The sequence below is a fragment of the Perissodus microlepis genome, chromosome 14 (genome assembly GCF_051167445.1).
Source record: "Perissodus microlepis isolate ML-2025 ecotype Zambia chromosome 14, ASM5116744v1, whole genome shotgun sequence".
In the NCBI taxonomy this organism is placed as follows: domain Eukaryota; kingdom Metazoa; phylum Chordata; class Actinopteri; order Cichliformes; family Cichlidae; genus Perissodus; species Perissodus microlepis.
Window position 1 is genome coordinate 13,840,120 of NC_140474.1, and position 71,413 is coordinate 13,911,532.

Consider the following 71,413-nt stretch of genomic DNA (forward strand, 5'->3'; position numbering starts at 1 on the left):
TGGCAAGGCAGGGCACATAGCTACAGATAAAGTGGTCTAGCAGAGGACTAGCAATGAGGATGAACCCTTCTGGTGGCTGATTTTTAAGCTCTGGAGGCAACACTTGTGGCCAGTGGAGATAGCAGTGTTTCGAGTGGTCAAGCAGTAGAAAGGCTCACAGCAAAACAGAGTAGGTAAGTGGCCTGATGTGAAGGCAGAGTTACACGTAAGTGATGGATGGGTCCATTCACGTGGTTAAACTTGTGGCTAGCAGAGAAGGCACATCTTCTCATGGGGGTGACCCCAGTGAGGAAGACCTGGTGACCAACAGTAAATTGGAATCACTCTAGTGGCCAGGATGGAAAGTGAACCCAATCGTTCTGTAGCCCAGCTTCAAACCTGGAAGAGTAAACAAGGCTGAAAAGTGGCCAGACCGCTGAGGTCAAATACAAAGTACAAAGATTTTTCCAGGCAGCTCAGGTTCTAATTTTGGAAAGGATGTCGGGATGTAAGACTGCGGGAACACAACCTGAGCCTGAAATATTGTAGTATTTTCGAGATTATCTTGGGGCCAGCTCAGGCATAGAAACTTAGGCTATAAGGACAACCTCAAACAAAGAAGGCCCACATTTAGCCAGTACACAAAACACAAGAAATAGTTTCAATGAGTTGGTAGCAGGGAAACTGCTACAGGGAAGACAGCAGAAAGGGGGGATTTGCACAGGAGTAAGCTAATCATCACACAGTAAAACAGTTGTCTGTGGAAGACTGGGAACTCCTATCGTTTTAAAGCATATTTCTATTATGAGTTAAAAGTGCAATAGAAATACATTTGACTTATGAAACATGAAACTCTGAAAGAGTTCCTGGAGTAGCCAGCACAGGATCAGGACACCCAGTCACAGGAGAGGGTAGCTTGTGTACCAGAAAAAAAAACTCAGGATACACAATCTCAGGGCTAGCTAGCTTAAACGTATATTAAACGTACATTCTCAGTTTTGGGTACCTGCCACAGAGAAAACATGGAGCAGCTCAGCAATGTGTCAAAAAAGGACAGCGATGCTTCCACCAAATGCCACCACGAAATTCTACCACCCCCCACATTCAGCCATAGCTGTGGAAACATTATAAATTGGGGGTGTTTTTCTGCTAAGAAGATATGGTGTGTAGACACATTGGTTGAGTCTAGAGGGTTAAGGTCATGAAGTGTCTTAGCCACTCTCCAGAATAAGTTCTAGAGAAAATGTGGAGAAAGCTGAAACCTCTGAACCTAGATGAGTGAGGCAAAATCCCTCATGACATGTGTGCAAACCTGGTGACTGACTACATTGTACTACTGTGATTGCCAACAAGGGTTTTTTCCACCAAGACCTAAGCCATGGGGATCAAATACTTTTTTCACTCAGTGACATGCAAATCAATTTATGACTTTTAAGTAATGTGTTTTCTGGATTGTAAGTTTGCTCACTTCTTTGGAAGAGAGCAAACTTACAAATTCAGTAGTGATTCAAATAAGTATTTCCCCCAAAGTATATAAACTCTGTAGTATATCCTGAGTCTTCCCTGGGGCCTCTTTCTGAACATGCCTTTAACACCTCACCAAGGAGGCATCCTATTCAGATTCCTAAACCAATCAAACTGGCTCATTTTGATGTGGGTGAGAAGTAGCTCTAGGCTGAGTCCCTCTTGAATGACTAGAATCCTCACCCAATCTCTAAAGGACAGCACAGCCCCCCTTTGGAGGAGACTTATTTTCACCATTTGTTTTGTTTTCACCAGTTTATCAAAAAATATCTGTTCAAATGTGTCAAAAAATTTTTGTGTTTATGTTTGTGCCCACTCTCTCTTTATTTACATAAAATGCAATTAGGTGAAAAACGATATCCACTTTATTCAAGCTGGTGAAGGGGGAAGATCCACCTCCTATGTATTTTTAATGGATTGATTCAAAGTTCATGAGGATGCAGAAATTGTTTGGATGATGTAATTGAACACTACTAAATGTAGATTCATGGGAACAATTTTTTTAAAATTAAATAAACAAAAAAAAAATCAACAATCTGTATGTTTAAATTGGGGTTAAATTTCACGAGTAAGCATCAACGAGTAGGTAATTACATATTGGGAGTAAGATTAGTGTGTACTTTAGCTGCATCTTAAAAAAATAAATGAAAGTAGAATGAATCACAGTATTTGTGCATTTGCAATCATGTGACACCAGCGCCAAGATTTAAAAGAAATATAAAATTGATTTAAATACACATTTTTTTTCTGTCTGGAGAAAAACTGGAGAGAGAATTTTTTCTCTTTTCTTTCTTTTGAAATTAGTGAACTGTTTATGACTCAACGCCACGACCCATAACAGCTTTCTTTGTGTTCAACTCTGGTCTCAACAGGATTATGTAACATTTGGGTCCAAACAGTGTGATCAAAAGTCCAAAACCTGAAGCAAGAATGGCAAATACCTCCACTGCATCTGCAAGTTTTCCTGGTGAGCTGACATAAGCAGGAACAAAGGCCACCCACACAGCAAATAAGATCAGCATGCTGAATGTGATGAGCTTGGTCTCATTAAAACTATCAGGGGGATTCCTCACCAGGAATGCAATTAGAAAACTGAGGAAAGCCAGCATGCCAATATAGCCCAATAACACTGCAAAACCAACAGTGGACCCAACTGCACACTCATACACTATCTTGTCATTGTGGTATTGGGTGTTTTTATGTGGAGTTGGAGAGGAAGAGACAAGCCAGGTAGTGCAGATGGCTGCCTGAATAGATGTAAGAAACAGAACTGTTCCTCTCTGCTGCATTGCACCAAACCACTTCAAACTGGTTCCCCCTCCTGGCTTGGAGGCTTTGAACACAGCCAGAACAACCATGGTTTTTACTAAGATGCATGAGACACACAGCACAAAGCTGATCCCAAATGCTACGTGTCTGAGTTGGCATGTCCACAGCCTGGGTCGTCCGATAAACAGCAACGAACAAAGGAAACATAACTTAAGTGACACTAATAGCTGGAAATTAAGTTCTGAATTGTTGGCACGAACTATAGGTGTTCTGCGATGGCAGATAAAGATCCCCAGAACAACAGCACATATAAGTGTTCCCAGTAAGGAGGTTGCCGTCAAACAAATGCCCAAAGGGTCATGATAGGAGAGAAACTCTGTCTTCTTAGGAATACAGTGGTCACGCTGGGGGTTTGACCAAAAATCCTCTGGACAACTGGTGCACTCCAAGGAGTCTGATAAAAAAGGGAACATTGGTGAAATGCATATTATTCTTCATAATAATGAAATTAAATATGTCATGCAAAAAGAAAAATACGTACTGCTCTTATTAGTGATTTTTCCTTCAGAACAAGGGATGCAGTCAAAACAGCACTGGGGTTTCCCCTTCTCTCTCACCATGTGGGTACCAGGAGGACAGTTCTCACTACACACTGATTGAGGTGGCTTAAGGATGAAATTAAATAGCTTTGCTATGAGTTAATTAGCTTTTACACTGATATATACTGGGCATATGCCAAAAGTTAACTTTTAAAACTCATATCTAACCTTTTTCGATTCAAAGTTCCAGAAGATTCTGTTTTCATCAAGTACGAGTTTGTCTCCTTCACCTGACCCCTTAACCTCACCCACACTTTGAACTTTAGTGCTTCCATCAGGGAGCCACAACCAATTCATCACATCATAAATTGGCTCCACATCACCATTCTCGTCAAATGACACTTGATCACCAAATGGAGTGGTGAAGTTCACTCTTTCCAAGTAATAAATAAGCTGTTAAAAAGGAAAGTATAATAAATAAATTACTTTTTACACTGAGGTGAAAAGTAACCTAGTATGGCATCCAGTATTAAATAATCAAATAGAATATTACATCACTAGTAATGATTCATGCATACATGCCTCTGATCTAAATATATCAACTGCTAATTTTTGGGGGGAGTGCGGAAAATCTGTTGAGCTCACTCCAGCTTTTTCATAGTTAATATTATCACATTGTATTTAATCCTACATGTTAAATTCTGTGGTAAATTCTATCCTGAAAGTAATTTTAAAGCAAAGAATTTATAAACAGAGTGTAAAATGATATCACACCTGCCAAGGCTCCAGTGACTGCAAAGTGGCACAGTTGTTCCCACTAAAAGAACCTCTTCCTGGCTTGCACCTCAGCATGTCATCAAGCGAATATGCCAGTGCATAAACAGCTTTGTACACATTATACTCAGGCCGCAGGTCGGAAACGTCCAAGAACTCATTGTCCACATTTTCTAGATCTTCCTGTCCAGTGCATATTGCACCTCCACCTTCCAGCCAGCCTGCTGGAGCTGGTGCAAATCTGCACTGAAATGCAAATTCCCAAAACTGGTTCACCTGAAATATTTTAATATTGTTTTTTACACATCATGAAAATATACGATTCTTCCAACTACCATATTAAAAAGTTAAACTCCCACCATGCTATTTCCATAGCTATTGTTGTGATGTAGATCAGGACGTATTTGTAACAGGAATTCCCTGAGCCCTGGTATTTCTCCTCGACGAATAGCGATGCCCAGTGTACCACCCAGGTATGGCATAAGCTGAGGTGTTTGGAGCACATCAGGTACTGTTACTGTCCAGCTTTCACTGGCCATCCACTGTATGCCAGTTAGATTTTGCCTCACTACCTGTGAATTAGATTACACCTAATAGCATACACACACCTACACCATCTATGAAGTGATATTGTAACTACAACTTCTTTAGTGACATTATCATGCAATTGAAGTCATTATTCATCTTCAACTGAATGACTGGTTTTCTGTACTCATTCAAATAGGATGTAACACATGTTTCACACAATATACTTTTGTGATTCAGACCTATGAAACTAGTAATAATTAAAGATTTGTAAAGCCAAACCTCTTCCATAAGATTTATCACGCGACTGTAATGTTCAAAAACAATGACAACTCGAGCTGTGGATTTTTTCATCACATCAACAATCCTCCTGAGTTCATCTGTGTCTTTGTTCCAGGGCAAAACTTCGGTGTAGGCCAGGCAAGATTCACCTGAAAGACTCAGCTCAGACTGAAAGGATCTTGCTGCATGAAGTCCATAATCGTCATCAGTGACAAGCAGACCTACCCAAGTCCAGCCAAAGTGCTTTAGAATCTGAATCATAGCACGTACCTAAGTGTAAATGAAGAAACAAGAACAATTTTCCACATGATTATTTTTGCATCAGTTTCCAATGCACACCACAGCTTCATGGTTGCAATTTAGCTTTTTCTCATATAAAAAAACTGTAACTGAAAAAAAACCATTTTGCGTCGTTGTAAGTATATTGTTGCAAAGCACGTAATTTCTTTAACCAGAATTCATTAGCTTTTCCATTTTAACTTTGTTGACAGATTTTCACCTGGAAAGCATCACTTGGGATCGTCCTAAAGAAGGATGGATACTTTTGATGGTCACTCAGGCAGGAACATGTGGCAAAATAACTCACCTGTTAAAAATAGAGACTATATGCAGTGATATCCAACGTTTTTTAACTTTGTCATGCATTGTTTTGTACAAGTGGCTCTACATTTGCTATTAAATGAAAACAATCAAAGAAAACTGTTACATGGTCAAGCAGAAAACTTACCATAGGTACTCTGTACAAACCTAAGACGCTGGAGATGGCAATAGAAGGTGTAGAGGACGGATCACCCACAATCCCTATGACTGGAGGATTTCCAGAACATGTATCATTTAATATAATTTTCTCTTCTTGACTATTGGCTAATGATAATGCTGCACGGAATCCAATTCCAAGTTCTTGGCAGCTATCATACAGAGTATATCCCAGAGTCACATTTGGTAGCAGGTTTGAGTTTCTGTTGATTTCATCAATAGCAAAGGCCATGGTTTGTGCGAGCTTAAATCCTAGGGCATAAACACTAAGACAAGAAAAGGTTAATTATTGAAAAAATACATTTTCATCAAGGTAGTGTGGACAAGAGATATTTTATTTTGTATTCTTATGGTGACAATTTATAATCAGAACTATCATTGATCAATCATTCATCATTGTCGAATCTGTTGATAGAATAATCTCTGAATTATATCTATGGTAATCTGAGCAAAATATTAATGTATGCATATTATCATCACCTTAATTAGTCTATTGTTGTTCTCTATCATTCTTTCTATCTGCTTAAGCTGTTGCAAATGGTATCCATATCATTGTATTCACACCTCTCGAAGCTGTGGGTCCAGTAGGGCCTTCTACATTCACCTACACACATATTCAGGCCTACACCAACATGCACATAGAGAGTCATGGAAAATACGCAAGTTCACACCCGCACGTATTAAGAACAGGGAGGTCGTCTCAGGACAGTCTCTCGGTTGGACACACAGTCTCACAAAGTGGCACAACATATCACATACTTGTTTGTCTCTAAAGTAGCATCTGATGTCTATATAAGGAGAACTTTTTGAGTGTGGGGAACTGTTATCATTTCCAGTAAGATCTAACTGTGATGTCATCAGGGTAATATAAGGATGGGGAGCGGTCTGCTCGTTGAAGATTGTAAGATTGTTGTTGCAAGTTTCTTCCCACACTCTGCGCAAGTGTGTAAATAAAGATCACTATTTTTGGCACCTACCTGGATTCAGTCTGCTTACTTCTCTTACCCAAATCGAACAAGTTTCAACAGTAGATATTTATCTAAGATACTTTACATGTGGCAAAATTTCTTATTTTTATAGACAAATAAAGAAACTGAATAACAATTAACAGGATATTTTGATGAACAAATATAAATTTATAATTCAAGATACATGCATTTATCCTGAACGATTTTAAACTGAAAAGTACAGTTACCTTAGGCATGAATTAAAAACCCATATTTCCATTACAATAATTTTCATTTCTTTTTTTTTTCTTTTTCTATGCTGTTTTCCTGTCATACTTACCCACTGCAAGTAGGCTGTTGTGGTTGTGAAGTAAAAGACTGAATAGCAACACTTGAAAAGAAGTGGATTTGAAACAGTCCCCCTAGAACCACATCTCCAGTCTTGTACATCCCATTTAGATCAAACTGTCCCTGTAACTGACATGAGAGGGAAAACTGAGAAGAGGATATGACTGAGAAAAAGTAGCAAGACAGCAAAACAAGCAAGAGCAAATTGGTTCTCATGACAGCTTTCTGAATTACTGATCCCAGTCATTAGGTTTTATTTTTATGTCATTCTCTTTTATTGACATTTTGTGTTGTTTAATCTTGCACACCACCCATTAAGGAAGAAGGGTGAGTATGGGTGGGGCCTAAAAGACTTGCCATTTGAGACATTTTGTTTTTCTATCCAGTAACTTAATTATTTACTACTGTGAGTTAATTAGTTATCAGCAAAAAATCGCTGAAGAGTAACATTTTTGTTTTGTTTATTTTTGTGTTTATAAGTGTCATAAAGGAAGAATGGAGACCAAATCACATAAAATCTTATTTAATTTATACCAAGGTTTATAACAACACTTATTGTGTTATAGCACCACTAGGGGGGGTTGTCCTGCTATTGTAGTAGCTGGGGGAGTCTCCTACTGGGTGTGTGAGTATAGTGTGGCAGCCATTACATGCTGCTCGTGTCTGTTCCGAGAGAGACCTCACCATTGTAACGGGCTGGCATGGGCGCCTACCCATTCCCGCACATGTATGTAGAGCCATGGAGACCTGGCTTGTATGGTCTTATGTTGCTGACATCAAATAAAGGTCTGTTGTTCGATTTAACCGACTGGCCTCGAGTTATCCAGCTAATCTCCGCACAACATGCCCGCTGGACCTGCTAGTAGGGCTGGGCAATATGGCCTAAAATCCATATCGCGGTATAATTTGAAGCACGTGCGGTAACGATATATATCACGATATATTATTTTCTTCTGTATAACATATTTTATTATTATATTATTATTATTTATATTTATAAGGCACACTTAAAATCCTTTAATTTTCTCAGAAATCGAGAGTGTGCCTTATGTATGAATTCTGGTTGTGCTTACTGACCTCGAACCGATTTTGGCGTGCAGAAATCTGTTAAAAAATGTTTAAGTACAACTTTGGTAAGCCACACTGCTTGATGGATTGTCAGAGCATTACGGCTGCCGTAGTGAGGAGCTTTGCGGAGTAATCTGGGTCCAAAACTTCGTCCACTTCAGGTCCCAAAGTCAAATGAACACAGAGTTAAAAACCGTCTAAATTCTTTCATCTTTAATAAAGTCATCAGCGTTGCTGCTTTACCAGGTGTAACAATTAAGTTTAACATTCAGGCATCCATTAAAACAGAATTTATTAAATTTAACGGAGTTAGAAGTTAACAGGAAGTTAGCTCGCTAGTTTCCACCTAAACATAACATACCATGTTCTGACTGAGAGATTTTTGAAACTAATTAAAACGTACAGCTCTGCTACCACTTCCAACATAAATGAATACAGAAAACTAAACAGCAGTGGCGTTTGCAGGGTTACTGAAATTGGACTACCTGGTATATAATGTTGTGCTACGTGATTGCTAGCGACACAGCTGTGTTAGCATAACATTAGCACAGTGAAGCTGGAGGATGAACGGCAACTTTTTTTCCACTCGATAAAAGTTAACGTGATGGATTCTGGTGGTCAGGGACAAATGCAATTGCATAGCAGGATGCTATACACGGGGCAAACTTCAGTCAGGAGAACAACTGAGATTATTCATCCACAATACGAGGTTAGTTATTAATATACTGCAACAACATGGGAATGGAAAAGCTGCAAGAGAATTCAACATTAATGAATCAATGTTACGGAAGTGGAGGAAGTGCAGTTTTTGTCTTTCCCCATATTTCAAAAGTGCTTCATCTCTTTGCTATGACTGTCGCCCGGCATAATTTGCAGATGATAATGGTTGTAGCCGCTGCGACGCTTTCGGCCAAAACAGGCGCAGCTTGATGACATCATCAACATGCGCTATCGCGGTAGAGCGGTATAGTCAAAATCTCTATCATTGGCCAAATTTATATTGTTTCTATCGTACATCGTTTATACCGCCCACCCCTACCTGCTAGCCGCTTCTTCCTCGGCAGACTGCTGTTACAAACTGGCGGCTGAACAGGGACTGTTACAGATTTGTGTTCAAAAAGGCCATATTAAAAGCTTCCACTCTAAAACTGAGTTGAAACAGAAAATAAAACAGTTGAGGGCATCAAAAAACACAGTGCATGGGTAGGAAGCTGACTGCAAAGAGCAAGAGGAAACTGGAAAAGTTAGTCGATGTGGAAGAGTGTCCTGAGGGCAAAGCAGAATTGAGGGCTAGTCCAAGGGATGACCAAGTTCAGGGGCATAGCCTGTAGGCAAAACTGGGCTAAGAAACCTCTCTGGAAGTTGAGCAGTTGTTCAGTAGTGGAAATGAAAGCCCATCTGAAGCCAAACCAGATGCACTCAGTCAGCCAAGGTGGTGATTTAGGCAAAGACTGGCAACAACAAGGCAGGGCACATGGTTACAGATGAAGTGGCCCAGAGGACTAGAAATCAAAGTGAACCCTTCTGGTGTCTCATTTTTAAGCTGAGGAGGCAAGACTCTCTCCAAATTGCCAGTGGAGAGAGCAGTGTTTCTCGAGTCACGGCAGTAGAAAGGTCCAGTAAAAGGCATCATTATGATGTCAGGCAGCTCACTTTCTGGAGCTGGAAAGGATGTGGGGATGTGAGACTGCAGCACCAAACCACATATTGTGGACTGCTGTATTTCAATATATACCGGGCCAGCTCAGGCACAGAAACCAAAGCTATGAGGACAAGCTTAGACAAAGAAAGCCCAGTTTAAGCAGGAGTCAGAACATACACAAGAAATTGTTTTGATGAGCTGGCAGCAGGGAAACTCAGGACTGGCACAGGGGTAAGCTAATCATCACAGAGTAAAACTGTTGCCTATGATGTATCCTCCCGTACTTTTACTACCGTTTGTTTTGATGTGTCGTACATACGTACGTATATATCTATATCTATATCTATATAGATATAGATATAGATATATATATACATTTGACTTATGAAACATGAAACTCGTGAAACAGTTCCTGGAATAGCCAGCACTGGAGTACTGAAGATATGTAACTGTCCTTTGACATAGAGCACCATCCAGCCAACTATCCAATTTTTGTCAGAAGCAAAGATTGGGCGCAACAGTTTCAGCATAGAAAATAAGACCCTCCCTTTTCCCAGCCACCTTCTCTAGCTCATCTGTGGGGATACTGAAGCCTGGTACTGATACTGATTACCATCCCCACATTCAAGCATGGCTGTGTGTGTGTGTGTGTGTTTTGGGGCTGTTTTTCTGATAATTAGGATGTGGTCCATGGGCACATCTGTTGACTCTAGAGGGTTAAAGTCATGAAGTGTCTTAGCCACTCTCCAGACCTAAGTTCTAGAGAAAATGTGGAGAAAGTTGAAACGATTTAGAGAATTCGTTTAAAGATGAGTGGGACAAATTTCCTCAAATTTCCTTGTGTTTTCTGGACTTTTGGTTGATAGTCTGTTTCTCTCTTTTAAAATCAAACTAGCAAAAAATATGAAAATATTCATTGCTTTGGGACTGAGGAAACTTAATTTTAGCAGTGAATCTAGTAATCATTTTCCCCAAAAGTAAATAATCTCTGTATTGTGTCTGGGGTCTGTCCTGTGGCCTCATGCTGATAGGACATGCGTGGAACACCTCGCCAAGGTTGGTTTGGTTAAAACCCAGATCAGGACCTGAATTATCTGTCTCTTTGTTAGTTGAACCACCGAATAACCACGCTTATTCTGAACTCACCAGTGTTTCCTTTGTTCATTTAGATATTTATCATGTTAATTTGAAACAGAATTATTTTGAATTACAACACTGTCAAGTAGACAATTGTAGTTTGAACACCACAGATGTTTTGGTGCGTGTAGGCCCTGAACCAATCTCTGACGGATAGGGCTTAATTGAGCCTGTATGTTTAGCATCTGAGTACACCATGACCCGTCCTACTGATTCAGTAAGTCTTATTGGTCCAAATCCATTTGTCAACAGATCTGTCAAGGACAGTGATGTTATGAATGTTTTCTGTGTGTCTGAGACTGTTTCTACTGAGACTGAAACCACTCATAGAATTAACAGTGGTGCAACCCAACCCAAATTTCCAACCCACAATCGTCAGTCTAATAAATGACAATAGGCAATATATTCACGCAGGTGACTTTTTGATGGGCGGAGCAATGTAATCCTTCATGGACTGACTTGTGCATTTGGAATTTATATACGTTTTGTGTGGAGGGAATATTTTACCTTCTTTTATTGTTTGTTTCAGTATTAATACAGCTACTTTTTGGATTATGCGCCAAATCACACAAAAGACTTAACTTTCTATCTGAGATCTTTGTTTAATGTTCACTGGAAGAGACATTTTGATTTTTAACTTACTTTTTGTTTAATTTTGTACTTGTTGTTTGGTCAAGAGTGTAAGACAGATAAACACTGGAGCGGACTGTAAATATATATATTATATAATATATATCCACTATAATATATATATATATATATATATATATATATATATATATATATATATCATAGTGGAAAAAAGAAGCCAGTTTCTCTTTGTTTCCCTCCATACCATTGTGTTTTTTTTTTATTTAAATACAATGTTTTTGTTTTTTTCTGAACATAGGCTACTGTCTTTCTTTCTTTCTGTTATGGGTATGAGTAGATGAATCACTGCATTTGCACTCTGAGGAGGGTGCCGTTAAAACAGAGCTATAATTTTTCTCTTAGCTTCAACCAACATTATTAGCAAATTTACTCATGGGCAGTGTTGGGCAAGTTATTTGAAAAAGTAATTAATTATAGTTACTAGTTACTTCTTCAAAAAAGTAACCGAGTTAGTAACTGAGTTACAAAATTCTAGAAGTAATTAATTATTTGAAAAGTAACTATTGTGTTACCTTAAAAAAAATGTTTAACCCTCTGGGGTCCAGGGTATACTTGGCCATTTTTCACTACTTTTGATTTTACCTCTACATTTCACCTTTAAAAATTATTTACTTTGCCTTGTTTGGTATCATTCTTTTCAGCACAACCTCACGTGTCTGAATTTACAGTTATGTTGTCATTTTGACATACTGTATTAACACAATTGATCTAAAATCAGACAAAAAACATAAAATCTGAGTAGAAAGTTATATTTTTTACTGTAACAACCACAAACATGCTTACTGAATCATATTTCATAATTTTAAATGCAAATATAAATTGTCAATTTTAAAATCCTATGCACAAGTTTTGCAAACAACAAAGTTATTTGCAGCCATTTACCTTTTACCCTTTTTTTTAAAAAAAAAAAATAACCATTTCAAACTATTTACATAGCAAGCAGGTGTTCTGCATTCAATAAGATGCCACACAACACAAAACTATCCACAACACTACACACTAACTACACAAGACAACACAGACAACACACTCTAAACATGCTAAACGTCACAAATCTCTCACTCTCAAAACTTCCCCCTCTTCCTAAACAACCAAATGTTATGTTGCCATATCATTTTTTGATTGGTTGACATGGTACATTTTTCACCAAAACGAACGGGCTGTTTTTTGTTTTGTTTTTTTATTTTTTGGTCATAAGCAGAGAGTGCTTGCTAGCGCTGTCCTTAGACAGTAAACGTGGTGAAACTATTCAGGAAAAACACCACATATATATTGATTATCATGACTCTGGTTTTATGTGGCCTATCAACACAATTTAAAAACTGGTATATATCACCTTGTTGCTTTGTCATCTTAAAGTGGTCGTGTGATTGGCTTACCATGACTGCTATATTCTTCCTCAGCCAAACAGCAGCACTCATGCGATTGTTTTTCCCCCTTAGCTCCAGGTGTTGTGCCAAAAAGTGATCGTCTACCAGAGGGTGATTGCCGCCCGCTGGAGAGTGTGCAGGTGCTTAAAGCTGTAGCGCCCAGATTACTTAAAGCTCCTTCCGTCCAACAGACATACGATGCGGTAAGCTGAACACAGCTTCAGCCGTCTGTTTGTTGAAAAATAAAGGCGGAGAGTTTTGGCGTTCCCATAGTGTCCTGCCCCCACCGAGCCATGGACCAGCTCAAGCACCTGCGACCGCAGCGACCGAGGCACCAACAGCTGCAGGAGATCTCTGCCCTGACCGGGGGCCCGCCATCTCCGGTACAGGAGGCCGTCGTGGGTCTCCACATTGTTGTGCTGGGAGTAGTAGGCCTTCACCTCGGGCTCCTGTCCCGACACCCCCATCCAGGCGGGGCCACCTGAACCAACGTCGCGTCGGCCTCCTGCTCCCGCTTCAGCTGCTGCGTTGTCAATGGGAGCCACCCCCCTCCGCCGGCTGTGGCCTGAGCAGTAGCCACCCCCAGCACCTCCTGGGCCCGCTCTTCCTGTCGCAGGCAGTAGCGGCACTCGACGGCTACGCAGGGCCGTCTGGAGAGGGCATCAGCGTTGCCATGCTGTCGACCTGGCCGATGCTGGATCTCGAAGTCATAGCCCTGAAGGACCTCCAGCCAGCGGGCCACCTGCCCTTCTGGGTGTTTGAAGTTCAGGAGCCAAGTCAGAGATGCATGGTCAGTGCGCAGGAGGAACCGGCAGCCGTGCAGATATGGCTGGAAGTGCCGCACCGCTAGCACTACGGCCAGCAGCTCCCGCCGGGTCACGCAGTAGTTCCTCTCGGCTCGCCCCAAGGCACGACTGAAGTACGCCACCACCCGTTCTCCAGCCTCGTCCTGCTGGGAAAGGACCGCCCCGACCCCTACATTGCTAGCATCAGTGTCCACAATGAAAGGTTGCCGGGCGTCGGGGTAGGCCAGGACTGGGGCTCTGGTGAGGGCCTCCTTCAGCTGTTCAAAAGCCACAGCACAGGCATCCCCCCAGCCAAACAGCTGTCCCTTGTCAGTCAGGCGGTGGAGGGGGCTGGCCATTGTCGCGAACCCTTTGATGAACCGACGGTAGTAGGAGGCTAGGCCCAGGAAGCTCCGCAGTTCTTGGACGTTCGAGGGAGTCGGCCAGTCCCGGACCGCAGCCACTTTTGCGGGGTCAGTGGCGACACCTCGAGCGCTGATCACATCGCCCAAGAACGTGGTCTCTCTCGCCAACAGGTGGCATTTCGCGGGGTTGAGCCGCAGCCCAGCTCATCGGATGGCAGTCAAGACCTCGCTCAGGTGAGACAGTGCACTGTCGAAGTCGCCACCGTGCACCAACAGGTCATCCAGGTACACAACGCAGCGGCTACGAGGGATATCCACGAGCACCCTCTCCATCAGCCTCTCAAACATCGCTGGCGCATTGCAGAGCCCAAATGGCATGACCCTGAACTGCCACAGCCCCTGTCCAATGGTGAATGCAGTCTTAGGCCTTGCGTCGGGGGCTAGCTCCACCTGCCAGTAACCGCTGCGTAGGTCGAGGGAGCTGAACCAACTGGAGCCGGTAACGTAATCTAGGGCCTCGTTGATCCGCGGCAGCGGGTACGAGTCCTTCTTGGTGACTGCATTGAGACGGCGAAAGTCCACGCAGAACCTCGGGCTGCCATCCTTCTTCCCCACCAGAACCACGGGTGCCGCCCATGGGCTATTGGACGGCTCGATCACCCCAGCCGCAGCCATCTCACGGATCTTCTCTTCCACTACCTGCCGTTTCGAGAGGGGCAGCCGGTGTGGGCGCAGACGGATGGGCTGAGCAGAGCCGGTGTCGATGGTGTGCTGGACCAGACTCGTCTGCCTGCAGTCTTTGTCACTGGCGGCAAAGATGTCCACATTCTCGTCCAGGAGGCACCTCAACCGCTGGCGCTGGTCGACGTTGAGGCCTACGCTGCTGCGCTGCCAAAGGTCATCAACAGCCTCGATGGTCTCGGTCGAAGGAGGTTTGTCAGGCTGAGAGGCTGAGGCTGAGGCGAGTGGAGATGACCCGGAGCCACCGGCATCCAAAATCTGCTGAGCGGCAGCTGCCCGACGCCTGTCTCGTCTGGTCCCCGCTCCCTGCTTTTGGCCGCGCTGGAGAGCAAAAGTCTCTGCGCCAAGAGTGATAGCCAGCTTTGCGGTGTCGACGCAGGCCCCCAACGGCTCAGCAGATCCAGGCCAATGATACACTGGTCTTGAATGTCGGCGAGCCAGAAGTCGTGCACCAGCTCTAGATCCTTCACTCGGATCCGCAACGGTTTCTTCCCCCGCATAACAGTTTTCTCCCCCGTCACTGTCATCAGCTGGGTGTCTGTGGGCAACCAACCCTTCACCAGTGGCCCGGATGTTTCAGGGAGCACGCCAGGTCGTATCAGGGAAATGGTAGACCCCGTGTCCACCAGGGCCTGGCATGGCTGGTCCTCAACACAGCAGCTCAGGTGGAGTCCCTTGAGGTGCCCAACTCGGCCCACCACTGTGCATCGTCCTTGGAGGGGGGCAGGAAGCTGGAGCGGTGGTCCCCTCGCTACACCGCTCCCTCCTCGTTTCCCTGAGGCTGCGTAGTTCCGGTCTTCGGGGCTGGTGCTGGGCAGTCACGCGCCACGTGGCCAGGCTCATCGCACCGGTAGCAGCGGTCGGTTGGTCGACGAGGATGCCTCCGGGGCACCGAGGGTTGCAGCTGGGACATCTCGGCGACCTCCCCCTCCCCGTCGCAGTCTGCGGCTCTGATTTGGGGGTAGTTTGGGGGGGGCACCTGCTGGTTAGGTCGCGAGGTGAGCACCGGCTCGGCCCTTTCAGCCTCAAGGAGCGCCTCACGGAGGGTCTGAGGCATGGCCAGGCGGACGTGTTGGCGTAGTCGCTCTGGGAAAAGTCCTCGCAGAAAAGCATGCAGGCTAAGCTCCTCACGGGCCGCTGCTGGAAACTCCGGGTAGCCACGACGAGCATACAGCAACACGTCTGCTGCAAAGGTGCCCAGGCTCTCCCCTGGTCGACGGCTCCGGTTGGTTAGCTGCTCTCTGCTCTGATCAGTGGAGTGCCGCTGCCCGAATCGCCTCTCGAGTGCCGCGGTGAGGGCCTGGAGCTCATGCTGCTCTGCCGGGGCTAGGTCAAGGAGTATCTGCAGTGCATCTCCCTCTAATGCTAGTGCTAGGTGTGTAGCAGTCTCCTCTTCGCTCCAGCCACTATGTCTGGCGGCTAGCCGCACTTGTGAGAGGTAGGGCTCTAACAGGGTTAGCCCGTTGTATTTCGGTACCTTAACTGCCGTGGTAGGCATAACTGCTCGCGGTTGGGGGCTCGGCGTGTGGGTCGGCAGAGGTAGCCCATGAAGCATTGCCCTAGCATCTGTCGCGACGGTCCGCCGCCGCGGTGCGCTCGCACCATCGGGACCCGTCGGGGGACTTACATGGCCGCTCACATCCTCTCTCTTCCATCGCCAGTTTCCCAAGCGGGGAATGTTCTCCTCGACGGCTTGCTCCAGCCTCTGAATGTCTCTCTCCATTACGGCGAGGGTGAGCTATCCCACTTCTGACACCAATGTGGCGAGCTCAGACAAGGAGGAGACGGAGGTATCGTTTGGTCTTGCTTCCCGTGAGCTAGCCAGGGAGCACAGCCGTTTATTCACATTTGCAGAAGAACACTGCCGCTAGCTAACTGCTCAGCGCGGCAACAACAACAACAACACAGGGCGCCCTCTGACCCCGGAAGGACACACCGTCGCAGCGAGAGGGCGTCACCTGTCACTATGGCAACATAAACAAAACATAACTGTACAAACAGAACCCCGAACAGCCCTGACCCACTACAGTATATTTACGGTGGCCCCTAGAGACAAAGCATGTACAAACTTCAAAACACGTACGAACTCTTAAGCACGTACAAACCCCGAAGCACGTACAAACTCCAAAACACGTAAAAACTCAGAAGCAGGTAAAAACTACAAAACACGTACAAAACACAACAGAAGTGCTCCAGAATGCTAGGTGCAGTGTTGAGCTTTTGTTACCTAGTGGCTACACAAGCCAGCAAGTACAAATGACCGGATTTGGTGTGCCGTAGTAACAGGTAAATGAATAGTTTTTTTTAAATTGTTTGAATATATATGAGTGCTTGTGTATAAAGACACAAACCATACACATATGCTTTCAATTGTGTAATTTAACCCTTGTGCGCCCGCCTGTTCTCGGGGCGTGGGTCGTGGTGACCCCCCGAGGGGCGTGTGTGTTGGTATTAGGATGGTATTGATGAGGATGATGATGATGGTGGTGGTGATGATGATGGTGGTGATGGGGGGGGTCTTGGTAACCCCCTCGGGGCATATGTGTGTTATGATGATTAGGGTGGGGGTCGCTAGGACCCCCACAGGGCATATGTGTGTTATGATGATGATGATGATGATGATGATGGTGGTGATGGGGGGGGTCTTGGTAACCCCCTCGGGGCATATGTGTGTTATGATGATTAGGGTGGGGGTCGCTAGGACCCCCACGGGGCATATGTGTGTTATGATGATGATGATGATGATGATTAGGGTGGGGGTCGCTAGGACCCCCACGGGGCATATGTGTGTTATGATGATGATGATGATTAGGGTGGGGGTCGCTAGGACCCCCACGGGGCATATGTGTGTTATGATGATGACGATGATGATGATGATGATTAGGGTGGGGGTCGCTAGGACCCCCACGGGGCATATGTGTGTTATGATGATGATGATGATGGTGGTGATGGGGGGGGGTCTTGGTAACCCCCTCGGGGCATATGTGTGTTATGATAATTAGGGTGGGGGTCGCTAGGACCCCCCTCGGGGCATATGTGTGTTATGATGATGATGATGACGACGATGATGATAGGGTGGGGGTCGCTAGGACCCCCGTGGGGCGCTTGTGTTATTACGACGTCGGTGGCGTCTGGGGAGCGGCAGTACGGGAAGAAGCAGCGCAGTTGGGACAGTACGTGACGGCGCAGTTGGTGCACACGTGCACTCGGCACTCGTGGCACAGGATCTTGGTCTTGACGTCTTTGCTCCTGGGACACACACGGCACCTTCGCCTCTTGACCGGAGAGGAGTTGCGTGGCGTAGCGTTAGAGGCGGCACGAGTAGTACGAGCATTGGCGTCGGCACCGTCGGCCTCGGTAGTACCTCGGGCCGTGACTCTGCCTCCTCCTCCTCTCCCTCCTCCTCCTCCCGGTCCTCGCGCTAACGCCCTGGCTTCGAGCATGGGGCGCGCAAGCGCTTTGCCCAGTCGCTCGAGGAAGAGCCTTCGCTTGTTGAGCTTGCCCGCCATCCAGTCGGGGTGAATTTCCCTCCAGAGCACGAACGCGTTGTAGGCCGCGACGTCGACCATGTTGTGGAAAAGGGCCACGGGCCACCTGCAGGTCTTTCTCCTGCAGCTGTACGTGCTCACGACCTTGTCCAGGTTGTCGACGCCTCCCTTGGTGCGGTTGTAATGCAGCACCAAGGGGGGCCACGGGCCACCTGCAGGTCTTTCTCCTGCAGCTGTACGTGCTCACGACCTTGTCCAGGTTGTCGACGCCTCCCTTGGTGCGGTTGTAATGCAGCACCAAGGGCGGTTTTGCGCTGCTGCCGCTGCTGCCGCCGCCGCTGCTGCCGCTGCTGCCGCTGCCGCCGCTGCTGCCGCCGCTTCTGCCGCTGCCGCCGCCGCTGCCGCCGCTGCCGCCGCTGCTGCCGCTGCTGCTGCTTCTCTTGCTGCTTCTGTTGCTGCTGCTGTTGCTGCTGCTGATGCTGTTGCTGATGCGGCAGCTAGGCCGGGGCTCGGGGCCGGAGCGATGGTAGTAGAGAGGAGCGGTGGTGAGGAGCACCACGTTCTTGTTCTTCTTGGCCACGTAGGAGAGGATGATCGTGTCGGGCCCTCGTCCTCCTCCTCCTCGTCCTCCTCCTCCTCCTTGTCCCACGGAGCCGGTGAGTACTACGGATTCGACGGAGCCCACGGCCCTGCCCTTGACGCAGCTCTCTGTGGATCTCGGGTCTGTTCGATCGCAGAGTGCCCAGCACGGTGTGGCCTCTTTCGCGATAGAGCCTGTCGGCGAGCTCGCGCGAGGTGAAAAAGTTGTCGCACGTGACGTTGCGTCCCGGCGTCAATCCCTCAGTGAGGTCCACGACCACTCGAGTGGCCAGGTGCTTTTCGGGAGGGCCGCGCTTGTCGGGCTTGCCGGTGTAGACTTGCATCTTCCACGCATAGCTGGAACGCGCGTCGCACACCACCCATATCTTGATCCCGTACCTGGCCGGTTTGCTGGGCATGTACTGCCTGAACGGACACCTTCCTGATGGAGAGAGAGAGAGTGAGACAGACAGACAGAGAGAGAGAGAGAGACAGAGAGAGAGAGAGAGAGGGAGAGACGTGAGTTTGACAGAGAACACACGTGCAAGCGTGGACGATAAAGTCATGTAAAAGCACAACCGCAGAACCCGACGACGACAATAGCAGAAAGCTAGTGTTGTCATTGTTCCCGCTCCTCTTCCTCCTCTCATCCGCACGCCACACACACACACACACCACGTACCTCTGAACGGCACCAGTCTCTCATCGACGGTGACCTCCGGTCCCGGGCGGTACATGGTGGGCAACCTCGCGCACCACTCATCCCACACGGCTCTGATGGGGGCCAGTTTGTCGTGGCTATCGCTGCCGCCGCCGCCGTCGCCTCGCCTGGCTCGTCTGGTCTCTCTGTCGTCGAAGCGCAGCGCGCTCGAGTAGGCTCGAAAGGTCATGAGCGGCATCGTGGCTCTGAACACGGACCTGCCGCTCTCGGCGTCCCACAGGCTCTCGCAGGCCTCTCCCCGGGACCTGTACACGCCGGCGAGCACGAGCAGCCCCACGTAGGCTCGGAACTCGACGCGGCCCATGGGTTTCCATCCGTCGATGGCGGGCCTGCGCCTGTCCGCTTCCAGGTTGGTCATGGCGATCACCGAGTCCTCTATCTCCGGCAGGAAGTAGGCCATGAACGAGGAGGCCTCGTCTCGCGCCGCCGCCACGGCCTCTTCGGTGGGGCCTCATCCTCGTGCGCCGAGGTCGTCGTTGTTGTCGTTGTCTTCTTCCTCCTCTTTGTCGTCCCTGTCGTCGTCGTCTTCTTCCTCTTCTTCTTCTTCTTCTTCATAGTCTTTGTCTTCATAGTCTTCGTCTTCTTCTTCATCGTCATCATCGTCATAATCGTCGGCTACATCTGCGTCGCGAGTTTCACCGACATTGCAATGCCCGCGATCGCGCCCAAGATCATCAACGCCACCTGAAGCACGGCCGGCGTCCTCCCGCCAAAGCTCCGAAACCCCCCGCCCGCAGTCGACGTCTTCTTCGTCTTCTTTGTCTGTTGCTTCTTCTTCTTCTTCTTCTTCTGTGTCTTCGTCTCCTTCTCTGCCTTTCGGCTCGCCTTGCGAGCCATCAGCCTGGCATAATTGCAACCGAATTTCTTGGCCGTGATCGCGTAGTCCGCGCGCACCGCCCGGTAAACCATGGTCCGCTACCTCGTCGTCTTCGCCCTCCTGCTCCTCCGAGCAGCGCTCCTACTCTGCGAGCATTCGGGCTGTCGAGACGTTATCCTCCTCGGCCTCTTCCTCTTCTTCTTCTTCCTCCTCCTCCTCCTCCTCCTCCTCAGAGTCCTCCTCCGAGTTCTCCGAGTTCTCCTCTTGTTGTTGCTGCTGCTGCCGCTTCTGCTGCTGCTCTTGGTCCTCCTCGACCCCTAGCCCTCGATAGCGAAACGTGGCCAGTCGCAACAACGGAGCGACCGTAGCCCACCCCGCGTACGCCAAATGCGCTGGTGATGGTGATTGCGACGGCGATGGTGAGCGGGAGGAGGAGGACGACGATGACAGCGCCGGTGAATGTGGTCCACCTGTACCGACCTTAGTGCTCTTTGGCTCCCACGGTCTAGTGCGTGACATTGTCTTCTTCGTCTTCTTCTTTCTCGTTGGCACCTTGTTGCCGTTGTTGTTGTACAGCATGCGCCCGGACACCGCCTCTGTAACCTGTAACCCCGACACGCTTAGTACCCGCCATCCACGCTCTTATCATCTCGCCGCGCGACGCGCTGTGCTCTCGCCGGGGTGTTTCTCAACCACCTCTCTCTCTCTCTCTCTCTCTCTCTCCTATCCCCTCGGGGGATCTCGCGACCCCAACCTCCTCCCTCCCTCCGCGGGGGACCCGCATCCCCCGACCCCGCCGCTCTCTCCCCGGCGGGTGCATCAGGGTTAAGTGATCTAGGTAGCTCTGTTTTAGAAGTTCAGTTAACGCTAGAAATGTGTTTTGGAGTTTGTACGTGCTTTGGAATTTGTACGTTCTTTTTGTAGTTTGTACGTGCTTTATCTCTAGGGGCCACCGTAAATATTTATATATAAACATATATAAATAAAACCACTTTTTTTTACATTAGTAATTCCTTTTGTGCATAAGTTTATATTATTGTTAATAATAAATTAATTAAAGCAACAAAACAACCTGAAGAGCCGGTTCGGAGCCGAAAGAGCCGGCTCTTTCTAGTGAGCCGAGCCAAAAGAGCCGGTTCTCTAAAAAGAGCCGGAAATCCCATCACTAGACTGTATGCTTAAATTCAAAGAGAATTTGAATAGTTTTCTTCAATCTTTTAACTTTCTCTCCTGTATTTCTCTCCTGTGAAATACAATTTCTTAAAAAACCTATATACTAATAGGTAAGTATACGTTAATATTTAATATATATTATTGCTCTCAAACAATTAAAATGTTTAATCAGATTCATCACAGGGTTACTGTGGATTAATTTTGATTAATCACAATTAAATATCATTCTTTTTTTCTATATTAATAGCATTTCATTGTGCATGAGCAAAGCGCACGTTCTTAACAATATTAATAGGTCTGCAGTTTGTTGCAATCCACTTGGCAATTGTGTCAGTCAATGTTTCCGAGGTACACTTACGGAGTCCCCGATGCTCCGTGAGTGGTTAGTTGCAAGCTGGGTGACGCGTTAGCCAAAGTGCCAGCAGCATCCCCAATTAACGTATGCTTTGCGTCAATGTAATATTTTAAGCCGGAAGTGCTTCAGTGAAAACAAAATTCCTTCTTGCACAATGTGCATAATACTTTATGTCGGTCAACTGCTTTTCTTTTAATATTCAAATTTCCCATCGAGAGGGCCAATGTGCGTTTATCGTCTTCCATATTGAGTTGATTGGTTCAGCTGCCCGTCACTACCAGATCAACTGCCCATTTGCGCATGTGCGAAGGTAACTCTACTTGGACAAACTGCCCGAAATGCGTTGACAGAAACATTTCAGGGATTTTGAGTCATTCTGCACTCCGGATGCGTTAATTGTGTTAAAAATTTTAATCGCGTTGAACGTGATGGTGGATTAATTTGCGTTAACGCGTTAATTTTGACAGCACTAATAATAATTACTCATTCTTCAGCCAGGAAGGAGTGCAGCAAGGTGAAGATGTCCATATAGACTCGAGACAGACAGCAAAATGGTAAGTTTTCATTTGATCTAGTTTATTTTGTTAAATTGGTGAAGAGTAGAGGAAGATGTTTTTGTTTGTGTATGTATTGGGTGTGTGGAGTGTCTCTCCACTGCTACACAGTAATTTAAATATGCCAATATAGGATTACATGAATGTATTAGAAGTGATTAATTTCTTAAATGATTCAACAAATACTTGATCATTTTGATTGCACGTATTTTATTTGAAGTTTCCAGCTGATTTTGTAGTCTACAAAAAATCTCGTATGCTCTCTATCTCTACTTATGTTATTTATCATCACATTTACATCCATGTAAGTCCAAGAATTTCAAATTATCGTAATTTTTTTTAAATACAGTGATAATTGGTTTTATTAAACAATCATTCTACCTTATTTTTCATACTACAAGGCACACTTAAAATCCTTTAATTTTCTAAAAAAAATCAACAGTACGCCTTATAATCCGGTGTATGAATTCTGGTTGTGCTTACTGACATCGAACCAATTTTATGTGGTACAAGGTGCTCAAAAATCTGTCAAAAAAGGTAAGCTACAAAGCCGCAACATTTGATGGATTGCAGGAGCATTACGGATACCGTAGTCAGGACCCTCGCGAAGTAATCTGGGTCCAAAACTCAGTCTTTGCTCTTTCACTGATTTTTTTTGTGCAATTTTGCATGCTTTTTTTTTTTTTTTTTTTTGACAGTGCATTGTGTTCTTCGTCCTGATCGGCTCTAGACCATTGTCAATCAATGTCATGGCCTGGGTCTAGGGACCCAGGGCTCATGTATTGTGTATATATATGTTTATTTTTTTCGTCTGGTGTTTTGGTTTTCTCTCCTTTTTTCTCCTGGTCGGAGTGTGTTTTGAAGTCACGGTGTGGGAATAGGAGTTTTTGGAGTTGCCACTTTTCACCTTTCACGGACATCTGCACTGTGTGGGATTCAGGGAGAATCGCCACGGGACTACAGTGCCGGGATTTTGTATATAGTTGTGTGTTTTCCACCCCCTGTCAATAAATCCACTGTCCTTCAGTAAAAGTCTCGCATTTGGGCCCTACTTTCACTGAAACTCCACGGTCTGCCGTCGCAGCCCGTGACAGAAGGATCCAGCCATTATGGGCCCAGCGGACTCAAGGATCATCTCAGAGAAGGAGTTGGTCGCCCAGCTCTGGAGTTACTGCCGGAGCATTATCCAGGCGGCAAATCCACATCAGAGACACATACAGGTCGTATTTTTTGATACTTTCCTATCATCTACCACCTTTTCTGTGAGCTTTTTGGACATTAAAAAACTAATTCCAATTGTAACCATGCTGAGGGCAAGTTCCAGCTTTGAGCTTTTTGGTTTGGGCTGTCCAGGCGAGGAAGATGTGGCAACCTCCCTGGGTCCCCTTGCTGCCTGGGTTTTTTTTCATAGGCAGATAGTTTCCCCACCGTCGCTTGCGGCTCACTTGTTGGACACTCCATTGCGGGGGAGCCAGATCCCACGCCATCTGCACCTCACCACATCTCCACTCACCCCCGCGGCGTCTGCTGAGTCAGCAGACAAAGGACCAGCAGCTCAGAACCACACAGCTGCTCTCCAGCCCGACCAGCTGGTGGAGCCTCAGCCTGACACGCTGGTCCCGGCATCGTTAAAGAAGCGACGCTCCTCACCGCAGCCGGATTCCCGGACTTTTCATCAGCCGGCTGTGGAGAGTCATATGGACAATTCATCTTCCCTCACCTCATCTGTATATTCGACCATGGACTGTCTGAACGCTAACCTTGTAGCACGGCCTGTAGCCGTAGCACGGCCTGTAGCTGTAGCACAGCCGGTAGCTGTAGCACAGCCGGTAACTCAGTCAGCTGCCCAGCATGTCACTCAGTCTGCTGCCCAGCTTGTCACTCAGTCTGCTGCCCAGCTAGTCACTCAGTCTGCTGCCCAGCTAGTCACTCAGTCTTTAGTCCAGTCAGCCTCTCATCTTCATCCTCAGTCGGAGGTCGATACACCTGCTGGACCCACTCCACCGTCATTTCACCTGTCTTTTGTTCCTGCATCGCTGCCCAGTCTACCGCAAGTAGCTGCCACACCATCCTCACCTCCACCCCCTGCAGCTGCTTCTCCACCAGCGTCCCATCAGTCTGCAGCGACCGCAGCACTCTCAGCTTCACCATCCACATCACCTACTCTACCATCATCTCCACCGCCTGCAGCTGCCGTATCACCATCTTCACCTCTGGATCAACCGTCTGTAGCTGCAGCGCTGTCGGACGAACCCGTGCCGCCTACAGAGGAGCTCAGCGAACCAGAGGGACCAGCGGACCAGCAGCACGGCCGCCACGTCTACGTCCGCCACGGCCACATCCTGCACGGCCACATCCTGCACGGCCAGCACATCGTGGATTGTGGGTTGTGCTACATTGTCGCCCGCCGGAGCTGCCACACCGCTGCCACCGGACCCGTGGCCGCCCGCAGGAGCTGCAACGTCGCCGCCACCGGACCCGTGGTAGGCCACCGGAGCTGCAGCGCTGCCGCCGCTGGACCCAAGGTAGGCCACCTGAACTCTTTGGTTATAATCACAGGCCACCTGAGCTGCAGCGCCACCACCACTGAACACGGGGCAGGCCTCCCGAGCCGCAACGCAGTGACTGGGCCCGCGGTCGGCCGCCGGAACTGTCTAACTGTTGCGGCCGGGCTTGTGGCATGCCACCTAAAGGATCTCGCCAACGTCGCCGCCCGCTGGCTCGGCCAACTGAACTGTTTTACACCGCCGCCGGGAGCGCGGGCAGGTATTTGAACTGTTAGAGGTGTTTTTTGTTTTTTGGCTGGAGTGTTTCTTGCCCTCTGTCCTGTGCCTCCCACCGCCCACCCGGGGTTGGTTGACCTTGGTGCTGGTTTTGTTTTTGGGTTTTTGTTTTTTTTAAGCCGTCGGGAGCCGGCCCTTAGAGGGGGGGTACTGTCATGGCCTGGGTCTAGGGACCCAGGGCTCATGTATTTTTGTGTATGTATATGTTTATTTTTTCCGTCTGGTGTTTTGGTTTTCTCTCCTTTTTTCTCCTGGTCTCTCCGTGTGAGCTTCCGGATGTTTTGGTCCGCTGAGGAGACTGCGATCCCGGAAGTGTTTCTGCACTAGAGACAGCCACACCTGCCACTCGTCCTCCTCTGCCAGCTGCAGCAGATTACGCTTGTCAAGGGAGCGGTATTTAAGACTGTAGCTGAGCTGAGGCCGACGCTGGATCCTTGAGTCAGAACTCGGCAGTACAGCCGTGGACTTTTGTATAAACCTTCGAGATAGTAGACTTCCTGCTAACCTGAATGTGTTTGTGTTACCAGGAATCTGGAGCGGAGTGTGTTTTGAAGTCACGGTGTGGGAATAGGAGTTTTTGAAGTCGCCACTTCACCTTTCACGGACATCTGCACTGTGTGGGATTCAGGGAGAATCGCCACGGGACCACAGTGCCGGGATTTTGTATATAGTTGTGTGTTTTCCACCCCCTGTCAATAAATCCACTGTCCTTCACTAAAAGTCTCGCATTTGGGCCCTACTTTCACTGCAACTCCACGGTCTGCCGTCGCAGCCCGTGACAATCAGTCTCGTGCCGGGGTCTTGTACAGTACAGAATGTGTGCAGCTTGTCAAATTTACATAAATCTTCGATCCAGCAGTGTGACTCTTAAGTGCTTTACTGTATGTTTGTAAGTTTTCTCCCCAACAAACACAACAGTGTTGATGAAACGTTTTGCACCGTCAAAAGCAACCGCTGGTGCCTTTGGTTTCATTCTATAATACTGGACTTATTTTTCTACGAAGGTTTGAACTTTGAGAGTGTTTAAACAAGAGAGAAAAGTGTGAAAATGGTCATGCCTGTCTGAGAAAATTGTATAAAGTGCGTAGTGAGGGGTTTTACAGGTTTAAAACAAATACAATAATTGTAAAAAAATTAAGTTTCCTACTTCGTGGATTTCACCGATCACGGGTTATTTTTAGACCGTAACTACAGCAATAAACGAGGGAACACTGTAAATTCTTTCATCTTTGATCAGCGTTGCTGCTTTACCGGGTTTAACAATTAAGTTTAACATCTAGGCATCCATGAAAACAGATTTTAGTAAATTTAACAGAGTTAGAAGTTAGCAGGAAGTTAGCTTGCTAGTTTCCACCTAAACATGATATACCATGTTCTGACTGAGAGATTTCTGAAAAAATGAAAACGTACAGCTCTGCTATCACTTCCAACATAAATGGAGACAGAAAACTAAACAGCAGTGACTTTGTAGGTTTACTGAAGTTGGACTAGCTAGTATATAATGATTTGCTACGTGATCGCTAGCGACACAGCTATGTTAGCATAACATAAACACAGTGAAGCTGGAGGATGAATGCTAACTTTTTTTCCACTCGATAAAAGTTAACGTGAGGGTTCCCGATGGTTTGCGACAAATGCAATCGCATGGCAGGATGCTGTACCAAACTTAAGTCAGGAGAACAACTGCGATAATCCATCCCCAATACGAGGTTAGTCATTAATATACTGCAACAACATGTGAATAGAGCAGCTGTGAGAAAATTCAACATTAATGAATCAGTGGTACAGAAGTGGAGGAAGCAAGAAGAATGAGTTGAGTTAAACTCTACTTCTCTGACTGCTTTGTTGTGCTTAATGTGCCTTATAATCCGGTGTGCCTTATGTATGAAAACAGACCCATTCATCAACAGTGCGCCTTATCATCCAAAAAATACAGCAGTCATTTTATGTGAGGTCCTCCAAAACGTGCTGTATATTTTCCCCATGACATAAAATGTATCATCCACAAATAAAATAAACTGTAATATATCTAAAGCTCTACATCATTTCATTCAAGATGAAGTTTCGGACCCAATATTGACCCCTTTGGGACTCCACAACCAATGCTCAAATATTTTGATTAACATTTTCTTCACAAGTTATTGCTTATTGTTCAAATCACTCTTCGCCTTTGTAATTGCATACATTTCCAATTTATCAAATATTACCTGGTCAATTGTGTCAAAAGCTTTTCCTCAAGTTCCTCAAGATAAAAATTCTGACTGTGTACTTTGATCAATACACTTTGTTTGGTCACAGATGTGGATATGAATTAAAATTTGCCTCAATCCTAGCCAGAGATTTTTGAGTTATTGTCTCCTGCTCCTTTGGTGTGGTATGTGTGCTGGTCTCTAGCAATATACATAAAATGCAACTAGCCGAAAGACAATGTCAACTGTATTCAAGATGATACCAATAGTATGACTTCCACAAACAGGAGCCCGTGCTTATGTATTTTAACTGGATTAATTCGATTTCATGAATGTTCAGAATACAGAGATTTGTTGGAAGATGTAATTGAACACCAATCAATGTACATTTATGGGAACAATATTGTTTTTTCCCTATTAAATAAAGTAAAAAATCAGTGCCTTTAAACTGAGGTTAAATTTCAATACATCATGGAGTCAATACTACTTACATGCAAAGTATGTAAGTTTCACTATGATTACTTTGTACTTCAACTACATGTTGAAAAAAAAAATGAAAGCCGCCTGGAAAACATAATTTTGTACATTTGCAGTCATGTGACATCAGCACTTTGATTTAAAAGGAATATTATCTTATTTATGTGTATCATTTTATTTATTTGTTTTTCTGTCTGCATGAAAAAAGACATAATTACTTCTTCTTTCTATTGAAATAGACTTTTTTATGACTCAATGCCACGACCCATAACAGCTTTCTTTGTGTTCATCTCTGGTCTCAACAGGATTATGTAACATTTGGGTCCAAACAGTGTGATCAAGAGTCCAAAACTTGAAGCCAAGATGGCAAATACCTCCACTGCATCTGCAAGTTTTCCTGGTGAGCTGATATAAGCAGGAACAAAGGCCACCCACACAGCACAGAAGATCAGCATGCTGAATGTGATGAACTTGGCCTCATTAAAACTGTCGGGGAGATTCCTTACCAGGAATGCAATTAGAAAACTGAGGAAGGCCAGCATGCCAATATAACCCAATAACACTGCAAAACCAACAGTGGACCCAACTGCACACTCATAAATGATCTTATCATTGTGGTATTGGGTGTTTTTATGTGGAGCTGGAGAGGAAGAGACAAGCCAGGTAGTACAGATGGCTGCCTGAATAGATGTAAGAAACAGAACTGTTCCTCTCTGCTGCATAGCACCAAACCACTTCAGACTGGTTCCCCCTCCTGGCTTGGAGGCTTTGAACACAGCCAGAACAACCATGGTTTTCACCAGGATGCATGAGACACACAGCACAAAGCTGATCCCAAATGCTGCATGTCTGAGTTGGCATGTCCAAAGCCTGGGTCGTCCAATGAACAGCAGTGAACACAGGAAACACAACTTAAGTGACAGCAATAGCTGGAAACTAAGTTCTGAATTGTTGGCACGCACTATGGGTGTTCTGCGATGGTAGATGAAGATCCCTAGAACAACAGCACATACAAATGTGCCCAGTAATGAGGTTGCTGTCAAGCAAATACCCAGAGGCTCATGGTAGGAGAGAAACTCTGTCTGCTTTGGAATACAGTGGTCACGCTTGGGGTTTGACCAAAAATCCTCTGGACAACTGGTACACTCCAAGGAGTCTGATACAAAAGGGAACATTGGTGAAATGCATATTATTTTTCATAATAAATAAATTAAATATGTCATGCAGAAAGAATAATACGTACCGCTCGTGTTAGTGATTTTTCCTTCAGAGCAAGGGATGCAGTCAAAGCAGCATTTGGGTTCCCCCTTCCTTCTCACCATGTGGGTACCAGGAGGACAGCTCTCACTACATACTGATTGAGGTGGCTACATGAAAAAATTACATCTTACATCTTACAATGTTATTTTACTTTTGTCACATGTAGAGTATAAGTCTACAAAAACTATATATAACCTTTTTGGATTCAAAATTCCAGAATATTTTGTCTTCATCAAGTATGAGTTCTTCACCTTTGAAAGTTGACCTCTTAACCTCACCCACATTCTGAACTTTAGTGCTTCCATCAGGGAGCCACAACCAGTTCATCACATCGTAAATTGGTAATGCATCGCCATTCTCATCAAATGACACTTGATCACCAAATGAAGTGGTGAAGTTCACCCTTTCCAAGTGATAAACAAGCTGTTACAAAGGAATGTATATGAAATTCATTAGTTTTGTGTGGAACTGCTACTTAATAATCAAATAAGATCTATTATACTTGTATATATGAACTCATTACATTCTGACTCGAAATCAAACAAGTCACTTCACTAAAAATTTTGTATATTTATATATGTTAATTATTATCATTAATTAATTAAAGACATTAAACATTACTTTCAGTCCTGAGTACAGAAAATTCATTTAGCTATTTTCAGCAGAGTTTTTCTCATGGCATTGTACTGAATCCTGCAGTGTAAATTCTGTTCTGAAAGTAATTATAGAGTAAAAGAATTAGGTCATCGGTGGAGTGTAAACTGATATCACACCTGCCATGGTTTCAGTGTGTGTAATGTGGCACAGCTGTCCCCACTGAAAGACCCTCTTCCTGGCTTGCACTGTAGCATATCATCAAGGGAATACGCCAGAGCATAAACAGCTTTGTACACATTGTACTCAGGCCGGAGGTTCGATATTTCCAAGAATTCAGTGTCTGCATTTTCTAGATCTTCTTTTCCAGTGCATATTGCTCCTCCACCTTCCACCCAACCTGTTGGAGGTGGTGCAAATCTGCACTGAAATGTAAATTCCCAAAACTGAGTAACCTGAAATATATTTAAAACAGTTTGTCACAAATAATTAAAATATATTATGAAAATATATAATTCTTGCAAGTACACACAGTAAAGGGTTCCCTCACCATACTTCTTCGGTAGCTAGTGCTGTGGGGTAGATTGGGACGTACTTGTAACAGGAATTCCCTGAGCCCTTGTATTTCTCCTCGACGAATTGCAATACCCAGTGTACCACCCAGGTATGGCATAAGTTGAGGTTTTTGTAGAACAGCAGCTGCTGTCCAGGCTTCACTGGCCATCCACTGCAACCCTGTTAAATTGTGTGCCACTACCTGTGATTTGTATTACAACAAATTTATAAAGTGAAATTGTAAGTTGCAGATATATTAATGTCATTACAATGACAGTAAAGTAATTGCTTATCTCCTAGACTAGCTTTAGAGGATTATTTATCTGTACTTGTTCAAAGATATTATACATGATTTTTGTAACTTGTAAAAACAAAATTGTTTTAAAATCCAAACCTCTTCCATAAGATTGATCATATGACTCTCATGCGCAAAGACAATGACCACATGAGCTGTGGATTTTTTAATCACATCCACTATCCTCCTTATTTCATCTGTGTCTTTGTCCCAGGGCAAAACTTCAACATAGGCCAGGCAACCTTCACCTGACAGACTCAGCTCAGATTGAAAGGCTCTGGCTGCGTGAAGTCCATAATCATCATCACTGATAAGCAGACCTGCCCAAGTCCAGCCAAAGTGTTTTAGGATCTGAATAATAGCACGTACCTAAGTGAAAATATATTAAATTCATTTACTTATATCAGTATTTGGTCATCACCACTGACAGCAATTTAGCTATGTTCTCTATACAAGAACAAAACAGAATATAGCTGTATATACACAAAATATGATTTTAATATGTTTATGTCATTATGTATTATGTTGTTAAATGGGAATTTTCTTCTTGAAAATCACTTTAGTCTTTCTATTTTAATTTTTCTGATATATTTTCACCTGGAAAGCATCACTTGGGATCGTCCTAAAGAAGGATGGATACTTTTGACGGTCACTCAGGCAGGAACATGTGGCAAAATAACTCACCTGTGAAAGATACAGACTGAATATTTTAGAACTACTAAAAGCCTTTGTTTTCTTTAGCTTTGTCAGTTGTTTTTGCAGTGTGTTTTTAAAAGTGACATTAAATTTGCAATAAAATCTAAATAATAGAAGAACTATTACATAGATGAGTAGAAAACTTACCATTGGTACTCTGTACAAACCTAAGACAGTGGAAATAGCAATAGAACGTGTAGAGGAAGAATCACCAACAATCCCTATGACTGGAGGATTTCCAGCACATTTATTATTTAATATAATTTTCTCCTCTTGACCACTGGCTAATGACAGTGCTGCACGGAATCCTATTCCAAGTTCAAGGCAGTTGTCATAAAGAGTGTATCCCAGAGTCACATTAGGTAGCAGGTTGGAGTTTCTGTTGATTTCATCAATAGCAAAGGCCATGGTTTGTGCCTGCCTAAATCCTAAGACATCAAAACTAAGAAACAAGAAAGATTACTATTAAAAATATAGCAAACTTGGAAAACATATTACAAAAATATAGATTCTGTAAATACTGACTAAATAACTTAATAGAAGTAATTATAGTAATATTTAATGAAAAAAATAAATAAAGAATATGAACTACTCAAGATATGTGCATCTTTTAACATTAGTATTTTTTAAGTGTAATTTAGAGATATAAATTACATTACTCATATTTCCCTTCCATTGATTTCACTGTTCGTTTGTTTTTTGTTCTTCTTTTTTTTTGTTCCCCAGATATACATCCCAGACTTACCCATGGCAAACAGGCTGCTGTGACTGTGAGGTAAAAGACAGGTCCTGAATGCTTGAAAAAAAGTGGACTTGAAATAGTCCTCCTAAAATCACATCTCCAGTCTTGTGCATCCCATTCAAATGAAACTTTCCAAGTAACTGACAGGAGGAGGGAAACAGAGAAGAACATGAAGCAGAAGAAAAGGAATACACCAAAATAAGTAAGAAAAAAATAGTTAGCAAATATGACCACATGACAGCTTCCTGATTCCTGACCCTAGTGATTAGGTTTTATTGCTTTGCTATTCCTTTTTATTTGCATGCAGTGTTGGTAATTCTTTCACACCACCCATTAGGGAAATTGAAAGAGTAGGGGCAGGGCCTAAAATACATTTCAGTTGAGATTGCTTTTGTATGGCAGACTTAGGCAATACTGTGAAAAAATTAGGTCTCAAAAGAACTGAGTTTACTTTTTGTATGTTGTTACTATCAAGTTTTACATTTATCATCTGCTATAAAGGCACAATGAATATTCTTGTAGTTCCACCACCATGCAATATAAACATTGAGAAAGCATATATAATTCATGTACAACAATTTTCATTGTGAAAGTCTCATTGAGGTCTTATTAATTCAATTATATTCAATTCAGTTCAATTTAATTCAGTTTTATTTAAGTACCACCAAATCATAACAGTGATCTCAAGGTGCTTTATATTGTAAGGTAAAGACCTTATAATAATACAAAGGAAACAGTAAAAACTCCAACAATCATATGACCCCATATAACCAAGTGCTTTGGTGACATTGGGAAGGAAAAACTACCTTTTAACATGAAAAAGCCTCCAGCAGAACCAGGCTCGGGGAAGGGCAGCCATCTGTTATGACTGATTGGGGCTGGGAGAGGAAGATTGGACAAAGACACACTGTGGAAGAGAGCTAGGGAGTTAATAGCAACTAATAATTAAAAGCGGAGAGCTGTATAAACACATAGCAAATAAAAAAGATGACTGCATCCTGGGAATCCCCCAGCAGCCTACACTGACAGAGGCGAGGCTGCCGGACACTGGCGCCACCAGGCCCTCTGCCCACCACCAGTAGGCAAACATGGGGTTAGCATCTTGCCCAAGGATATTTGGCATGCAGCCAGGAGGCAGCCTGGGATCGAACCACCGACCTTCTGATTAGTGGCTGACCTGCTCTGCCACCTGAGCTACAGCCACCCCAGGTTAGGTTGGCTATCTCTGTGCACTGTTGTTGTTTTGTTAAAGATACATGTTTGGTTGTGCTGCAGGAAGAAGTGAGTTAGTGTGTGCGGGAAAGGGAGGGGGGTTCTTGTTGCTGTTGTCCGGAGCTGGAGGGAGTGGGTTGTACCAGAAGACTCTCCCCGGGGATAACGGCCTGTTTGCCTGTACTTATTTAATAAACTGATAAACTGAGGTCAAAACCATCTGGTGCTTGAGAGCATATGGGAACGTTACACTGGTGTCAGAAGTGAAGAGAAAACAAATAAAAAACCTGACACCTGGAGCTGTTGCTGGCAACACTGATCGACACAAGACGGGGGATGTTGCCAGACAAGATTAAGAAAGAGATTCAGGAGAGGGAACTTCGTCTGCACTCATCTGCCCATAGAGTGAGGGAAATGGCGCTGTCGGCTGAGGCTGGATTTTCTCCAGGTTTGACTAGACTCTTTTCTATTGATTAATCTTTTCGCGCCATGACCATGGTTTCAGCGGGACAGAGTTGTCGTCGCATGGCGCGCCGTCACGTGATGTAAACAAACATGGTGGCACCCAGCAAGCTGCGGCGAACATAAAAACGCAGGACGCCACGGGAAGTGGCCAAGGGACCATATAGGTGGGAGTACAAAGGCCAGGGAGACCGACACCCCCACACCACCTCCATTACCACCCAGTGCAGTCGTTGCTGTGGGCTGGACCCAGGCTGGTGACTTTTGCCATGTTCCGGTGACGATTGCAGGGGTGTCCTGTATGGCCCTCCTGGACACGGGGTCCAATGCAACACTGGTCCGACCTGATATCGTCCCAACTGGAGCTGTGCAACCAAGTAATGTGCAACTTAGAACTGTGACTGGTGACCTGGCCCCAATTAGAGGGAGGGGAATGTTCCAGTTTAAGGTGGGAGACCTCGGTGTACCTTATGCTGCCTGGGTGGCTGGCGTGCAGTACGCGTGCATCCTTGGACTGGACTTTTTGCAAGCCATCAGTGGTGTACTGGACCTGGGCAAAGGCTTTCTAATACTCCCTGAAGGGAAGAGGGTGCAGCTTATCCCTCCCCCGGTCTGCCACAGCGATCCCAGGATTGACGAGTTTGTTTTTACCAACCTTTAACCTTGGTAAAAAGGTTAAAGGTTATTTTACTGTGTTAGGTTGGCTATCTCTGTGCACTGTTGTTGTTTCTTTAAGATACATGTTTGGTTGTGATGCAGGAAGAAGTGAGTTAGTGTGTGCGGGAAGGGGAGGGGGGGTTCTTGTTGTTGTTGTCCAAAGCTGGAGGGAGTTGAGCTATACCTATAATGAACATTACAGGCCTCTCTCATCTTTTTAAGTGGGAGAACTTGCACAATTGGTGGCTGACTAAATACGGTTTTGCCCCACTATATGCTTCTCAGTGAACATCAGTTCCAGAAAGACCAAATACCCTGGAATATAACATAACAGTATGAAACCATATTTATTGCTTTGTTTATTTAGACAATGTATTTTTTTTAGTTGCGTATAAGCTTAAATAAAAAAATATCTGGACGTTTTCTACTGTATATGAAAAATCTGTGTTCCATTGCGGCGAGCCATTATAGCTTTCTTTGTGTTCAACTCTGGTCTCAAAAGGATTATGTAACATTTGGGTCCAAACAATGTGATCAAGAGTCCAAAACTTGAGGCCAGGATGGCAAATACCTCCACTGCATCTGCATAATTTCCTGGTGAGCTGATATAAACAGGAACAAAGGCCACCCACACAGCACAGAAGATCAGCATGCTGAATGTGATGAGTTTGGCCTCATTAAAACTATCAGGAAGATTCCTTACCAGGAATGCAATTAGAAAACTGAGGAAAGCCAGCATGCCAATATAGCCCAATAACACTGCAAAACCAACAGTTGACCCAACTGCACACTCATAAATGATTTTATCATTGTGGTATTGGGTGTTTTTATGTGGAGTTGGAGAGGAAGAGACAAGCCAGGTAGTGCAGATTGCTGCTTGAATAGCTGTAAGAAACAGAACTGTTCCTCTCTGCTGCATAGCACCAAACCACTTCAGACTGGTTCCCCCTCCTGGCTTGGAGGCTTTGAACACAGCCAGAACAACCATGGTTTTTACCAGGATGCATGAGACACACAGCACAAAGCTGATCCCAAATGCTGCATGCCTGAGTTGGCATGTCCATAGCCTGGGTCGTCCGATAAACAGCAGTGAACAAAGGAAACACAACTTGAGTGACAGCAATAGCTGAAAACTAAGTTCTGAATTGTTGGCACGTATTATAGGTGTTCTGCGATGGTAGAAAAAGATTCCTAGAACAATAACACATATAAATGTTCCCAGCAGTGAAGTTGCTGTCAAGCAAATACCCAGAGGCTCATGGTAGGAGAGGAACTCTGTCTTCTTAGGAACACAGTGGTCACGCTGGGGGTTTGACCAAAAATCCTCTGGACAACTGGTGCATTCCAAGGAATCTACAAAAAGGGGGAAGATGGTATCATACATACTATGTTTAATATGAATCAAATTAAATATGCAGCGGTAAAAGATAAAAACTTACTGCTCTTGTTAGTGGTTTTTCCCTCAGAACAAGGGATGCAGTCAAAACAGCATTTGGGTTCCTCCTTCTTTCTCACCATGTGGGTACCAGGAGGACAGCTCTCACTACATACTGATCGAGGTGGCTATAGGATGAAATTAAATATTACCTGCCAGAATTACATATATTATGTAATACATATATGTGCCAAAATATAAAAGTCTAAAAACCATATCTAACCTTTTTGGATTCAAAGTTCCAGAAGATTTTGTCTTCATCAAGTATGAGTTCTTCACCTTTGAAAGCGGACCTCTTAACCTCACCCACAGTTTGAATTTTAATGTTTCCATCAGGGAGCCACAACCAGTTCATCACATCATAAATTGGCACCACATCACCATTCTCATCAAATGACACTTGATCACCAAATGGAGTGGTAAAATTGACCATTTCCAAATAATAAATAAGCTGTTAAAAAGGGATTTATAATAAATAAATTATTTTTCATAGTGCAAACAGTGGCATCAAATATAACATTAAATCGGTTTTATATAAACATATAAAATTATTACAATCTAACTCAAAATCAAAGATAGCACATCACTAATACTGCTGTATATGCATACTGGTTTATGATCTCTCAGATCTAAATATATTAACCATTACTCCAGTTCAGAAGGATGAAAACATCTTTTTAGCTCATTCAAACTTTTTCATGGTTTGTCTTTCGTATTTACTCTACTGTGTACATTCTGTTCTGAAAGTAATTATAGGGCAAAAGATCTTCTCATTTAATGGAGTGCAATTTAATATCAAACCTGCCACGGTTCCAATGTTTGCAATGTGGCACAGCTGTGGCCACGGAAAGGTCCCCTTCCTGGCTTGCACCGTAACATGTCATCAAGGGAATATGCTAAAGCATATACAGCTTTGTACACATTGTATTCTGGCCGGAGGTTGGAAATATCCAAAAACTCAGAGTCCACATGGTCCAGATCTTCCTCTCCAGTGCATAATGTACCTCTACCTTCTACCCAGCCTGTTGGAGCTGGTGCAAATCTGCACTTAAATGTGAATTCCCAAAACTGATTCACCTGAAATTTATTGAAAATGATTTTTACAAATAATAAAAATATATACATCTTGGACATATGATAAGAAAGAGTTCAGCTCTCACCATGCTATTTCCATAGCTGTTATTGTGATGTAGGTCAGGACGTATTTGTAAGAGGAATTCCCTGAGCCCTGGTATTTCTCCTCGACGAATTGCAATGCCCAGTGTTCCACCCAGATATGGCATGAGCTGAGGTGTTTGGAGCACAGTAGCTTCTGTCCAGGCTTCACTGGCCATCCACTGTAGGCCAGTTAGATTTTGCCTCACTACCTGTGCATTGTATTATACAAAATCTGTAATGTGATATTGTAGCTCAAAACTACTTTAGTGACATAATATTACAGTAGATGCAGTAGATGCTCATGATGCAAATTAATTCTACATGACTAGTTTTTACTACACATTCACACAGACATATAAAACATGTTTTGCACAGTCTAATGATTTTTATTCTTGCAACTAGTAATAATTAAATTGTTTTAAACCCAAACCTCTTCCATAAGGTTTACTATGCGACTATGATGTGCAAAGACAATGACAACTCGAGCTGAGGACTTTTTCATCACATTCACAATCCTCCTGAGTTCATCCATGTCTTTGTCCCAGGGCAAAATCTCGAAGTAAGCCAGGCATCCTTCACTTGACAGACTGAGATCAGATTGCAAAGATCTGGCTGCGTGAAGTCCGTAATCATCATCACTGACAAGAAGACCTGCCCAAGTCCAGCCAAAGTGTTTTAGAATCTGAATCATAGCACGTACCTATGTAAATACAAATTAAAGGGTGAGCGCAAAGACAAACAAATCTTTCATACCAGTATTTGCAGATCAACTTCCACAGCACACAGGTAGAATTTTTTTTTTTTACATCATTATACATTCTGTTAAAAAACAGGTATTTTATTCCTGAAAATACTTCTGTTGTTGCATTAATAATTTAGTGACAAATGTGAAATTGTGCTCCTGACCTGGAAAGCATCACTTGGTATTGTTCTAAAGAAGGATGGATACTTTTGACGGTCAGTTAGGCAGGAACATGTGGCAAAATAACTCACCTGTGAAAAATACACATTATGTATAAATATTCAAAGTCTGTACTCCTTTATTATTTTTATCATGTTAGCTCTATTATTAAGTGGCTTTATATTTGCTATGAAATCAAAATAATACAAGGTATCTATTACAAGATTAAGAAGACCACTTACCATGGGTACTCTGTACAAACCTAAGACGTTGGAAATGGCAATAGAATGTGTAGAGGAAGAATCACCCACAATCCCTATGACTGGAAGATTTCCAGTACATCTATTATCTAATATAATTTTTTCCTCTTGACCACTGGCTAATGACAATGCAGCACGGAATCCAATTCCAAGTGTGACACAGTTATCATAAAGAGTATATCCAAGAGTGACATTTGGCAGCAGGTTGGAGTTTCTGTTGATCTCATCAATAGCAAAGGCCATGGTTTGTGCCTGCCTAAATCCTAGTTCATAAAAACTAACAAAGAAAAATACAACAGAATACTTGGAAAACATGTTACACAAATACTGTTATAAACCACAATTAAAGGGATTTTTAATGACAAAAAAAATACAAAGAAGATGTTTCATTCAAGACAAGGCATTTTTTCAAATGTATTAATGCAGAGAGTACTAGATATAAGATGCATATCAATAATAGGTTTTCGCTTTCATTTTCACTTTTTTCCCTGACATACTTACCCATGGCAAGTAGGCTGTTGTGGCTGTGAGGTAAAAGACAGGTCAGCAACGCTTGAAAAAAAGTGGACTTGAAACAGTCCACCCAGAATGACATCTCCACTCTTGTGCATGCCATTTAGATGAAATTGTCTCTGTAACTGACAGGAGGAGGGAAACAGAGAAGAGGCTACAGCAGAAGAAAAATAGGAATACAGCAAAATGAATAAGAGCAAGTTGGTTTGTAATAATGACCACATGACAGCTTTCTGACTTTCTGAGTCTAGTCGTTAGGTTTTATTGTTTTGCCATTCCCTTTTATTGACATGCTGTGTTGACTAATCTTGCATACCACCCATAAGGGAAAAACAAGGAGCAGTGGCAGGACACTAAAGGACATGTCATTTGAGATTACGTTTGTATGCAGGTAGACCTCGATAACACTGCAAGTTAATTAGTTATCAACAAGGACTCAGCTCTTTTGTGTGTTTTTGTTTTGTTAATTTAAATTTTATATTTTTTAGTCAATATAAAGGAAGAATTAATAGTCTTGTGGTTGATCCAACGTGGCAAGTAAGTAAATAAAATGTTATTTAATAGCACCTTTCAAAATAAACCTCACAAAATGCTTCACAATTAATTCCAGAACATGAAAAGAAAAGTTAACCAAATGCAAGTCTTAAAAAAGAGACCACCAAATTCAGAGATCTTCATCTTAGACAGGGACAGCCCAGAGTCTAGAGGTTTCAAAAGCTCTTTGTCCTTTAGTTTTCAGCTTCTTATGATGTCTAGCCAGCAGACCCTGCTTTAAGATTTAGCAAATGCGGCAAGGAGACCAAGATCTTCCATTACCAGCACAAAACAAACTTCAGCTATTTCTTTATGTAAGTGGTTGGATGACAGCCTTAAAATAAGTAGGACCTTGACCAGAGACCAGTTATGTTTTAATTATAGTCAGCACATGGACACATATAGACTGAAAGAGATTTTTGGACAGAGATGTGTAAAACATCAAGCGAGCAGAAGGATGCTTTCACTGAGTCAACTAATTTAACCAGCTCAGTTTAAGAAACAGATAAAAAAAATTTTATATAACATGTCAAACTGGAGCAGGAACAGCCAACAAAGATGCTAAAGGAAAAACATTTTTTCTTTAGCATCAAACATCACTGATTTTTTTCTGCTTATAAAGAAACAAGAATATCTTAATGTTCATTTTAACACACTGGGACAGCAGGTAGCACAGGGGTAACAATATCAGTAATGCTGTCAAGTAAGACCTTACGATTACCCTTAATCTTTGTAACAAGGTTTGAATAATAGACAGCTGTGGCATTTCTAACTGAATTGTTGAAAGAAAAATAAAAAAAATAAAAAATAAAGATCAGGAGATAAATATGTAAATAACTTTTCCTTCACAAATGCTCAACTCTTTGATAAGAACACTTTAAACAGTGAATACTGTCATTTATTCTTTTTTTGGCCTGTCCTGTCCTGCACTGTAGGAATCAGAATTACTGTCTGATGGCAAAGAAAAATGCCCAACTGATTTACTTTCCTAAGTGGATCATTACAGCTTTTGCCATACTGGTCCACTTGATTGTCATAGTTTCTTTATTATTTCTTTATTTTTTTTATTTTATTTTATTTTTTATGTTTAAGTAAGGGCCCCCAGCCCCAGATGGCAAACAGAGAACGGGGGTGTGAAGACCCCATAACTCATTCTGCCCGCTCATATGTGGTGTTCCAGTGTGCTGTTCTAAAGTGCATTTAAAATATGGGAAGGGCATGGTACCAATGACTCTCTGCCAGATAGCAGCTGGTGTCGGCACAGCCCCTTCCAAGAGCCCTCAACGTCTACATGTATTTAAAATTGAGAAGTGGGCACCGGTACCAGAGATGAGGTGGGAGGAGGGAGGCAACTGGGGATGGGGAGAGAAGGACATGTCTATCCAGAGTTAGGACCAAAAGCAGAGTTGCAGTCTTACACGCCTCTCTGCAGCTTCTCTCCTCCTGTCATCCCCCCAAAACTCCAGAGACTGTGTCAGTTCCCAATCAGACAATAAACAAACTTAAAACCAGCAAAAAACAACTTTAACTAACTACTACGACTTAAAAAATCACAAAGAAAGAACAATTCACTATCCAAATCTGTACCAAAGAGTAAAAAAGTGAAATGTGGATTATTAAACATTAGGTCTCTCACTTCCAAGTCTCTGTTAGTACATGAGTTAATAATTGATCAACAAATTGATTTACTCTGCCTTACAGAAACCTTGCTACAGCAGGATGATTATGTTAGTTTAAATGAATCAACACCCCTGAGTCATACTAACTATCAGAATTCTCAAAGCACAGGCCGAGGGTCAGTGTAGCAGCAACTTTTCACACCAGCCTATTAATCAACCAAACCAGGAGGTTGTTCAGAACGCTGTTGCAAGGCTTCTGACCAAGTCTTCCAATTACTCGCATGTCATACTCCTGCTGATCCAGCTTGACATTTGGAGCTCCGCATGGACAAGCACCAACATACGTCAGAGATCTTTTACATCCATACATCCCCAGCAGGTCCCTGAGGCCATGTGATCACGGCTTGCTGGTTGTCCATCATACTAGGCTGAAAAGTGACAGAGCTTTAGTAACAGTGGCCCCCACACTCTGGAACTCTCTGCCTTTGAGCTTGAGATCTGTGGACTCAGTGGTGTCTTTAAAAAAAAAAAAACACTAAAAACTAGGGATGGGACTTTAACTCATTAATTGCATGTATTAATTAGAAAAAAAATAATGCATTAAAAAAAACGCATTTAATCGCACTTTGGATTCCAAGCAAAGGAGAACTTTTGTTAATGCACGATTTCCTGGTATACCAATTGCACTGATTTACACATCAGAGCTACAAATAATCAGAAGAAAGCGCATTACTAGGACTTATCGGAGGCAATTTTCATTTCAAAAGACTACCTGAGCGAAGCCTCGATAAAAGTGTGGTTTTGTGCAAACTGTGAAAAAAGGAGTTTGCATACCACCAAAGCACTTCAACCTTACGGTGCCATCTTAATGCAAAACATGTTGCAGTGAGCACAAAAACTGTGGGAGCTTTTAGCTCTAACACCAACAACCAAGTACCAACAAAAGGTGTCGGCATCCCAAACTTGATGAAATGACTGGCTTACGGACCAAAATTAGTAAGTCAACATCGGACAAACTTACAAATTCTCTTGCAAAATTGATTGCTCTGGACTGTAGACCACTATCAGTGGTAGAAGATAGGGGGTTAAAAAATGTCCTACAATTAGCGTCAGGTGATCCAACTTTCCAAAGACTATTTCAAGTAAAATTCAACAGCTTTATGACACTGAAAAGCAAGAAAATTTCTTTCATCACAGACAGCCCTGCTACTATGGATTAACTACACAAGGAGCAAACAAGACTGGGGCAACAGAAAGAGCCACTCATACAGGATGTTTCCACGTGGTGGAATTCAACGCTGGATATGGTTTCGCGTCTACTGAAGAATCAAGAGGCTGTTTTTGCTGCTCACAAACTAGTCATTTTAACTCCATCAGAGCTTGTAAAACTCCACGAGCTGGCAACTGTCCTTGAGCCATGCAGGTAAATAAACTCTCTTTTAACGTATTGTTACAGTTTCTTCAAAAAGTTCTAGATTTGAAAGTTTGTAAAAATTACTTTCTTGAACTGTCTACTACAGGTTTGTGACTGAGCTTCTTAGAGGTGAGACATATGTCTCATGTTCAGAGGACCTATCCAACATGTAGCTACACTCAAACAACCAGTGGCTCAAGATAGCTACACTGTAAACCCCAACAGTCTACCTGACTTATAAAGTTTGTGGATATAACAATTGAAATTCCTCACAAAGTTGAAACAACTTAAAAATTTTCTGTTCTGTTAACGATTCAAACAGTTATAATTGTACATGGCTTAGAAGTTAAGAGTAAATACTGCTTTCTTAATTATGATTTTTGAGTAAATGTTTTTTTTTTCAGAGCTCCGCATGTGTACGTCAACTACGTCATGACGTTTTCTCTCTAACCTGAATGACACTGAAAATTCTGTTCAATATGGCTGCCCTTCTCGAGCGACTGGAGAGCACATTTGGAGAAACTTGTAAGTAAAACGGAACCTTCGTTATGTTTATTTTATCCGTAAAAAGCATGTATATTAATATGTTGCAGCCAATAACTTCTTTTCGAATGCGCTGTTGTGTTAAAAAGCACAGACCCAGGTGGTGAATAGTTGTTCGCTGTTGTTCGCGCTCTTTTTTCAAACATAGATTATGTCATCAGTTTTACAGTTTTAACCGATTAAAACACAGTTTTACTAAGAATCACACATAAAGAAAGGGTCTTAGTGATATTTTAACGACCCCTTGCCAACGCAAGAAAGTTGGCGTTTTTACAACAGCAGCCTCATTGTTCGGCAGGTTTTTTTTTCTTCTCATTAGCATCGTTCAAAAGTGACTTAGCTAGCAGTGGCAACTTCTATCTAAAACAATTAAAAGTAATACCCAGATTGAAATATAGCAAGGTGTTGTATATTTAGTGTGCTGATAAGGTTTTCAGTATTTTTATTTTTTCTTCCAAGGCTGAAGACCGAAGACGAAAAGGCCGAAGAAAAAAAAATTCAGACTGCAAGTAAGTTCAGGTGAAGACAGTAAACACAGGTGAGTTGAAAGATCTATTGAAGAGTCCTTTCTTCATGGCCATTAAAACATTTTTAGGTTAAAAGACCTGTTTTTTTTTTTTTAAAATCATGTCCCTGCTTTGTCACACTGAATCATGTTGAAAAGATATATTTTCATGGCTCCCCCCATTACCATTACCTTGTACTTCTTTCTACCAGTCTATTTTATTTTGTGACATTAACATCTTAAATGTACCCCGCCAGTTTAATTGTTAATAGCTGTGTTAGTATTTATAATGCATTTTTTTTTTTTATCATGTGCAGATCTACCAAGGGTCAGTGGCACAGTTCACCTTTTGTGGTAAGTTATAACACTTCATATGTGGTCACATAAGTAAGTTGTTTCATCAGTTGTTCAGTTCTTATAAAATAATGTTGTATAATTGTACCAAATCACTGAGGATACATCCAATGTGTAAATCCCAATCAACAAGTTTACTGTGATATTCGCTTGTGTTTAGAGAATCTCCATTATCTTGGTTACTGAGTTTCCATTTTTGTAGGGCCAAATTTGTATTAAAAATTAATATTTTCATATGATGTGAAATAACTCAATCATTTTTTTTTTTTAGAAGAAACCATTCATTAAGTCCCTTAACTGTGGGACTTAATGTTAAGGTGCAGATTTCATATATTGATAATGATAAAATTAACACAAATTAAAAGTTTCACTGATAAACACTCAATTTTTCCTTGCTTTGAACCCCATGTTCTATATAGATTACAGCTCTGATCTGGAGAACACCATTTTAAAATACTGTGTAGGATTTTTGTCAAATGATTAAGAAACAGGCTCTTTGTCAAAAGAAACAGAAAGGTTGTGTCTTAAAAGAAATGTCTCCAAAATTTAGTAGAGTCTGATGTCATGCAGTTTCATAAACATGTATTCTCCCCAAAGAATGACACCTGAAAACTTTGCATTAAATGAACTTTTCTTTTCCCTTTTTAGGAGGCGCCTGATATCAACGTGAAACACACTGCAGTGCTTCGTGCCTTTCCTGTATACCTGCGGGAGGAGGACCCAGAATTCTTTAAGACATGTAATGTAAGTGTATTTTTGCATCACTTAAATTCTGCCAGTGAGATAAAATGCCATGGATTTGTTTTAAATAAAATGTAATACCCTAGCAGCTACCAAATTGTACAAGCAAAATACCCTCTCTTTAGAAAACCCTCACACACAAACACACACAGGTCAGGAGCAGGGCACAGGCGTATCACAGCACTATGGCTACGCTGCAGGTGGCCCCAAAACCAGGCTGAAGTCAAGATTTAGTTTCTTTTTGAGATAAAGTCATGAAATAAAAAATTACTTTTTTTTAGAAAAATAACAAACATACAAATTATGTAATGCAAGAAGCTAACACGTTAATGTACATTTTTCAAAAAAGTAGAGTACCCTAACTCGTTACAAAGTAACCCACTACACTGCTGAATGTTTTGCTAGATTACAGGTCATGCTTGTCACATTCTCTCAAACCAACCTTACTTATTTAATTGGGGCGATCGTGGCTCAAGAGTTGGCAGTTTGTCTTGTAATCGGAAGGTTGCTGGTTTGAGCCCCGGCTCCGACAGTCGGTCGTTGTGTCCTTGGGCAAGACACTTCACCCGTTGCCTACTGGTGGTGGTCAGAGGGCCCGGTGGCACCAGTGTCCGGCAGCCTCGCCTCTGTCAGTGCGCCCCAGGGTGGCTGTGGCTACAATGTAGCTTGCCATCACCAGTGTGTGAATGTGTAGATGACTGAATGTAGTGTAAATCACTATACAAATACAGGCCATTTACCATTGATACTGTGTCTATTCCAGGCGGACGCATTGGATGAGTCGACCCTCATTGACACTCCAGTTGCCCTTCTCACAGTGGTTACCGATGGCGCTTCGCAGTCCAGTCCATTTTACTTCCTCAAGCATGGCTGTTGTGGTGTAAGGCGGCTAGGTGATGCGTGATATTCCCAGATTTGCAGATGCATTTGCTGTATTGTTTGGCTTGATCTATGCTCTGCATTTAGACTATCCCAGGAAGCTCGTTCACACATTTACCTTTGTCCAAAATATCTTCATGGGGCTTGATGACAGCAAACCCCTGAAACCCCTGCCTACATGCTCTTAAGGAATATAAGGCAATGTTTGTTAGGACATGCACTCTGTTACTGAGCACTTTGTTTGAAGCACTTTATTTAAAGCACTTTAAGTTTACTACAGGCTTTGGGTGGATTTAACTCCATCAGTTTATCTAATTTTCCTATACTTGACTGCCTGTTCTGGTTATTTGGAAGCCGATTGTCTTTCTTTGTACCCATTTTAAAAAATTGTTTTTCATTTCTCTTTCAAAAAAAAAGTGATTAGTATTTAACTTTTTGTTTTGCATTTTTGTGTATTTTGAGAAAGTTGCAATTAGGACTGATGTCGTCCTTTGTGATTTTATAAAAAGATAAATGTTCTACACTGAATTTATAATGCTCACTTTATGGTGCCCATGTCCATGTTAGTGGTTTTATAAAAACATTTGTGATGTTTTTAAATTTCCATGAAAAAATGTTAAATAAACAAAATGTAAAGTAACTGAATTTCTGTTGTAATATAATTGCGTTGTGTTGCATCAAAATAACAAACTATAAGAAACACAAAAATATTGACACTAAAGCATACAGTCTTTGAGTAAAGCTCAATAAATAAAATATAAAATATAATTTTAAATTTTTAGGTTAACAATAAATACATATTTTGAGTACCCCCATACTTAGTAGAGATGAGTTTGTGTACTTAAATCTTTTGAGGTAATCAGTTTCCACAAAAGTTTTAAGTTCAGTCAACTTATTCGGGTTTACAGTGTACTGTGCTTGACCCACACTTTAAGGATTTAAAGTGCTTTGTAAGGGGAGAGTGAGAAGAGGTTTGGACCAGCCTTGAGGCCCTGCTGCAGGAACAGTGTAAAAATGCCAGCACAAAGGAGCCAGCAAAGACAAAGTTCTTCATCTTCTCTTCATTGTCTTCAGACTCTGATTCAGATTAGGAAGCCATGTGTAACAGGGCCCTGAGTTTGTAAAGAGCAGAATCCACCATCAGCGAGAAAGACTGCCTGGTGCAGTGGTGGTCCAGTCAAGCAGGGACCCACCTTCAGCTGTCTGTCCTGGCCCGCAAATATTTGATTAGTCCTGCCACTTCTGTCCCATGTGAGAAACTGTTCTCACTTGCAGGTCACATAGTAACAAAAAAGAGAGCTGCCTTGAGCTCTGAAAATAAGAAAAGGCTAGTTTGTCTAAGTAACTGGCTGAAAGAGACGGACAGTAAGTAAGCATGGAGGTATTGTGAGTCCAATGGGTTTGTTATTTTTTGCAGTAAAAGTTTTGATGATCAAACTATTTTAGCCTAATGTACAAAATAATATTGGCTAAGGTTACTCAGAGTTTAAAGGTGAAGCAGGTCAAATAACCTTTTATTTTTCTGCCCTATCTTTTAAGAAGAAAAACTGCACTTTATGTTGAATTTTTTATTATTATTATTATTTAAAAACAATACCATTTTGAAAATGTACATAAGGTACTTAAAACAGCATTTTGTGTTTAAGTCTGCCCAATTTTGGCCAGGGATATTATTTTTGTTTCTCTGTTTTGAATTGAAACGCTGTTTAAATGCTTTTTCCCCTGTGAGGAGAAAATTGTTAGAAGGCAAAGAAACTCAGACTCAGATATTTTTACATGTACATGGATGATGCCCCGACACTGCACCAACGTGTGCACTGTGTGTGTGTCACAGAGGAATCGCGCGGGGCTCTCAGTACATTCTTTATTTATACCAAGCAAGCTTTCACAGCAGTAGGTGTGGCATGTTCAGAATTCAATAACATCTCCTTAAAAGGAGAGACCGTTAGCTTGTCTGTTGAAACAGGAGATAGCTTGGTATGTGTAGAACTCAATAACATCTCCTTAAAAGGAGAGACCGTTAGCTTATCTGTTGACACAGGAGGTAGCTTGGTATGTCACAGCGCATTTTTTCTGCACATAAGGTCTCACTCCCTTTTCCTGCAATTGTCCAATTCACAAGCTCTTCTTCCTTCAAATGAAGCTACAAATAAACATAACACAAAACTCAAAATCTCTCAACATCCCCCCATAAATTAAAAGAGTTAGAGTTTACAATATTTATTTCCATCTCTATTATTTAATTCTGTGGCCCACTAAAACCCTTTTAAATGAAACAAAAAACATTTACACTTTGGGGAAAATTTTCTTGTGTGATTAAATTTGATTAATTAAAAAGCCCCTAATTAATTAGATTATTATTTTTTTTAAATTGTCCCACCCCTACTAAAAACACATCTTTTTTTAAACTTGCTTTTGGTTAATTTTTATTTTAATGTTTTAGTCTTTCTGTGAAGCACTTTGTGATTTTTATTTTGAAAAGTAATATACAAATTAAATGTTACTTTACTTTACAAAGACCAAGACAGACTTTTAATTCATTTGAAAGCCTGATGCTCAGCCTTGTTCACTCTAGCTGCAAAACTCAAAAACCAGTGTTATTTGTGATCATCTATCATCCACCTGGGCTTTACACAGTTTCTCATTTATTTTCTATCTGATTTAGTCCTCAGCTCAGATAAAATAATTATTGCACAACATTTAATCTGTTGTTAGACTCAATAGGCTTTCTTAAAATGTAAAAGAACCCACCTGCACTCTGGATCTTGTTTTAACATATGGGGTAAAAATGGAACATTTAACAGTGTTTCCTGAAAACCCTCTCTTGTCTGATCATTTCCTGATAACATTTAAATTTACAATAATTGATTACACAGCAGTGGGGATTAGACCTTATCATAAAAGATGTTTTTTTCTGAAACTGCTGTAACGAAGTTTAAGAATATAATTCCACCCACTGTTATCATCTTTAATGCCCTATACCAACACAGAGCAGAGCAGCTACTTGAACGCTACTCCAACAGAGGTCAATTATCTTGTTAATAATTTTGCCTGCCGTATTAAGACGCTGGTCTTAAATACTGCCTGTAGATCTATAGGTTAAACAAGATCTTCAACAGGTGTGTGTGGCAGGTGAACTGATGAATGCTCCACCCAGGTGAGGAAACAGGGACATCACTGAAAAACACTGGTGACTCACCCAGACCATGACACAGATTGACTTCTCTGCAGGTCAAGTAAGTGACTTGAAGCTGAACTTGAGGTTGGTGAGTTGGGGCCACTTAGGCAGCTGAGGTCAGCAGTCCCTGAGGGAGATCCATTCAGTTGCCTGAAAAAAGACCTACAACAAAAAGGTCAGAGCAGGTGGCTGGAGACAGGACGCTGACTAACTTAGCTGATTTAGAAGCTTCTGTTTTGGCTAAATAGGACGACCAGCAACAGTGTGCCCTGAGAGTTCACCAGCAGAAATGCCTGAGCTTAACATTACAAGCTTCAGACTTGGTGCAGTAAATGAGGCTGAAAAGTGGCCAGATAGCTCAGGTCGAGAACAAGGCAAGCAGCAGTTGGTGAGGACCCTTCTTTGGTGTGAAGGGTGGCATCTCATTGGTCCATGTTCTGCGCTTCCATGGTTTTCCCCTCAAACCCAAGTTGCTGTTATCAGGCGATGTGGCAGGTTGTGAGGCTAGTCAGTGTGGCTGGTAAACATTATCTGATCATGCTTTATTTCCGTAGCACACTAGGACCTGGAGGACGAGCACAGTTGGAAAGACTACGTAAGAGCTCCTGAGCAAGGCACACAGAGAAAGGCAGCCTGTGGATCCAGTTACAGAGTGAATTAAGTGAAATCATAAGCACAAACAGTGTCTGGTGTGTGTGTGTGAGTGTGTGTTGTGTCAGGTCTTACAACAATACAACAGGCTTACCTGCTTTATCAATAAGTAACCAGATAACCTCTAGAAAGCTGGGGCCACTTTGCCCATGTGATGAAACCCATAGAGAACTTGTGAAAAACTACATCATCTCCCTTATCAACTCACAGCTTGACCCACTCCAATTTGCACATCAAACAGGCATAAGTGTCAATGACACCAAAGCCTTTATCACTGACACCATTCATAAACAAGAATCTCATCTCTGCTTTTCGCGGGTGATGTGGTTCTGTTGGCTTCATCAGGTGGTGTCCTCCAGCTCGCACTGGAACGGTTCGCAGTCGAGTGTGAAGCGGTGGGAATGAGGATCAGCACCTCCAAATCTGAGGCCATGGTTCTCAGCCGGAAAAGGGTGGAGTGCCCACTCCGGGGTTGGGGATGAGTTCCTGCCCCAAGTGGAGTAGTTTAAGTACCTCAGGTCTTGTTCACGAATGAGGGAAGAACGGAACTGGGGATCGACAGACGGATTGGTGCTGCGGCTGCAGTGATGTGGACGCTGTACTGGTCCGTCGTGGTGAAGAGAGAGCTGAGCGTAAAAGCTAGCTCTCAATTTACCAGTCGATCTATGTCCCTACCCTCGCCTATGGTCACGAGCTGTGGGTAGTGACCAAAAGAACGAGATCGCGGATACAAGCGGCGGAAATGAGCTTCCTGCGAAGGGTGGCTGGCCTCTCCCTTAGAGATAGGGTGAGAGGTTCGGCCATCCGGGAGGGGCTCAGAGTAGAGCCTGCTGCTCCTCCACATCAAAAGGAGCCAGTTGACGTGGTTCGGGCATCTGACAAGGATGTTCCGGGCATGTCCCACCGGGAGGAGGCCCCGGAGCAGACCCAGGACACACTGGAGAGATTACATCTCTCGGCTGGCCTGGGAACGCCTTGGTGTTCCCCCTGGACAAACTAGAGGAGGTGGCTGGGGAGAGGGAGGTCTGGGCTTCTCTGCTTAGGCTACTGCCCCCGCGACCCGGCCCCAGATAAGTGGAAGAAGATGGATGTACCATTCATAAACACCTAGAGCTTCCCCACAACTCTGCTAGGCTTCCATTTTGTGGACCTCTCTTCTGCCTTTAACATCCTAAGAGACATAACACAGAGAATCCAGGTCAGCAAAAGACTTTTAGATCTTGTCACAACCTCTCTAGGCTCCCCTCAGGGCTGTGTGCTCTCACTGCTGATTTTGATCCTCTACACTGATGAGTACCTTTCAACCCAATTGTCACTTGGTAGAGTTTTTCTTTTTCTGAATCAATATTTTATGATGTGTAGAGCGGTCAAAGAGATATATATATAAAAGATGAAACAGGGACAAAAAAACCCTTAAAAGAAACAAGGGAAAAAAATTAATGAATGAAACTAGAGAGACACTGTCACTTTAAATACACCCTGTAGTTAAATGCGACAATCCACAATTTTTACAAAATTGTCTGTAAAATGCGGTTGTTTTTTCTATAGTGTGTGAACCTACATGCAACTCAGATGACACAGTGTTCTTGTTATGGGTTTCTTTTATTGGGATTGCATCATTCTGTTCAGCTTTCCAGCTGACTCCTCTCTGCCATCATCAGCTCCCTGTGTCACTGAAAAGGGAAAGAATTATTACTACAAATGAACTGCAGCTGCCGCATCAGCCTCCCTGCCACTGCAACTCGAGCCTGCTGCATCACCTTCCCCTTCAGCAAAGCGAAAGACCACACCTCCGCCACACAGTGTTTTATAGCTTTCTACATCCACACTCATTTTTAGACCTTCAAGCTCAGGTCCTCTACCAGAGGCCTCAAAGCTTGAGGGTCCCGTATCTTTCCTGTTCTGGGGACTATGCTGTTTGGAACAGAGATCTCGGATGTTGTTCCTCGGATCTGCTGGAGCCACTTGCCTAGCTTGGGGGTCACTGCACTGAACGCTCTGATTACCACTGGGACCACTGTTACTTTCACCCTCCACATCTCATCTCTGAGCCTTTGGTACTTCTCCAGCTTTGTGTGTTCCTTCTTCCTGATCTTGCTGTCAAGGTGTGGCTTTATCCCACAGTCCGAAGACATGCAGTTAGTGAGGTTAGCTTAACTGGTGATTCTAAATTGCCCATAGGAGTGAATGTGAGAGCAAATGGTTGTCTGTCTCTCTCTGTGTTAGCCCTGTAACAGACTGGTGACCTGTCCAGGGAGTACCCTGACTCTGACCCTGCGATCCACCCCCTGCCCCATGACCCTGAATTGGATAAGCAGAAGAGAATGGATGGATGGAAGAACTTCTAGGTGTAGCCAGGTGGCAGAGGCTTCCATTTTGGTGATTTCAGAATCTTATCTATGCTTTTTGCAGATCATGTGGTTCTGTTGCCTTCATCAGGAGCCGGAGTTTCTGCTCACACTGGACTAACTAATGATTAAATCCAGAGTGGTGTATAAACAGAGAATGAGTGAAAAAAGGTCACTGAAAAAGAAGCAGAAGAAGTCCCAAGCAGACAAAGGCTATTGCATCATAACTAAGCGAGGTTTCAGGGTTACCAGCCATAAATATGTTTTTCTCAAAAAGGAAAGCCTTAAGTCTAATCTTGAAAGTAAGTAACAGGGCACTGCTTCCACAGAAGAGGCACCTGAAAGCAGAAGGCTTTAAAAAACCTATGAACTACAAGTAAGCTTGCAGAATGAGAGTGACGCGCACTATTGGGGTGATATTGATCTATGATGTCTTTAAGATAAGATGGGGCCTGACTATTCACAACGTTGTATGTGAGGGCAAGTATTTTAAATTCAATTCTGGATTTAACAGGGAGCCAATGAAGAGAAGTCAAAGTGGGGCAAATATTTTCACTCTATTAGTCCCTGTTAATACTCTCGTTGTAGAATTTTGGAACAACTAAAAGCTTTTCAGGAAGTTTTTAGGACAACCTGATAATAATACTCAACTACAGTAGTCAAGTTTAGAAACAATAAATACCTGAACTATTTTGTTTTGTTAGCATTACTCAGAGACAAGATGTTTCTAATTTTAGAGATACTGTGCTAATTCAAGAATAAAACCCTACATATTTGTTTAATATGGACATATTGTGGTCAAAAATAATACCAAGATTACTCACAGGGAGGACAAGCACAGAGATGAGCCCACTGTCAGAGGCCATAAGAAGATTATTTGTAACCTTCACTAAAGGTGTTTCTGTGTTGTGATGAGTTCTGAAATATGGCTGAAACTCCTCTGCAGATGATCAGTTAACTGATTTACAACTGCCCTTTTAAAAATGTTTTAGATAAAAGGAAGGCTCGTGACTGCCCTATAATTAGCTAAGATAGCTGGCTGAAGTGATGTCTTTATAAGTAATGGTTTAATTACTGCCAACTTGAAGGCTTGTGGTATATAGCCCAATAATAGAGATAGATTAATCGTATTTAAGATTGATCATTTAAAGAAACTGATTACTAAGAAAAATCTACTACGGAGAAATAGTCTAAATAAATACCCATAGTGTTGGAAATTGATGTATGTAATGATATGTTCATGAGATTATTGAATAATTTTGAATTCTGAAAAAAATTGCTCTAATAGTTAAAATTCTATTTGTGAAGAAAATCATGAAGTCATGACTAGTTAAGTTGAAAGGAATGCTTGGCGCAACAGATGTCTGACTCTTTGGCGCCTTGGTTACAGTGCCAAAGGAGAACCAGGGTTGTTCTTATTTTCTTCAATCACTGATGTCCTAGATTTACAAAGTGCTTTAAAATAAAGATCTTCTAAATTAATGAAATGCCATTTCTTCTACAGTTTACGGTTACTGTTATCTGTTTGTTATTCAAGAATTACAAATTGGACTGCATTGGCACATGGTAGTGACAAAGGTAACAGTGAAGAAATTATATCCAATTTACAAGGCTATCCCGGTTACCATTTGGTGAGGATACACCCTGGACAGGTCACCAGTTTTACGCAGGGCTAACACAGAAAGACAGACAACTGCTCACACTCAAAACTATGGGCAATTTAGAATCACCATTTAACATAAACCCACTAACTGCATGTCTTTGGACTGTGAGAAGAAGCTGAAAAATCTGGCATGTAAACTGAGGGGGAGAATACATAACCTGAGTTCTTCTAAGATGCACTTAGAGATACACTATATTCAGTGTTGGGAAGGTTACTTTTAAAATGTATTCCACTACAGATTACAGAATACATGCCCCAAAATGTATTTTGTAACGTATTCCGTTACGTTACTCAATGAGAGTAACGTATTCTGAATACTTTGGATTACTTAATATATTATCATGCTTTTTACAACTACATGACTGTAATATTGCTGTGTGATTTATTATTATTACTGAAGGTCCGCGGCTCCGAACCGTAGTAAAGGGCTAATACATCGGGTTCCGTGTCGGGCTCGTAGCCGAAAAATAGCTTTACTTTGTTGTCTGGGTCAACTTTGCTAGCGAGAGACAGAGAGAGGCGTTGAAAGGCTGCTGCAACGGAACTTATTGTTTCGGAGGAAAACACGAACACAGTGTACAGTCGAGTCTTAATAGCGTACTTACAACTGGGCTCGTCAGGCACTCTTCTTGGCTGCAGTGGTTATTATATTTACATGCTTCCAGCTTCAGTTTCTGCTCGATGACAGCTCGTACTTTTCCACTCTCATTTTTCTACCTCCTAGCGCTCACAGACACATAACGGGTATGGCAGTCCATTCTCCCTGCAGCACGGACTACACTGCCCATGAGGCTACATTCTTTAGGGCTATGCCTGTAGCATTCTGCCTATTAGTGTAACAGTGTTTATGTGGTATTATTCCACTTGCCACAAATGTCAGTGTAATGGGGAAACAGCGCCCCCCCCTCTCGGTGTGGCTGGTTAGGTGAGGCTGGCTTCAGTAATCGCTGCCAGTCTGCCGTAGCCATACGAGAGGTGAGTTGTATTGTTCCGCACACGATATAGCTAAGTAGTACAGACACATAAAACATGTTTGATTAGCTGATGGGCACCGAGTGTAGTAAGTGCTTAGTGGACACATGTCCAACACCAGTTTTATGTACTTTTCATTTGTTTATTATTGTGTAAAACTGTATGCTAAAGCGGAATGCTAATGGGATGTTCTGCCGTAGTGTGCTGTGCGGAGTGGTGTGTGGCGAGCCTGTGCACTGATAATACACCGTTGTTTCCATTCAGGTACATCACTTGTTGTTGCTGTTATTGTATTGTACATTAGAAATTATGATATTGCTACAGTAATCGCTGCCAGTCTGCCATAGCCACACGAGAGTGTGCTGTGCGGAGTGGTGTGTGGCGAGCCTGTGCACTGATAATACACCGTTGTTTCCATTCAGGCAATAAAGTGGCAACGATCGATAAGAGACTCCTTGTCTTCTTAAAAAAACACAACACAATGCAGAGTCAAGGAGTCTGTTTGGGCCGAACTGTTGCAGCGGGATGAAGCAGAAACCGGTTACATTAGCTTAGCACAACAACAACAACAAAAAGGCGCTCTCTCACCCAGGAAACACACAGTCTCAGAGAGAGTGCGTCACTATGGCAACCGTAACGCTGCCGCCTGGAACAACAGAACATAGCTGTCAAACAAAACCCAAACAGTCCTGACCCGCTACAATATGAAACAGGAAAATACCGCCGTGTAATCCATTTATTTCAACAAAGTAACTGTATTCTAAATACCACCTTTTTAAACGGTAACTGTAACCGAATACAGTTACTCATATTTTGTATTTCAAATACGTAACGGCGGTACATGTATTCCGTTACTCCCCAACACTGACTATATTACTCTGTTTGTATCCAGGAACACAATCGCTATGGTGGACCAATTATTGCTGAAGCCTGTGTTGTGATTTGAAAGCCACAGAGATATTGTGTTTTCAGAAAATGTGCCTCATTTATTTATTTATTTTTTTAACTCTTCTTACCTGCACACTGTGTCTGTGCGTCTGTAGCACTGTATGGCGTTATTTTGTGTCACTATTCCGAGTGCACGTAAAACATTTTTGAGCGCACGTAAAAAAATATTTTGCAGGTGCAAGTGTTGCATTTTGAGGAGAAATTTATTTTGAGCGAAGAGAAGCTGAATTTGAGTGAACAAAATTCATTGCTGCGTGCTGAAAATGTATTTCAGTGTTTGCTATTATCCATACACACACAATAGCAGCCCCTCTCGCTCAGTTTTTGCATTTGCGCTTGCTCACAATGTGTTGCTTGCGCTGTCAATATTTCTGCCCGTGCGCGTTCAACTCTTTCTGTACACTGTTATATTTGTGCTACAAAACCAGCCAATCACAGACTTGGATGCAAAAAAAATCTGATTAGCTGTTCTGATCCATTTTGTCCAAAACTCAAACGAGGCAGTGGCGGAGGAACACAGAGCGGCAGAGTATGAAATATTACTCTTTCTGGGTCACAAAATAAACTTTTAAGATATTTTCATGCGAGAATGGTGCTGTGTAAACTTCACATATCTGTTTGATTCATCAGGACATCACATATTTGCATAACTGCTCTAACGTTTTCGGAGATGCCTGTTACCCACCAGCTGACCGGGTGGGAACTCGGGTTAAACATAATATATAATGCTGAACTGACAAAAAAAAATCACCGACTACACCACCAGGTATTATAGGAAAAACCATAAAGCCTTTGAACTAAAACAAATGCTGTTGTGACAGTGATGTACACTGTCTTGTTGGTATATATGTATGATTTGTATCACCTTCATGTTTCCAAACCGATATCATGAGCAGCAGCTTTTACAGCTGTGGCTCCAGCAAACATCAGCTGATACTAGAAATTAATTTTAAATAAATTCTAACAACATCTTATCAAGCTTGATCGTGCTGCTGTTTTGTTTAGCGCAACATCCGCTGGTTTCCTGTTTCTGGCGCAAAGTGGGAGATAAACAAACAAGAGAGATGATCAGCTGATCATTGATCAGTTTCATGATTGAGGTAGCAACAGGAGAGGGAGGGAGGGAGAGAGAATGAGGGGAGAAAAGGCAGCTGTGCAAAGTAAAGACAGAATAACTCCAGCTTTGTGTCTTTTTTTCATTCTAGCTGAAGTACGGGACGAATCGCGTTCCTTTTCCCCTCAATACGGATGTATTGTAATTGGTCCAGCCCAGAGTTGATCATGACCAATTGGCTAATCCACCACCTTTCATTGTTTATACCGTTACAAAAACAAACAAACATAAAAATGAAAAATCATCATCGGCCCACCGGGCAAATGCCGGTATGCCCAATGGCCAGTCCAGCTATGCGGTCAGCTGGTGGGTAACAGGCATCTCCGAAAACGTTAGAGCACTTTTGCAAATATGTGATGTCTTGATAACTCGAGCAGACATTTGAAGTTTACACAGCACCATTATCGCATGAAAATATCTTAAAAGTTTATTTTGTGACCCAGAAAGAGTAATATTTCAAACTCCGCCACTCTGTGTTCCTCCGCCACCGCCTCGTTTGAGTTTTGGACGAAATGGATTCTGGGATACTGCATTTCGTCATTTCGAGCTGATTGGAGACCAGAACAGCCAATGAGATTTTTTTGCATTCAAGTCTGTGATTGGCTGGGTTTGTGGCACAAATATAATGGTGTACAGAAAGAGTTGAGCGCGCACGGGCAGAAATGTTGAGAGCGTGAGCAACACGTTGCGAGCGAGCACAAATGCAAAAACTGAGCGAGAGGGGCTGCTGTTGCAAACGCGGAAATACATTTTTTGCACGCAGCAATGAATTTTGTTCATTCAAATTCAGCTTTTCTTCGCTCAAAATAAATTTCTCCTCAAAATACAACACTTGCACCTGCAAACTTTTTTTACGTGAGCTCAGAATAGTGGCAAAAAAATAACGCCATAGTCTTGCATAGAATAAATATATATTAAAAATGTGGATTCTTGCTTTTTTAGTTACACATGTTTTTATCGTTTTGATACTTTGAAACTCATATCCTTAGTGATGTAATGTCCAATCAATATAAAAAACTGACCAATATTTTTATTAGTAGTCATCAGTTCCTGATAAATGATAATCCCATAGCTCCAGATATGCTAATTATACGCAAATATACCATGAGTTGTGGAAGAATCTATAGTCAAAGGTTTGTTTATTTACAAAAAATATTTTATTTATGAATTATGTATGTATAAGGGAAATTTAACAATTATAAGTCACATAATCTATATTAGCATTTGAAAATATAAGTGCCTTTTTAAAATATTTAACGGGACATGAAGAAGAAGGTTTTAATATGTTCTCCTGACAGTTTTTTTAAGGATCAGTATATTTGGTTACATATATTATATATTTTTTATTTAGTTTTCTGCATGTACTTTTCTGCTATATATGGAAAAATATTATGATTATTTTCCATGACCCATTATTGCTTTTTTAGTGTTCATCTCTGGTCTCATCAGGATTAAGTAACACTTGGGCCCAAACAGTGTAAATAAGAGTCCAAAACTTGAGGCCAGGATGGCAAATACCTCCACTGCATCTGCACGATTTCCAGTAGAGCTGATATAAACAGGAACAAAGGCCACCCACACAGCACAGAAGATCAGCATGCTGAATGTGATGAGCTTGGCCTCATTAAAACTATCAGGGAGATTCCTCACCAGGAATGCAATTAGAAAACTGAGGAAAGCTAGCACCCCAATATAACCCAATAACACTGCAAAACCAACAGTGGACCCAACTGCACACTCAAAAATGATCTTATCATTGTGATACTGGCTGTTTTTATGTGGAAATGGAGAGGAAGAGACAAGCCAGGCAGTGCAGATGGCTGCCTGAATAGATGTAAGAACTAGAACTGTTCCTCTCTGCTGCATAACACCAAACCACTTCAGACTGGTTCCCCCTCCTGGCTTGGAGGCTTTGAACACAGCCAGAACTACCATGGTTTTTACCAGGATGCATGAGACACACAGCACAAAGCTGATCCCAAATGCTGCTTGCCTGAGTTGACACGTCCACATCCTGGGTCGTCCAATGAACAGCAGTGAACAAAGGAAACACAACTTGAGTGACAGCAATAGCTGAAAACTAAGTTCTGAATTGTTGGCACGTATTATAGGTGTTCTGCGATGGTAGAAAAAGACCCCTAGAACAACAGCACATATGAATGTGCCCAGCAGTGAAGTTGCTGCCAAACAAATACCCAAAGGGTCATGGTAGGAGAGGAATTCTGTCTTCTTGGGAACGCAGTGGTCACGTTCGGGGTTTGACCAAAAATCCTCTGGACAACTGGTGCACTCAAATGAGTCTAAAAAAGGGCAAGATAGTAAAATGGATATTATATTTCAAAGAAATTAAATTTTGCATTTTGAAAGATAAACACTTACTGCTTTTATTGGTGACTGTTCCCTCAGAACAAGGGATGCAGTCAAAACAGCATTTGGGCTCCCCCTTCCTTCTCACCATGTGGGTACCAGGAGGACAGCTCTCACTGCATACTGATCGAGGTGGCTATTACACAAAATTAAATATTGACTGCCTTAATAATATTTACTGTACACGTGACAAAAAGTCTGAAAAAACGTATATAACCTTTTTGGATTCAAAGTTCCAGAAGATTTTGTCTTCATCAAGTATGAGTTCTTCACCTCTGAAAGCTGACCTCTTAATCTCACCCACATTCTGAACTTCAGTGCTTCCATCAGGGAGCCACAACCAGTTCATCACATCGTAAATTGGTACCACATCACCATTCTCATCAAATGACACTTGATCACCAAATGAAGTGGAAAAGTTCACCCTTTCCAAGTAATAAACAAGCTGTTAAAAAAGGGATCTATTAGAATTAACTTATTTCTTGCAAAGAGTGCAAACAGTGGCACTCTGTATTAAATAATGAAATAAAATATTACACATATAACATAGAAATTTGCAAGGTAAGTCACTACTAAAGTAATGTACGTACACAGGTAAATTATCATTTTTGATCTAAATTCATTAAACACTGAATTTCACCTTGAAAGTAATTACAAGGAAACTATTTATTCATAGATGGAGAGCAAAGTGATTTCACACCTGCCAAGGCTCCAGTGACTGCAGAGTGGCACAGCTGTCTCCAGTGAAAGGCCCTCTTCCTGGCTTGCAACGTAGCATGTCATCAAGGGAATGTGCAAGAGCATACACAGCTTTGTACACATTGTACTCAGGCCGGAGGCTGGAAATGTCCAAGAACTCAGTGTCTACATTCTCTAGATCTTCCTGTCCAGTGCATAGTTGACCTTCTTGCTCCACCCAGCCTGCTGAAGCTTGTGAAAATCTGCACTGAAATATGAATTCCCAAAACTGATTCACCTGAAATATTTAGATTTTGTTAATATGAATTATAATAACATCTAATTCTTGCACATGCATTAGAAAATGGTTAAACTCTCACCATGCTATTTCCATAGCTATTGTTGTAATGTAGAGTGGGACGTGTTTTTAACAGGAATTCCCTGAGCCCTGGTATTTCCCCATGACGAATGGCAATACCTAGTGTACCACCCAGGTATGGCATAAGGTGAGGTGTTTGGAGCACAGCAGCTGCTGTCCAGGCTTCACTGGCCATCCACTGTAGGCCAGTTACATTTTTCCTCACTACCTGTGCATTGTAATAAACCAAATGTTTAAAGTGATATATATATGTATATATATATATATATATATATATATATAATTATGTATAAAAAAATACTTTAGGGGCATTATCATGCCATTCAACTAGTTGCTGATTTTGCAAAATAATTACAGAAGACAAATTTTCTTTACCCATTCACACAAACACACGTTTTATAAAGTATCTTCAAACCCAACAATAACCAAATTTTGAATCCAAACCTCTTCCATAAGGTTTATCATGACACTCTCATTGCAAAGACAATGACAACTCGAGCTGTGGATTTTTTCATCACATTCACAATCCTCCTGAGTTCATCAGTGTCTTTGTCCCAGGGCAAAATCTCGAAGTAAGCCAGGCAACCTTCACCAGACAGACTGAGCTCAGATTGTAAGGATCTTGCCGCATGGAGTCCATAATCATCATCAGTGACGAGCAGACCTGCCCAAGTCCAGCCAAAGTGTTTTAGAATCTGAATCATAGCACGTACCTAAGTGAATAGAGATTAAAACATCAGTGTAAAGATAAAAAAAAACCTCTTTCAGTGGATTAGCTGCCCATCGGATTTGGGACCACACCACACGATTATCTTTTCTGATGCCACACAATATTAAGAGTAACTGTGAAAAATCACAATATCCAAATTTTAATAGAAATTTTACTAAAACATTTTCACCTGGAAAGCATCACTTGGGATCGTCCTAAAGAAGGCTGGATACTTTTGACGGTCACTCAGGCAGGAACATGTTGAAAAATAACTCACCTGTGAAATATACAGACTGTATATTGGAAAACAATTGAAAGACTTGACTTCCTATTTTAATTTTGTCATTTTGACTGAGTCGGTTTTGATTAAACTTTAAATTAAACCAAAATAATCCAAGAAAACCATTTAATGATTAAGCAGATGACTTACCATAGGTACTCTGTACAAACCTAAAGTGCTAGAGATAGCAATAGAGTGTGCAGAGGGAGAATCACCAACAATCCCTAAGACTGGAGTATTTCCAACACATGTATCATCTAATATAAAATGCTCCTCTTGACCACTGGCTAATGACAATGCAGCACGGAATCCAGTTCCAAGGTTGATGCAGTTATCATAAAGAGTGTATCCCAGAGTGACATTAGGTAGCAGGTTGGAGCTTCTGTTGATTTCATCAATAGCAAAGGCCATGGTTTGTGCATGCCTAAATCCTAGTTCATAAAATCTAACAAAAGAAAGATTATTATTGAAACATATGGCAGAATACATGCATTAAGAATACAACAGAACTTGTGTTACAAAAATACTGCTACAAAGTAACAATTAAAGGTTTTTTTTAAAATGAGAAAAATAACAAAGAAGATGCTTCATTCAACATACACCCTTTTTATGGTATTATATATATATATATATATATATATATATATAATACATATGGCACTGATCCCAGTTTCTTTTTTTGTTGTTTTTTTTTCTCCTAACATACTTACCCATGGCAAGTAGGCTGCTGTGGCTGTGAGGTAAAAGACAGGTCAGGAACACTTGAAAAAAAGTGGACTTGAAACAGTCCACCCAGAATGACATCTCCACTCTTGTGCATGCCATTTAGATGAAATTGTCTCTGTAACTGACAGGAGGAGGGAAACAGAGAAGAGGCTACAGCAGAAGAAAAACAGGAATACAGCAAAATGAATAAGAGCAAGTTGGTTTGTAATAATGACCACATGACAGCTTTCTGACTTTCTGAGCCTAGTCGTTAGGTTTTATTGTTTTGCCATTCCCTTTTATTGACATGTTGTGTTGATTAATCCCATAAGGGAAAAACAAGGAGCAGTGGCAGTTTCCATTACCTTAGGCACAAATCTGCCAGCAGCACAAACAAGAACTTAAGTTTTATCTTTATGCAAGTGGTTAGATGACAGCATTCTTAAAATAAGGAGGATATTTACCAGAGATCAGTGGCGTTTTCGTTATAGTGAGCACATGGGTACAGATAGACTGAAAGACATTTTCGGACAGAGAGCAAGAGGATGCTTTCACTGAATTGACTAAATTAACTAGCTCAGATAATGAAACTGGTAAAAAAATATGTTCTAATATAAATGGCCAAGCGTGAACAGAAACAGGAACAGACAGAGGGTGGCTATAGCTCGGGGTGGCTACAGCTCAGGAGGTAGAGCAGAGTCATCTACTGATTTTAAGGTTAGTGGTTTGACTCCTGGCTCCTCAAGTCTGCATGCCAAGTATTGTTGGGCATAAATTTGTATGAATTTTAACTAGGAAGCACTGAAAGTGCTTGTGTGAATGGGGCATGTTGAATAGAGCACTTTGAGTACTCTGGGAGAGTAGAAAGGTGCTATATAAGAATTAGACCATTTACCATTACAACAAAAATGCTAAAGGAGAAAAATTATTACTCACAGATTTTTTTCTACCTAAAAAGAAAAAAAAGTATGACAATGTTCATTTCAAAATACTTGGACAGTAGGTGGTGCAGGAGTAACAATATTATTAATGCTGCCAAATAAGACCTTATGTTTACTCTTTGTAAGAAGGTTTAAACAATAGACAGCTGTGGCATTTATAACTGAACTGTTGAAAGGAAAATAAAGATCCTTTAAATAAAATAAAAAAATGTGTAAAATGTGTAAACACTTTTTCCTCCACAAGTGCTCCACTTTAAACCAGAGGTTCCCAAAGTGGGGGGCATGTCAGCAGTTCAAAAGTCTGATGGCTTGTGGGTAGAAACTGTCTCTGTTTCTGCTAGTGCGGGTCTGAATGCTCCTGAACCGCCTGCCGGATGGCAGGAGTGTGAAAAGTCTGTGGCTGGGATCAGAGAGGATCCGCTGCGTCTTCCTCATGCAGCGCTGTCTATAGAGATCCTGCATGGCTGGCAGTTCAGTCCTGGTGATGCGCTGTGCTGAAAAAAGAACACTTGGACACCGCTAGCATTATGGATAGGTTTTTGACAGGGCTCCCACACAAACGCAAAGCAGAGGATGAAGCATCCCCAAATATGTTTCCAAACCAACTTACTTCCAAGACAAATACTAGAAAATATATCTTGCCTTTGGCTTCACCTGCACAAGTGCCAAGGTGGACTGGGCTGTCCAAATCACCAACAAACAGTATCCTACATTCTTGATTTTTAGTTCACAAACACTTCTTGTAATGACTAACTACTACTATTTTGGAGATGTTAGCTCTTTATACAGTAAAGTTATAGTGGGATACAAATAATATCAGGCTGATCCTGCCACAATTTGTTCCCCCTGTCCAAATCACGGACAAACAGCATCCCACAGTTGTTTATGTTTTTGAACCCATTTTGCACAGAGGCATTTTTTGAAAAATGCACTGATAGCAATGTTGAATATTATTACACTGGAAAAAAACAACCACATGTAAAATAATTACACCATGATACCTCTGCCTTTCTAAATGGAGGGATGGTAACTGAGTGTGTATATGTAAGCGTGTAAAAACTGCAGATAGTAAGATTAACAGTATTCTGCCCCTCTGTTGTTGCTTTATTGGGTTTCTTTGGCCTGTGCATTTCTCAGTTTTCCCACTAGTGGGCAGTATTACCCCTTGAGTTTTGTGGCTTCTTGTTTAGTTATTTTGTGTGCACTACACTGCCCCCTTGGTGCTGTGTTGTAAGCAGCAGGCAAAGTTCACGCAGGCAGTGTGAGAAAATGCCTGGAGGAGAAAACAAGCTGCACAACTTTAAGCCCAGTTTACATCGTTGGGGAGTTTGTTGAGCCGTAATCTGTAAGTAATCAATGTGTAGCTTTATTTTCTGTAAGATTTGTTACTTTCCTGTTACTTAAGAGGTTATTTGAACTTATAAGGAAAGATGTTTATGGTGAATGTAAAGCATAAGAAAAGCTATATTGCGAACTTCTGTTTTTGGTTACAAAATAAGTCGATACTGATACTTACGGATTATTTTACTGTATGTTCACAGTCTTACAAATTAAAAGAGGAAAAAACGGTCTTCAGTTAAAGACACAAAGACAAAGCGATGTGTCCTGTCGTTCCTGGGACCATCTCCTCTTATGTTAAACTCGCTGCAGGGTGAATAGCCATACATTCACCTGAAGGCAGCAGAAACAGTATTTTGTCTCTATCCGCCATTGCAGAAATTCATCTCATGTAAACAATAATGTGACGCACAGCGTGAAGTGAAAAAAGGCACATACCTTTGACAATGCGTGACGAACTCCGTATTCCTTGTTCACATGTAAACACAAAAACTGAGTTTTTGAAAATCTCCAACCTGACAGGAGTTTTAAAAAATCTCAGTTTTCGGTGATTCGAAACGCAGTTTACGTGTGGACAAAAGGTCCAAACGCATAGAAAAAGCTGCGCTTTAAAAAATATCCGTGTAGGTGTGGACATTGCGTAAAAGAGTTAGTAGTTTATTTTATTGCTACCTGTAATTTTTTGCAGTTCACTTTTATATGTTTAATTGTTTACTAAATGTTTGAGGTGTGAAATAAACTGCAGTGGAGTTTGAAAACAGAATATGGGTGTGTGTGGTTGGAGGATGTGTCTATATGGAGTGGGGTGGGGGGGTGGGGGGGGTTCTTGTAAAGCAAAGGGGGACCCAGCAAAAAAAGTTTGGGAACCACTGCTTTAAACAGTGAATACTGTCATTCATCTCAGACAAAGACTCAAGACAGCTAATTTTAAATAAAGATCCAGGCAAACTTAAGCAGGGGACAAATAGCCATAGTTGCATTGTCAGGTTTCATTTAGAAATAAAAAGACATGGTACTGAATATAAGTTTTTTGCTTTTAAAAAGTATGCTGAATTAAACCATATACCTAATTCTATATGCAGAATATGCATAATAGTAACAATCAGACAAAAAGCAGTACAAGAAAAATAAAATGTCAATTGTCTTAATACATATAACAGTTATGGTAGTTTATAAATATACTGGGGCTGCATTAATTTATCAAGTATTTTGAATAATTCGATTATAAAAAATTCACAAATTCTTTGCTTTGATACTTCATTTAAGGCACGGCTCCATTTTCATCATGGAAATGTGAACGCGAGCGTTTCACCCATATTTGCAACTATAAACAGACTTGCAATGCAAATGTATTTAGGAGCAGTTTTAAAGAGAAACACTGATAACACAACAACAGCACTAATGATGATGCCAGCACTGTTATGAAGCTCTCCGTTATTAAGAAAGAAAACTTTGTAGCTGCCTTATCCACCGCCGTTTATTTTACACAACAAAAAATAACATGTTTCAGATTGAAAGTGAAATAATATAAAACACTGTCCCAATTAAATTGTGTTAATATTTTTAAAAATATATAAAAATGTAACCTTTTTTTTTTTTTTTTTTTTTTTTTTTTTACAAGCCAATAGAAATGTACATGGGCCAGTAAAACTCTGACCTGAGCCAATGACCTGGGAGAATTAACGTCGGACAGTGAAAAACAGTTAATATTAATTAATGTCTACACCATCATAACATCTTATTTTTAGCAGCACAAAAACTTTACATAAAAGCACAGAATGTTGATATACTTTATTGTCTTCATTGCAGCCACCACATTCTCTTTTAAAGGCTTACAGACACAAACTCACTCATTCACATGAACACTTAAACATGCAGGAACACATGTACAAAAACTTATAAGCCTTCCATGAAGACAGAGTAAAGATGCAAACCAATGAGCAGCTCATTTTGAAAGACCTGTATTTCTTTTTTTAAAAAAATATTTATTCCTCATTAATAAGACAAAAGTATTTCTTATCTAATTACTCGATTAATCAATGGAATAATTGATAGATTTATCAATAGCTGCAGCCCAAGAATATATACCTGTCCTCACACAAATACATTAGTTGGAGTTTTGCTGTTGTTGATACTCTCTCTTACTCTCTCTCCTGCCTGGGTAGAACTAATTATGGGTTCCTGCTTTGGCCCACACACCTGCGGTTCATCTTCCCACCTGCGCCTCATTATCTCTGTGTTCCTGTTGCTAATTAAGACAATGAAGCGGTGCTACTCGTCGCTGGATTGTTGTACGATTAGTGTCAGTGTAGCCCCGGCTCTAAACTACTCTTCGTTCTCGTTTGTATCTTGGGTATGAACTAACTTGTATTCTCTTTGAAAACAGACCTCCTGGACTTACAAACCCAAGCAATTGAAAGTGAGTTGGAGTGTGGCTTGCAGATCGCAGTGTGTGGCTGAAGAGGAGCAAGAGTGGCCTACCCAGTTTTCCCCCCTTGGATTTCCTGGAGTCCCCAACCCCAGCACTCTTGTATATGTCACCCCTTCTTGTGTTTTCAAAACCCTAAAAGAAACTCCTCTAAATGATCCCAAGCATCGAGTGAAAGATGACTCCGGGAGTTGCTTTCTCACTGCATATGCTTTATTTCACAATCAGATCGATAACAAAAACATACAGCAGCTCCTCTCCAACTCCTAGCCCTTCGCTGCGGTGGAAAAAAGAACGACTCCAATCCCCTTCAAGGAACATACGTACAAAAGAGTTTTCCTGACACACCAATGGGGCGTTCAATGCCATCTTGTAAATATGAGTACTCTGGCAGAATAACAGTTCAAATGAAAAATACACCAGAACAAACAAGCAAACAAAAAAGAAGTGTGGGGTACCTTTGAACCAATGAACAAAGTATAACAATTTATACTTTTTAACATAACCCGACCCCGTCAATATGTGTATCTCTCACCCTCTCCCCCACTCGAGAAATGTCGTCCCGACATAAATGTACCTTTTAATCTACAATCCATAGAGAACAATAGAATGGCATGGACTATTTACCAGGTTACATTACACCCTTTTTTTTTTTTAAGTTACCCAAACTACCGTGCACTGTAGTTGTGTATACTCCTGATATAATCAGTTCAGCTTTTTTTTTTTTAGTCCAACATTCAATCTATCAAATTACCATGCTATTTGTACTCTCCTGTAAGGGCATTAACTTTGTCCACATCTCATCTGAACACTAAGCATCTTCCCTTTACTCATACACATGTTCGGCCTGCAATCCATGTGTCACGATATTTCAATCAACATAGGTACATTTGTTACAATCTGAAATAGGGGTACCAAGTGTAAACATTATATCTTCCTCTTTTACCAAGGTCGCCAGTAACCTTGAATATTCACACATTTGGTGGCCACTATTCTTTCTTCAAGACTTGGTTGTCCAAGTTTACTATAGGTCAAAGTCTGTGGTCTCCTCCTTTCTCTCTTTGGGTATGGACTTGGCTGGTCTGTTTCCAAAGCCTCTTCGACATCAGAGCTGCTGTCCACCTCGCCTGCACCCACAATAGCCACATCCTCTGGTTCCATATTGTCCATCTTCTCCTCATCAGTTTGGCTGGGGGCCCCCTGGCCATCTCCTGACATGTGAGGAAACTCATCTGGCTCACCCCCATCCCTTAGTGGCATAAACTCTGCCGCTGTGGGGTCCGATGTGGGTGAACACTGAGGCTCAGGATAAGGCCAGGTGAAAACCGCATCAGAAAACTCATCTGTGTCCTCCTCCTCACTCCCCACTTGTGTCTGAGTCATGCATGTTTGTTTCCGTTTGTTATAATGTCTTTTCTTTGTTTTAGTACTAGTTACAGTTGCCTCCTTATCTGCTGGGAGCGGAAGAAAATCGCAAGGCAACAACATATTCCTGTGCAAAATCCTTGTCCTGCCTTTACCATTCTCTGGCTCTAACTCAAACACAGGACTGTCCTCCCCCTTTTGTCTTTTAATGATGTAGATGTTGTCTTCCCAATAGGAGCGGATTTTGCCTGGCCCACCCCTCTCCACAACATTTCTAACAAGGACACGACTCCCTATTTGAAGTGGTGGACCATGCACACTTTTGTTGTACTGCCTTTTACCTCGGTCAGCTGACTTAGCTGCATTTTTGGAGGCGACAGTGTAAGCTTCAGCCATTCTCCTTCTCCATCTGTCCACATAGTCCTGGTAGGAGCCTGAACTGTCCTCCTGCTCAATGCCAAAGAGAAGGTCAACCGGTAACCGTGGTGACCTACCAAACATTAGGAGAAAAGGAGGGTAGCCAGTGGCCTCATTAACAGTACAATTGTAGGCATGTACAACTTTATGGAGGTGGCTTTTCCAGTCTCTTTTCTGTTCCTCTGTTAGAGTTCTTAACATAGAGAGCAGGGTCCTGTTGAATCTTTCGGTCTGCCCATTTCCTTGTGGGTGATAAGGAGTAGTGTGTGACCCTTTAACACCAGCCAGTTCTTTTAAATGGTGCAATAGTCTATTCTCAAACTCTCGCCCCAAATCGTGGTGTAATTTTTCTGGAAAACCAAACCTGAGACAATAATCATTGAATAGTTTTTCTGCTACAGTCTTAGCTGACTTATTTGTAGTTGCGTAGGCCTGAGCGAAGCGGGTGTAGTGGTCCATAACTACAAGTATGTATTCACACACCCCTTGCATTGCTCTAGGTGCAAAAAGTCAACTGAAACCAACTGAAATGGATGAGTGGTCTCTATGCTCAACATAGGTGCCCGTGCCTGCCTGTTTGGCTTCCTCTGTTTGAGACACTCACAAACATTACTGACAAAGTGTTCAATGTCTCTTTGCATCTTAGGCCAGAAGAAACGATCCCTAATTAAATTTAGGGTCCTTTCTGATCCCAAGTGACCCATCTGTTGGTGTAGTTCATTGAGCACTAGTGGGTGGTAAACTGAGGGGAGAACTAGTTGTTTTTTGTGTCGAGTCTCTCTGAACATAGTTCCATCCTCTCTGATTTTTAGTTTGCTCCACTCTCTAGCCAATGCTTTAAACTCAGTGCTCTCAGTTTTAATTTCCTGTGTGGTGGGCCTTTTGTTTTGCACTACAGACTCGTACATTTTACCTATCACGGGGTCTTGCCGCTGTGCTGCACAGATTTCCTCCCTCGGTATTGGCTGAATCATGTCCAGCAGTTCCTCTGCTCGTGTTTGATGCTGAAGGGTGTGGAAGGAGACAGCGTTAAACATCAGAGCTTCTGTTTGCTGCACTAATATGCCCTGCTGTGAGGCTGCAACCACGTCCTGGCTAACCGTCTGTGTACAGCAGTTCATATAGTCCTCAAAATCGAGGGGCATCCTTGATAAAAAATCTGCATCTGCATTTGTTTTTCCTGGCCTGTATTTTATCGTAAAGTTGAAATCTGCGAGCTCAGCCACCCAACGCTGACCTGATGCATTCAACTTTGCTGTCGTTAACACATAGGTGAGTGGATTATTATCTGTATAAACCACAAAAGATGGCGCATGCAGCAAATAATCTCTGAAGCGCTCACAGACAGCCCATTTGAGAGCTAAAAACTCTAGTTTGCCAGCATGCATATGGTAATTTTTTTCTGGCGGCGTTAACGTTCTAGATCCATAAGCTATAACTCTTAACTTGCCATTACTGCGCTGGTAGAGCACTGCTCCTAACCCTGCTTGGGAAGCATCAGTATGAAGCACAAATGGTTGGTTTAGGTCAGGGTAGCCTAGGATTGGAGGACTGGCCAGTCTATTGACTAAGTAAGACAAAACCTGATGGTGTGACTCTGTCCATTTCACAGGGGCTGATGAAGGCAACTGTCCTTTAGCCTGTTTGTTTTTCTCCTTCCTTCTCTTGTTCTGTGTTTTTAAGTCTTGTGGGCTACTTTTAGCATTTGTTTGGACTGCTAGCAGTGCATACAAAGGTTTGGCGATACGTGAAAAGTCCTGTATATAGGCTCTATAATAAGATAGGAAGCCCAAAATCTGTCTCACTTCCCCCACTGTACTAGGGTGTTTGTCTTTAAGTGACATCACAGAGGCGACCTCTGCTGGATCCATACTATGGCCATCTTTTGACACCACTCTACCCAAAAACCTGACCTTAGGCTTGAACAGTTCACATTTCTTAGCAGTAAGTTTGACCCCATGTTTCTGATACCTTTGTAGCACGGCTCTTACATGCTCAACATGGTCCTCAAAAGATTTACTGTGGACCAAATTGTCATCAAGGTACGGTAGACAGATATCATCACGCAGACCCCAAAGACACTCCTCCATGCTCCTCTGAAACTCTGCTGGGGCGGAGCTGAGTCCAAATGGGATTCTAACCCACTGGTATAAACTCCAGGGGGTGATGAATGCAGTGAGTGGCTGACTGTCTTCGTCTAGGAATCCTTGATGATAAGCCGTTCCCTGGTCTAGTACTGTAAACCAGGAGCTACCAGTAAGGCTGTCCAACATGTCCTGTATCCTAGGAATAGGATGTCTGTCAGGCACCGATTTGCGATTAAGTTCTCGATAATCCACACAAAGTCTGAGGTCACCGGACTTTTTCCTAACACAGACTATCGGTGACGAATAAGGCGACTTGGATTTCGTGACCCACCCCCTATTGATCAAATCTTGCAGGTAAGCTTTTACTTCCTGATGCAGAGGTTTAGGCACACTATTGTAAGTCTTTTGAACTGGTGTTTGGTCATTGAGAGCGATGTGCATCCGAAGGCTAGGAATGCAGCCTACATCGTTTTCGTCTTTTGCAAAAGCTTTGCATTCCTCCCTGAGCATCATCCTCACCGCCGACTGTTGCCCACTCGTTAGATGGTCTAGAACTACAGGAGGATCCCAAACACCACTTGTCTCACCTGTGGGGGCTAATGGGACTTCAATACCTGCATCGTCTGCTGTTTTAGTTGTTGGAGTTTCTACAGGTTTTAGGGCAGCTGGGTATATTGCTTTTACGCCCTCAATGTGCCCCAGGACAACACGCGGATCTACAGTAATATTATGGCATGTGGTATTTGTGACAGATACTGGGACCATGGCTGAGTTGCCCCTTTTTACTTTAAACAATACTTCCTGCAAATGAAGCCCCTCAGGCAGGCTGGGGTTCAGAACAGGACAAAATAACATTACAGTGTCCTCGTCAGCCTGTATGCGTGTGCGACAGCGAATGGTAGTAGCTTCACTAGGGCCTAAAACAACTTTACTCCGCCCTGTCTTGACTTGGATCTCTTCCGCGGCTGTTCGATGTGTCTCTATCAACTGGATAAAAGTCTTAGCAGATCCAACGTCAATACCAAAAGCACTACTCACAATATTTGCAGCACAGTCACTGTTTTTAACACCCTGTTGTTTAAGTTGCTCGTTGATGATTTCCTCTATAACATTGTATCCAATAATGGGATCCTGAGCTACATTTGGGTCACTAGAGACCAATACGGGCACTAGGAGACTAGAGCTGGTCGTCTCCACCCCCGTCAGTCTAAACTCTACAGGGACCCACCCCATAAATGGTATCTCTGTCTGATTAGCTGCGAGCCCATTTAATGGTTCTGAACCTAAGAGTTCATCTATCCCCCTGATAGTGGTGTGAGGTAAGTGCTCGACTCTCCAGTTCTCATTTATTACGGTAGCCTGTGCACCCGTGTCCCACAATGCGGTGACTGGTACATTGTCAAAAGTGCATCTCACCATTTTTCGTCTATCAGTTTCACTAGTTTTTGTCCTTGCTTATCTGATAGAAGGTCAGAATATCCCATGTATGACAACCACCCCTTTTTCTCTCTTTCCCTCAAATGTTGTTCAACTAGCCTCACCGCTTTACATACATGTTTGTGATGGTGCCAGTGTTGTCCCTGACAGGCTTTAGAACAGTAACTGACAGATGAGCAACCTGCACACCTCTGGAGTGGGGTGCTGACCGACTCTCTCTGGTGGCAGCAACCACAGCGGC

At 42.5% G+C, this 71,413-nt stretch overlaps 4 protein-coding genes and 1 pseudogene across 4 annotated transcripts; 1 reads left to right on the forward strand and 4 right to left on the reverse strand.

Moving 5' to 3' along the window:
- Positions 1 to 2,315: 2,315 nt before the first annotated feature.
- LOC146373587 (extracellular calcium-sensing receptor-like) lies at positions 2,316 to 7,045 on the reverse strand. The gene is made up of 9 exons (XM_084950095.1): positions 6,936 to 7,045; positions 5,620 to 5,914; positions 5,392 to 5,478; positions 4,893 to 5,162; positions 4,445 to 4,657; positions 4,086 to 4,361; positions 3,540 to 3,764; positions 3,314 to 3,437; positions 2,316 to 3,226 (listed from the first exon to the last, which is right to left on the reverse strand). The coding sequence occupies exons 1-9, from the start codon at positions 7,043 to 7,045 to the stop codon at positions 2,316 to 2,318; spliced, it is 2,511 nt and encodes an 836-aa protein (XP_084806221.1).
- A 16,453-nt stretch (positions 7,046 to 23,498) lies between these two features.
- LOC146373588 (uncharacterized) lies at positions 23,499 to 24,979 on the forward strand. Its single transcript, XM_084950096.1, has 2 exons — positions 23,499 to 24,713; positions 24,803 to 24,979. Exons 1-2 carry the CDS (start codon positions 23,499 to 23,501, stop codon positions 24,977 to 24,979), a joined length of 1,392 nt encoding a protein of 463 aa, XP_084806222.1.
- Positions 24,980 to 28,083: 3,104 nt separating this feature from the next.
- On the reverse strand, positions 28,084 to 32,108 carry LOC146373589 (extracellular calcium-sensing receptor-like). Its single transcript, XM_084950097.1, has 9 exons — positions 31,984 to 32,108; positions 31,386 to 31,680; positions 31,140 to 31,226; positions 30,642 to 30,911; positions 30,243 to 30,449; positions 29,872 to 30,147; positions 29,294 to 29,521; positions 29,082 to 29,205; positions 28,084 to 28,994 (listed from the first exon to the last, which is right to left on the reverse strand). The coding sequence occupies exons 1-9, from the start codon at positions 32,091 to 32,093 to the stop codon at positions 28,084 to 28,086; spliced, it is 2,508 nt and encodes an 835-aa protein (XP_084806223.1). The 5' UTR covers positions 32,094 to 32,108.
- Positions 32,109 to 34,735: 2,627 nt separating this feature from the next.
- Positions 34,736 to 38,676, reverse strand: LOC146373590 (extracellular calcium-sensing receptor-like). Its single transcript, XM_084950098.1, has 9 exons — positions 38,567 to 38,676; positions 38,048 to 38,342; positions 37,811 to 37,897; positions 37,335 to 37,604; positions 36,907 to 37,113; positions 36,548 to 36,823; positions 35,970 to 36,197; positions 35,751 to 35,874; positions 34,736 to 35,664 (listed from the first exon to the last, which is right to left on the reverse strand). Exons 1-9 carry the CDS (start codon positions 38,674 to 38,676, stop codon positions 34,736 to 34,738), a joined length of 2,526 nt encoding a protein of 841 aa, XP_084806224.1.
- An 18,729-nt stretch (positions 38,677 to 57,405) lies between these two features.
- LOC146373591 (extracellular calcium-sensing receptor-like) lies at positions 57,406 to 61,274 on the reverse strand (annotated as a pseudogene).
- Between the last annotated feature and the right edge of the window lie 10,139 nt (positions 61,275 to 71,413).

Coding starts and splice junctions, on each gene's coding strand:
- LOC146373587 (XM_084950095.1), bottom strand. CDS start 7,045: ATGTACAAGACTGGAGATGTGGTTCTAGGGGGACTGTTTCAAATCCAC. Junction 4,362..4,444: donor ATAGCTATGGAAATAGCATG/GTGGGAGTTTAA, acceptor AAAATATTTCAG/GTGAACCAGTTTTGGGAATT. Junction 3,227..3,313: donor AAAAATCACTAATAAGAGCA/GTACGTATTTTT, acceptor CTTTTTTATCAG/ACTCCTTGGAGTGCACCAGT.
- LOC146373588 (XM_084950096.1), top strand. CDS start 23,499: ATGGGCCCAGCGGACTCAAGGATCATCTCAGAGAAGGAGTTGGTCGCC. Junction 24,714..24,802: donor AGCACGGCCGCCACGTCTAC/GTCCGCCACGGC, acceptor CGCCCGCCGGAG/CTGCCACACCGCTGCCACCG.
- LOC146373589 (XM_084950097.1), bottom strand. CDS start 32,093: ATGCACAAGACTGGAGATGTGATTTTAGGAGGACTATTTCAAGTCCAC. Junction 31,227..31,385: donor GTTTGTACAGAGTACCAATG/GTAAGTTTTCTA, acceptor TATCTTTCACAG/GTGAGTTATTTTGCCACATG. Junction 28,995..29,081: donor AAAAATCACTAACACGAGCG/GTACGTATTATT, acceptor CTTTTGTATCAG/ACTCCTTGGAGTGTACCAGT.
- LOC146373590 (XM_084950098.1), bottom strand. CDS start 38,676: ATGCACAAGAGTGGAGATGTCATTCTGGGTGGACTGTTTCAAGTCCAC. Junction 38,343..38,566: donor CAACAGCCTACTTGCCATGG/GTAAGTATGTCA, acceptor TTTCTTTGTTAG/TTTTTATGAACTAGGATTTA. Junction 37,114..37,334: donor TAGTAAACCTTATGGAAGAG/GTTTGGGTTTAA, acceptor TACAATGCACAG/GTAGTGAGGCAAAATCTAAC.